The sequence below is a fragment of the Cupressus sempervirens genome, chromosome 3 (assembly GCF_028749045.1).
Source record: "Cupressus sempervirens isolate cs-2001-9-10 chromosome 3, ASM2874904v1, whole genome shotgun sequence".
Classification (NCBI taxonomy): Eukaryota; Viridiplantae; Streptophyta; class Pinopsida; order Cupressales; family Cupressaceae; genus Cupressus; species Cupressus sempervirens.
In genome coordinates, this window is record NC_143120.1 from 877,826,132 (window position 1) to 877,898,220 (window position 72,089).

Sequence of the window (72,089 nt, forward strand, 5' to 3'; positions counted from 1 at the left end):
GAGGAATGTCTTTCAACAAAGAATTCCTATGAAAAATTTACCTATACTAACTTGAGTGTTTTTGAAGTGGAATCTTATGCACTATGCACATTTATCAATATATCAGATACAGTCAAAGGCAACTAGAAGGACTTTGATAGACAAAAGATTGATTTTGCATATTTCATATCCAGAATGACAAGCTAATCAACAAGTTTTTCTAATATAGTTATTGAAACCTTTGGCATTGATGCCAAGGGGGCTATTGTGTTATTATGTAGAGGAAAATTGTATATATGTAAGTGTATATGTAAGCAAGAGCTTATGTATGTATCAATGTGAAGGAGTGATAAGGAATGTAATGATCCATCAAAACATGAATAAAATTGTTATGTTTTGAAGGTGTAGTTATTTTATTTATTTTTATGTATGACATCATTTTGGAAATTAGCCAGTTTTACCAAATGTTTCCATCAATGCCAAAGGGGGATATTGTTGGAGATATGGTTAGATAGATATCTTGATGGTTTCCATTTATGGAAACATATACTCAACATTTCATTTATGCATTCAGAGATAGAACATTGTCTAAGTATTAGACAATATGCAATAATATAGTGAACATATCTTAATAGTACAAATGATGCATAAAGAGTTAGCTTATGCATAGTTTAGGAAATCTTTGGGACACCTTCATTATCAGGTGTACCAGTGCACATGTGTGTATGGTTAGTATGACACAAGTTATAATAAGTTTAACAATGGTGCTATTTAATAGTACAAAACAACTCATAGTAGAAAATAGAGTTGTACAACTTTAGGAATTATTTTGGTTTCAAAATAACTACTAAGTCATGTTAAGAAAACTATGTGGATATTATTTTATATTATGTCAAGTGTGTAAAGATATTTAAGCCGACCAAGCAACAATTTGTGAATGCACGAGATATAAATAAAGATCTTATGTTTGGTAGTTAAAGTGTGAGTTGCATAGTGAATGTATATGATGCACATATATTATAGAAGTTGCATGATTAGATGTGACATGAAAACTATTATGAGAACCATCTATGAGCCTTATGTGATGCAAAATATGATGTTAGATAAGAGAAAGTGTGAGTTATAGTAGAAAATAAGTATTGTATGTATATCTATTTTGTGAAGGAATTGAATTGTATAATTGCATGCTATGGCAGGGGATCTTCTTACATACATTTTATTTAATCAACCAACTCCTAATAGGATCGTAGCAGCTCCTAATAGGGTTGAAGCTTCTAGCAAGGCCCAAGGACTTGAGACACTATATGTACATCAGAGACTACTAACAGGGGAAATATCCTTAACTAGATTCTATTTTTTTGTTAATCATCTAGTGGGTATCATCCCCACCTTGGTTTTCCCTTGGCTAGGGTTTCCCTAGTTAAAAAACAATGGTTTTATGAGTTCTCTATATGTATGGTTATATTTATTGTTCAACATTGTTGGTTTACTTTCATATGCAAGTTCTAAAGTAATTATAATATTCAGTTGTGGGAAAAAGTTTATAGAATATTGATTCACCCCCCCTCTCAGTATTATCTACTTCTAACAACTAAAAGGAATATCAAAACAATAGGTGCATACTCCTTAGACATCAATTGTTTATTTCACACTAAACAATTCACATTACATCAGATGCATATTCCTTCTTCCTTTGATGAATCTTTCTAAATATGTAAAGATATATCTCTCCTCCATGCCTCAAGAGATACTCTCCCACATGCATTTGTAGATTTTCTTTTTTCATGCATACTATACTCTCCCCCATTGATATCAATGTCATGGACCTTAATGTTAATGTTACACCAATTTCTAATATGTTGTTCCAAGTCTACAACTAGCTTGATTGTCCAAAGACACTATTCAATACCAAATACCAAGAGTCCTTAGCGATCATAGATATTCCCCCATATAGGAAGCATTAGTATTCAATCTAGGCTAACAATACTACTCTATAGAACTGGATTGATGCACTCTCTACAACATCTACTTAGAAGTAGGTAAGGTCATAACCCTAAGCATACCTCTTAAAGTACTCAAATGTATCTTTAGGCAAAGGCCTCATAAAGATATCTACAATCTGATCTTTAGTACTCACATGCTCCAATCTAGTATCCCTTTCATTGCTTTCTCTCTCAACACATGATACTTAATAGATATATTCTTAGTCTTAAGATGCAATAAAGGATTCTTAGACATAATCATTATACTTAATTTATCATAGCAAATAATAATTGGTTCTTAAAACTCAATTTTGATATCCTTTAGGATCTACTTCATCCACATAACTTGATTATAGTTATTTGATGTTGCAACGTATTTTTCCTTAGCAGTACTCTGTAAAATAAAATCTTGCTTCTTGCTTAACCAAGAAACCAATCTTCCTCTGAGAAAGAATGCTCCACCACTAGTGCTCTTTTTGTCATCCATACTACCTGCCCAAGTTGCATATTACCTCCCCAATCTACATCAATATATGCACATTGAATGCAATTACTAGATTTTTAATACCAAATTCCATAGTTAGATGACCCTTTCAAATATTTGAATATTGTCTTCACTACTACAAAATGATATTCCTTAGGATCATCTTGAAATATAGCTACAATCCCAATGACATTTTCTATATCTAGTTTGGTGTGAGTTAGATACTGTAGTCTTCCAATCATGCATTTGTACTTCTTCTTCTCTAATATAGGTGTCTCACCTTTGTTCGAAAACTTGTGACTAGTTATCATAGGTGTACCAACAGGTTTACAACTTTTCAAACCAAAAATTTTCAGCAGATCATTCGAGTACTTAGCTTGTGAAATGAAAATACCATCACTATTTTTTACAATCTACAATCCTAGGCAAAATGTCATTTCTCCTATCATGCTCATTTCAAACTCTTTCTTCATCTCTTTAGAAAACTTATCACATGCTTCATCATTACCACCAAAAATGATGTCATTATCAAATAATACAATATTTAACAAACCATCTTGAACTTATTTCAAATATAATTTATTGTTTGCAATACCTTTAGCAAATCCAAGTTTTTCCAAATAACTGCCCAACCTTGCATACCAAGTTCTAGGTAATTACTTCAGACCATATAAAGCTTTCTTTAGTCTGCATACCATGTCTTTGTCTTTTGATAAAGGAAAACATTCAGGATTCTCAATATATGCCTCTTCTTCAAGTTCTCCATTCAGAAAGGTTGATTTAACATCCAAATGATAAACCTTAAACTTTTTATTTGTTGCATAAGCCAAGAACATCCTTATCGTTTCCATTCTAGCTATAAGTACATATGTCTTGTCATAGTCTATGTCGTATCACTATGAATATTCCTTGCATAGAAATCTAGCCTTGTTCCTCACAACTTTTCCTTTCTCATTCATCTTGTTTATGAATATTTATTGTCTTTAGGTCTAGGAACTAAGTCCCATGTATCATTCTTCACAATCTAATCTAATTCTTCCTTCATTTCTTGAATACAATGATCATCTTTGCATGCTTCATCTACACTTTTAGGCATAACTTGAGATATCAAATATATCTCCTCATTTACTATATTCCTTATCATCACACCTTTTTCTTTGCTTCCAATTATCCTCTTGTGAGGGTAATTCTTTGTCAAACTCATGTAAGAGGTAGGAGTTGACACCTCAACTCTTATCTCTTCTCTAGGTTCATATCTCTACTCTCCTATTTGCTCAAAAGTTAGCACATTGTTCTACAAATCATTGTTAGTCTCAAAGAAAACTTCAACATTTTGTGTAACAATTCCAAAATTATCTTCTTCTTCATTTGAATTATAATCTACCATCTTCTTCTTAGTTCTAAACTTTTCATCAATCCTTACATTTTCACATTCAACTATTTTCTATAGTTAAAATGTTTGTATGCCTTTCTTTTCAATGAATAACCAAGAAACATACCTTCATCAATTCTTGGATCAAACATACCAATGTCATCATCTCTCTTAATATAACATTTTCTCCCAAATATTTTGAAATAGTTAACTAATGGTGAATGATCAAACCATAGTTCATAAACTATCTTGTTCATATATTTTCTAATCTATACTTTATTAAGAGTGTATACTATTGTACTAACTAATTCTCTCCAAAATGTATTAGAAACATCATTCTCAAGAAACATCACTCTTGCTACTTCTACTATTGACTTATTCCTTCTTTCAAAAATCCCACTTTTCTCAGGTATTCTAGGTGAAGATAGATGCCTTGTGATTCCATTCTCTTCATAAAATATGTGAAACTCTCTAGAGCTGAACTCTCCTCCTCTATTAGATCTTAAACACTTTATCTTAACATTAGATTCATTCTCAACTCTATTCTTAAATATCTTAAACTTCTCAAAAGCTTCATATTTCTCTTTAAGAAATGCAATCCACATCATTCTAGTGAAGTCATCAACAAAAATAATAAAATACCTTTCACCATAGAATCCTCTTATTCTAGAGGAACCACTTAGATCTATGTGAAAAATCTCCAAGTTCTATGTGGTAGTGAACTTCTTGCTAAGATATGATACTTTCTTCTGCTTAGCCAAAATACATTCTTTACACACAACATTTGTAGGCTTTGTAGTCTTAGGAAAGTTTCTAACTGTAAAAGTGACACTAACCTTCAAAATATCATTAAAGTTTATGTGACAAAGTCTTCTATGCCACAACCAACTATTATCCACTTCAACTACCAAACATGTCATTTTAGTAGTTTTTAAATGAAATACATTACCTTTGGATCTTGTGCCAGTTCTAGTTAGCTTACCATCTCTATCTTTGATAATGTAGGTCTTCTCAGTGAACTAAATCTAATAACCCTTGTCCACCAATTGTCCAACACTCAATAAGTTATGCTTCAATCCATCCACAAAATAAACATCATCAGTGTTAGTTTTACCATCAAGAGTAATAGATCCAATTCTTGTTTGAGAAACTGCATTGTTACCAACTCTAACAATACCTCCATCATGATTCTTGAACTTAACAAACTTATTCATGTCACCTATCATCTAATGTGAACAACTACTATCTATTATCTAATCCAATTTCTTTTCCACGTGGAAAATTAGAGCTCTTTCATATCTAATTTCTCTATCGAGATAATCTTCCTTGATAGCCACAAATCTTAATTCATCATCACTTTCACTTTGATCTTTCTCATCAGATTATTCATCTTCATTTGCATACAAACAATTTCTATCTCTATCTCTTCTAGTCTGAACTTTCCTTTATATTTTTTTCTCTCTTTTAGAAAATTCAGATGCATAACGACCAGATTCATCCCAAGTCCAACATTTAAAGATTTTCTTACCATCTTTTTCTCTTCTCACAAGAAGGGCTCTACCTTCCTCAATCTTTATTTTCTTCATCAAATTTGCTACTACTAAAAATATTTCCACATGTGCTTGCACTCTTTGTGATATTAGGTCAAATGTTCAGGGCATTGAAGGCTATTTTGACACTTTTTATATCTCCAAATTGTGTTAGATCTACTTCTATTGATTCTAATCTTCCAAGAAATATTTCCTTTGTGAATTCTTTAGTGCAGGAAATTACTAGGTGAATCATCTAAGCTACTTTCTTGAATGGTGGTGTAAAAAATTTCAAGATCTTTTATATAAGGTTAACTTTAAGAAATCCATCCTTGAAAAATATATAAATTCATGGTGAATCTAGCATTACTTTGGGAGGGGAAATTAATTTTTGTTGGCAATTTTTTTTGATGTCACAAATTTTTTAAGTTAGATGCAAATTTTCTTTGACCATTACAAAATTTCTTAAAATCAAAGCGAATTTTGTCCCTTTTAATACAAAGGGTATATATATTCTATATGGTGATTTTTCCCATTCATTGGGAAAAAAGATATATTGCATTAGGAAATTTTTTTTCATTTGTTGGAAGAAATATATCTTTGATTAGGCAATTTTTCTCATTTATTAGAAAAAAAAAATATTTCATTAGGAAATTTTTCCTGTCTATTGAAAAAAGATATAATGCATTGGTGAATGTGGCTAGATGATATGTATGTGGAATGTCATATTGCATTTATGACATGGTGGAATCTATTTGACAAAACATTCTTTAAATTATATACATTCTACTTAGTGGTTGCCATCATTAGAAAAGTAGTTGGTTTCTAAAAATGGGACTATCTACGGAAGAGGGATCATCGAATGAAAATTCAAGCCTAGTTGTCGACCCAAATTTGTCTTTGGAGGAGGATGAGGAACAAAGTGATCTTACTAGTGGGCTTATTGTAGCTTCACAAGTTCTCTCTACTAATTCTAGGAATGTTGTCAAAGAGCTTGAAAAGGAGTAGGAATAGGTATACCTTTGAGTAATGTTAATTAAAATGGGTCTCAACCTTGCTAATTTTGAAGATCAAATTACAAATGTGGTAGAACAAAAAAACTAGAATTTCAATTCTTTTGGAATATTTTGAAGGATGAAATAAGTGTTACATGAAGAATCGTTAGTTTAGGTAAGGTTTATTTTTTAAAACATATTATTGAAAGTGAATAAATTTGAAATGTAATGGTTTAAAACTTTGTCACTTTCATTTTTGAGGGAAACTACAACCATTCCAAAGACTTGAACAAGGTCAAGGCTTCATTCCAGATGTTTGGCCCAAAATAAACCTTTAATCATTGATATATTATCATCTAAAGGACAATAGTCTATAAATGGATGCTACTTGTTACACACATATGTTGGAGATATGAAATGTTATTAGAAACATTTCCCAAAAAGCCATTACTACATACATCAATTTTTAGTCACATGCAGCATGTGTAGTATGTAGTATGTACTACTACTAACTAACAAGTACTTACTAGAAAGTGAAATTATGATTCAAAAAAATTTAGAAAGTAAATTTTATGATTTCAGTAAAATAACTAGAGCCAAAAAAAACACCATGGCCACTGAAATATCAAATGACAACAAAAGGGTTTTACTTTGCATTATATTCTTTGCATATACTTTACATTTCATCTTCATATATATATATATATATATAACATCATATGTTTATGGATTCATGAATAATTATACTACCAATTGTCCATTGTACAATGTATGTTAGAATAATATCAAACACATGCTCGAGTAATTTGATTTAAATGTGCATACCATAAGGTTTAGGTTTCATATTCAAACTTGGATTTGTGTAGTATGCACAAATTACCAATCCAAGGACCAAGATTCAATAAAAGCATTAGAGCTATGAGCATCAAAAACCTAGTCTTCTTAGACAACTGACAACTTTAGAGAAAACAACTATCAATTAGAGTTTCAACATTTTGGGTAAGATCCTAATTCTTAAACAATTTTTTATTGATAGTTTAGTAACTAGTGTCAGCTATAAAATTCAGGGTTTAATTTCCAATTTATTGTGCATTCTAAGCCTAAATTGTTTACTTTTTAGTAGTTAGGTAACTTGAAAGGTTAAAAATTACAAATATAATTTAGGGTTTAAATATTATTTGTGTTTATAAATTGTAATTTGTGTTTGTGTATAGTTCTGTAAATTTTCCAATGATGATGAAAACATACAAATGGAGTGGCACTTGCAATGGAATTGCAACCCAAATGAAAATATAGGGGACCCATGAACTATTTTTTGACATGCACAAACTTGTTAAAATGCCAAGTTTTACTAATGAATTCCATGATATTCTAGATCCTTTTATCTATGGAACAAGTATTAAGGCAATTAGATATGTAATTGAAGATAAGTGGAATAATGCACAAAAGAATCAAAATATATTAAATCGAACACCATGATAGGGTGCATTGTAAACAAAGTTGCAAAGTGGACTGGTGGAATTGCCTGCTTGGGGTTCTCAAGTATTCCCTTGTCCAAAATTTGTAATAGTTTATGCTAAAAACTATGATAAAAACAAAAAGGCAATTGTGAATCAAAATACACATGAGGTAATTTTTTCTATCACATAGAGTGAATTTGGTAGACTATTGGACATAGGGTTTGAAGAACAAAACCCAACCCACATTGACCTAGAAAAATAGGTAGAAACATATGACAAGTTACATTCAGATAAAAAAACATTGTTATATTAGAGGGTTAGTAGATGCATTCAATCTACCTCATGATCATAAACCTCCTTAAAAATTGGATTTTTTTGCATAGTGGGTTTAGGATACTATATCTCTACTATCAATGTCTTTTGGTTTGGAAAGTAACGAGAAAGTGTGTGCTCATGTTTTGGAAATAATTTTCAATATTCAATGTTTGAAATAGCCTATAAGATATAATTATCTTGGGCAGATTGTACATCACATGAATGAGGGTATGTGCAGGATCATGGTGTGCCAAAAAGTGGCAATCTGAAAAATATGTAGTTCTTAAATGCCTCAAAGAATTTCAAAATCTATTCCAACTTTTTTCCCACCCATCCTGATACTAAATGAAAACAATTAATACCTTTATCATTCCTACTATATCTTTCGATACCAACCTTATATGATCATCTTTAAAACATCTCAAAAATGTTTTCTTGGTATGTTTTTTATGTGTTTTTTTACTTCAAGCATGTAGCTGACGACTTTTTTTAAACCAAAATTTGATGTAATGAAAAGGGTTTCTTAAGAATGTTCTTAGCTTTTCATAAATGTAAGGTTTGTAAAATTATGAGTTGAGTAAGTAATTATTACTTATTTTCTAATGGAGTTAGCTACAAAGTCTTGATTGACATACTGGTTGAAAAATAGCTATAACTTTCAAACCATATAAGATTTGTGAAATCCAAAAGATGTGTCACATTCTATGCTTTGACTAGTATAAGAAAAAAAAAAAAAATTGATTTTTTTTTGAACTAGTTAAGGTGGTCAGACACGGGAGTTTTTTAATTCTAAAAATAGTATAGTAGAAAATTCATAATTAATTATTTATTTGGAATAAAAATTCTCAAAAATATGTGCCACATCTAGGCATGAGTCTACTTTTTATATTTAAAATTATATTTAAAAATATTATCATTTGATTATGATTAAGGTGGTCAGACATACACCTACTTTTTATTTTCACCCTGAAATTTTTGTAGAATCACATTAAAATCCAAACTTTTGACCAATCAAATAATTTTTTCTATAGATAAGGCCTTGTAGTTTAGAAACTAGATTCAATATCCTACAGATTATTTTCTTTCAACTTTTTGATTTAAAGTCCAGAACCACTTTAAAATTATGTGTCAAGTTGACATAACCCTGATTTGTTGGTTTTTCACTACCACTTAAAGCCATAGTTTGGTACACCATGATCTTGCACATACCCATGAACAATTGTTAATAATTAAAAGAGGGGTAGACCTACTATCATAGAAAACATTTAGATACATGACCTACTTGAGATATCTTCAGTTATCAAAACATCATCAAAATTTTGAAACAAATAAACGTTAGCTTAATTTTTGGAAACCAATATTTGAATGGACATCTGTGATTAGGATGGTTGGTGCCCAAGGGAACTACAACCACTTTGCAGACTTATTTTTGGTGCCACTTTACAATAAAATTATAGGCACTTCAATACCTAGATTTCCTATGTCTTTTAAATGATTAATTCAACTAGAGAGTCAAATTTAATTGGTTGATTGGTACTTTAAGGAAGAGTCCATTGTATTGAGATTTTATGGTTCAGTTGTAGAACCTTACAAACTTCCTATACATGTGACAAAGATGGTATTTGTATTAGAATGTGTATGGTAGATGGAAAACATAGATGTATTGTTTCATGGTCAACAAAAGAAAATCATTTTTCCTTCCTTGCCTGTCAGATGAGGAGGGTTCACATTTGAGAGAAGAGCATTCAGTGTGGTACAAGAATTATTTGCAAATTTTAAATTTGATGTTGCCAGACACTAGCACTATGACCCACTAAACATAGTTTGTACAAAGGTTGTACAGAATGGGAACTTTTCAATAAAATGTCAACATGAGAGTGTGCCATTGATTGAAAGATTTAAAAATATGGACTCATGGGAAGAGGTCAAAATATAGATGGAAAAAAGCTCTAGTGGAAATAATATTTCAATACAAGAATTGTTAGCACAAATTAAAGAATTGCACAGATAGAAAGAAAAAGTGTAGCCCGTGAGATCCTTAAATTTCTACCAAAAAATAGATCATCCAAGTTTAAAAAATCTTCTAGATGCCATAAATCATAATTGTTTAGCTATAAAGTGGTTTTTATCAAAAATTAATCTATTTTGGGAGACGAGGAAGAATCTTTGCAAACCAAACACCTCTACAGATTTTGAAGACTTTCCTAAGGATGAAACATTTATAAAATTATGGGATAATGAGCATCCAAATGCAGCAATAGAACAATATGATGCAGCTAATGAAGGCAATCAGTATGAGGTTTGTAAGGATCTTTCATCCATAGCCACAACAATTGCCACTGTTTCCACTAAATCCACTATTGCATGTAGTAATACATTTTATTGAACTAGACAATATGTTGTACTTAATTAGTAGACAAGGGAAAAATATGGTGTAGGGTTGGGCATAATAGATTAAGGAAATTAGTATCCACTGCTAGTACTAGATGAACTTAAACATGGTCATAAACCAAACATTGGAGATGACTTAGATGACCCATCAAGTTTAGAAAAAGGTGAACCAAAGAATTTTTTGTTCAAGGTGTATATATAAAATCCCAAGTTGTTTCCTCTAAAAAGGTATGATACAACTAAAATTTGAGAAAATCCCTACCCCTAGAGTTGAAGGTCATTGTACAAAGAAGCGAAAGGTTTCAAATACTGATACTGATACAATGTTAATCTCAACTACCTTAGCACAAAACCTTCAAAATAGTCCAAAAACTCCACTTGGTAGTGGTAGTGGGGTAACATTAGGAATGGGTGATGTTGTTGGTAATGGTAATCCTTTAAATGCAATTATTACAACCTTGGGCATTAGTGGAGACAAGTACAATGTTGCAAGTGCTCTTTCTCCTTGCAAGCATCATATTGTATTAGTAGACCCAAATTTTAAATTTAATGATTTTGTATCAAATTTTCAAGAAACCACAAATATGAATAGAAACAATAATAAGGCTTTTAAAAGGATGTACTTGAGGTGGTTCATTCTCAAGAACTTGCATCAAGTAGGATATTTCTACATATAATAACAATAAAGAAATGTCGGAGTTTATGATTGATTGTCCCCCATAGCTAGATAATAATCCACTAGAGAGTAAGATAAATCCACTTAATTTTCATGTTAGCACACTATCTGTGGATTTCTCCAATGTACAAAATGTGGACAAAGTTAGTGTGGCAAAAAAGACCAATTTTTTAGTCTACAGTTCATTGTTCAAGGTGGAGAGAGAGAAAAAAGGGTTGGATAAGGCAATTGAAAAGTTAAAAGCAAACCTAGAAAATGCAAAGGCAAAGGAGAAAGCAGCAGATCACAAGTGCAAAGAAATAGAGAAAAGGATTACAAGTGCTTCCTCTCAAGGACCTAGTGCACAACCTCAGCTAGAAAATATGGAGGCAAAAATGAAAATTCTAATGGAACAATTGGAAGAAAGAAATAAAAAGTTATCTAATGTAAATGTAGAGAGAGAAGCCAAACTCAAGATGTTGAAGGAACAATTCAAACAGAGCAATTAAAAACCCAGTGATACTCTGAACCATGTCAATATGAAAGCTGATGAAAAATTCAAAGAACTTGGGGATAAATTGCAAGAAAAAAATAAGAAACTTGAGCATGAAAGAGCATCTATAGTAGATATTTTCAAAAAGTTGGAGTCTAGTGGACATACAATCAGTAGCATAAATAAGGAATTGGATAATGAGAAGGAAAAAACAAAATAGTGGGAAGAGAAAGTAGAGAAAATAAAGAAATAAAGTTAAAATCAATTGTCACAAATGGTGCAAGAGGTACAAAAGGCTAATAAAACAACTAAAAAATTCAAGAAAAACTTGTTTAACTCAAACAAAAAAAAAAAATTAGTCTAGCTAATTAAAGAAAAAATATGGGGGAAAGTTATGGCAAATACCGATAGGTTATGTGATTGGTTTGAATTCCATCAAAATTTTTGAGCTATTTGTGGGTGTATCAAAGAGTAGATTGAGAAGAAAAATGACCTTTTTAAGCTCAAGAAGACTATCAGATAGATTATACACATAATCAACGCACATAGTGATATTTATTTGGCTAGCCAAGGAGTTCATGACCACATTACTGCATTAGTAAAGTCATCAGCTATCATTCAAAAAATTTAGAGTATAAGGGAAGGAGAGGAATATTTGAACTCAATTAGGAGAAAACTCACCAAGATGGACAAAAGAGAAAAATTAATGATAAGTCTTGGTTTGCTTACTCCTTGCTCTAGTAATTCATCAACAACATTCATTGGTAGGAAAGCTTACCAAAAATAGTTGGAGGCCAAAATGATGCTTAAAGTAGTCAAGTTTCTTTAGGATACAACTCTTGAAGGCATTTTGAATGGAATCAAACCATTAGAAAATCTAAAAGCACTATTAGACATAACATTGGTTTCAAGTAAATCTTCCAAATATGGAAGTCTAACAAAGTTAAAGGTCATCTACTATAAGATAAAAAATGTTAAAACACCAAATGAAGCAGACTTTAATATCCTAAAAAAGCTAATAGAATCTTTAGTCATATCATAAGACATCCATTAGGCATTAGAGTATGTAACACCTAGAAAGTGATTTTAATCATCTTTGTAGTGTTTACTTTATTTCTATTTGTAAATTTTTGATATGATTTTAAAGTTTGAACTTTATTTCTTCAACAAGATAAACATAGAAGAACTAAAATTCTATTTTTCTTACCATGCCTATCAAATGCAAAGGAAAAAATGTTTCAAAAATAGAACTTGATGCTAGTCTAAGACTCTTCCCATGAGGCAAAATAACCTGAAGTAGTTGTTGGGCATTCAAATTTAACTTTAAAAAAATGAATTCAATGAATTATATCATTTGAATTGCTATATTTTCAAAAAAATCATCGAGAATTATCATTTTACCATAACAACATATCATATGAGCATAGTAATGCAAATAAAAAATAATAGAAATGGTAAAATTTGAATGAATCTTGATTTATGAATCATGGCATCATCTAACTTAAAATATACTTATTTTTTGACATTAGACATTTGAAAAAATGATATAACCCATTATGCATGATAAATGAATCATGATTGGATTTGGATAATAATTTAGAATTGACACATCATACCTTAATTGTTAAACTTTCCACATCATCTTATCGTCTGAATCTTCCAATTCCTTGGCATTAAGTTCAACCAGTCCATCATGCTCCATGTTTTCTCCAATAGGGATACCTTTATCATCTTGATAGTAATCCTTATTAGTGTAATTAACTAATTATTATTTTCACTTTAATTAAGTTTACTTAGGTTAATGCATTATTTTATGATTTATTAGTTAGATGGTTAGGACTACGCTTTCTCATATGAGTTTTCTTGTTGACAACACAAGAGTTAGTAACTCTATCTTAGCACATGGTGTCTACAACATAATTTTTCATGACACACCTATGCAGGTTTATCTTCTCATCACCGCACTAACTTCTATGTTGAATGGAGGATAATCCACTCTTGGTGGACATGTGCTTAGTTGTGAGGCTTATCATTTTGCTAACTCCTAGTCATTCTAGAGGCCTTTATATATAGGCACTTCTAGTGTATGTACAACATTAATTCATTTTTTATATATCTATTCTAATCATACTTTATTGTTATGTGCTTGAGGTTCTTGGTTTTGGTGTGATTTTTCCCTAAGGAAAATTCTTACATGGTATCAGAGCTATATCAAATTCTTATATGGTATCAAAGGCATAGGAGTGTCATTTCATAGCCATTGGAGACCATTTTTGCTTCACATCTTGGAGGACCACATTCAGATCTGGAGTATCTGTAGCTATTGGGAGCGTATAGAGCCAAAGTAGACTTTGCCATTGCATCCCGAACATCAATTAGGTGAATTTTGACTATAAATTTGCCTACCCTAGACCATACTCAAAATTGAGGCAAATTATTTTTTGCAAACCAAAACCCAAAGGCCCAATTTACAAAATTGGTATGATCTCTTCAGATATGTGCAATTGATTTTTAGATCTACAATTATATATTGGCATCATATCTAGAAGGTCAAAAAACCCCTAAATTGACTTTTGTTTCAACAAAATTGGATATTTGAGGTGAAATCTAAAGTCAATTGATTTTTTGAGGTGCGATGGAGGTGATTTAGGAAAAATAATTATAGAGGTGATTTTCAAACAACAATATGTCCCTCATACAGACTCCTTTTTTTGAGCAATTTTTTTTTTGTTTTGGGGTAGAATTTCATGATCTACACATTGGTCTAGGTTGTTTGAGATCTCTATTCCTAAATTTTTCTACAACATGAAAATCCCAATTTTTGCATCTTCAAAGGCTTAGTTCAAGCTCATCTGGGCACATATTCAATAAAATCAAAAGTCCACTTAGGCGCTAAATTGGAAAGTGGCCTATTGTAAATGCACTAAGTATAAAGTGCCAAAATCATACATTAGGGGGGGTTCATTGATTATTTTTTCCTTTTGGGGGGTGCATACATTTATTTCTCTCATGGAGTTTTGTCACACATGTTAGTTTGGTATAAGACTGAGGTTGACAAAGAGGAACTATCACAAATGGAGTACTTTAGTGATTGATCATCTAAGAGAGCATAAGGAAGTATTTTTTTTCTTTCTATATTTCAAAGAACTGCCCTCTTACACTGATCCAATACCTATTCACATAATTGGGTTATTCATTTTTTTTAGTATCAATGCTTATTGCTTTGATGTCATTGGAAAGCTTAGTGACCCTTATGATATTTGGATGGCTCTTTGGAAAGCATATGGAGATCCAACAGTTCCTCCATTTTTAGAGGACATTCTACCTCTAGTCACTCTAGTTATGCTACCTTCAACCCCAGATCAAGTCACACATCCTAATGCTCCTGTTGCTTCTACTGATTCAATTCCAGCCACAGATGCTCCTAATCTAGTGTAGAAAGAAACACCATGTCTTCCTATTTAAGCTTCATGGGATGACTTCCTTTCACACATTGCAAGGTTGTCTATGGGGTCTTATATTGAAGATGTGGGAGACATTATTGATGACATTCACCTTCTCTTTTTTGAGGAGACTTATTCTTCACTTGTTGCAAGGGAACACTTTTACCCTTAACAACTTTGAGCTTTCCTTCGAGACTGACATGATTGTGGACACCTCTTTATAGCAGATGGAGGAAGAAACCTTTACTTTAGAGGAGAAACATCAGTATTTTGATATTGTATTCTAGTTTCCTTAGACATCATATCTTCTGAGAATTCTTCCTACTAGTTGGGGAGCATTCTCTACTACATCTATGGTAGCATTTCTTCCTACAAGGAGGAACGTCATTCAATTTTCATGGTGTATCTTCTTTAGTCATCAAGGAGCTTCTTTCATGGCTATGCATTCATCATTAAGGGGAGGCTACATTGCTTCTCTTTCCATATCTTCCTATCATGATGTTTCATTGTCTTTGGAGGTTGATTCACTTTCATACATGGACATGCTACTTGTTTTCAACCTTATTTTTAGCATCCACCAAATTGGTTCATGACATCTACATTAATCAAGGACTTGTCAACATATGGGTAGACTTCAGAGGTAGCATCCACATCATACTACATATGGATCCTTTTTCCATCATCCTATCGATAGTGGGAAGCATACTTGCACCTATACTTGGCATATCTTCTTCTGAAAGGCAGAAATATTGTTTGTAGCCATTGGATTCTCTTTTGTCTTCAAGAAATCATCATTACGAGATCCTTCACTAAGGGGAGGATTTCATGGAGAGATTCTCTATTGGATATGCATGATGTATGTCAAAATGAGGGGGTATTGATTACTCCATCCATAAATGTATCTTTCTTTATTATACGTATCTCTCTTTCTAGGGGAGGGGTTTTCCCATGAGGTTTTCCCTCTTTCTCCATTTCCAAAGAGATTGCATTGCTTTGCATTTGTACATGGATACCTAACATTTCCTAGTAGGCAGGACCCATTATACATTTTCATCATAGCTTTTGTGAGCTTAAGTGCATTCTCGTAAGTTGCACTTAAGGGGGCGTGTTAGTGTAAATAATTATTATTTACACTTTACTTAAGTTTATTTAGGTTAATGCATTATTTTATTATTTATTTGTTAGACACCTAAGAGTATGCATACTCATATGAGTTGTCTTGTTGACAACACAAGAGTTAGCAACTCTATCTTAGCACATGGTGTCTACAACATTGGAGTTTGCATAATCAACTAAGTTGTCATGTAGACAACATAGTTGTTCACACTCTAATTAAGCACATGGTTTCTATGACATAATTTTACATGACACACCTATGTAAGCTTATCCTCCCATCATCACACTAACTTCTATGTTGAATGGAGGATAATCCACTCTTGGTGGACATGTGCTTAGTTGCGAAGCTTATCATTTTGCTAACTCCTAGTAATTATAGAGGCCTTTATATACATGCACTTCTGTTGTATGTACAACATTAATTCATTTTTCATCTTGTTATTTTGATCATACTTTATTGGTCTATATTGTGCTAGTGCTTTAGCTTCTTGATCTTCGTGTGATTTTGACCTAAGGAAAATTCTTACAATCCTTAGCTTCAACATGAATGCTACCACTACGTAAGTTACTATTCTAATTTTTTGAAACATTTCCCAAACCTCTTCTTTGGCATTTTTTCATCCAAAATTTTAGTGCCCTTTCATAAGGAAAAGTATTGATTTCATATGTAGATGTATACAACCTCATATAATTTTCCATTTTTTTTTCTAGTTTATTTCTTATCTTTGATTTTAGGAAGCCCAAAGCACGAAAAACTCTATCATCCTCTGTAGACCCCAATATCATGGTCAAATATAATTTATCAGGATTTCTTGAAAATTTTTGATATGGAATCTCATAACACTTCACTCTAAGCTAGATTTGTCCAAAGTTTGGTTACTAATCTCCTTCTATGAGGTTGCACATAAGATCATATTGTTCCATCATTGTACAAGAAAAATGATGAGAGTGCTCTCTCAAATGAGATTCATCTAAAACTCCATTTATAGTTACCTCATTGATTTCTTTGCTTTTGAAAAATTTATCTATCAAAACCATTAACTTATCTCAAAAATCTTTAGTAGTTCTTAAACTCCATTTACACATATTGATTCAAGAAATTCATGTCGGGGGAATCTTTCTTTATTTTTTAAGGAAAGATTATAAGAAATATCCTTCATAGAATTCATTATAGACTCAACAATCTATACAAACACTTCCTTTGTAATAGTTAATTTTTGTTCTGTGGGTTTCTTTCCTTTTCGTGTGGACAAAGGCTTTCCATAGTAGTGCATTGGTATCTCAACACCTCATAAATTGGCACATAATTCTCCCTTTGCATCAATCTTCAAAAAATTATTAGAATTATCCAAATCTATGATTCTCCTCCACCTTGAAAGTTTTTTATCCATAGAAAATGAATATGAATTTCTATAAGATTATCAAGGGCCATACATGTCATTTTATGTAGCGTTATATTCTTCAATATACATATATCTTTGTTGGATCTTCTTCACTATATTTCTCATTTCCTATATCATGGGGAGAATGGTTGCTAATGTTAAGAGTGTCTCTACATTACTTAACCTTTCAAGAAAATCACCATATTTCTATTGACCACTCTGATCAACATGAGTTGATTCCATTGTACCAAACAATGATGGATATCAAAAGAAAAACTTGATGAGCTGATCCATCCAAAGAGATTCATATGGTATCATTGTCCTTAACCATCTTTCTCCCATTATTTAGATCCTCAACAATCTATTTAAATTCCTTGAATTGTTTAGGACTTTGACAAAAGTACCTATAGATCTCTTTGATTAAAACTTCAACTCTTTATATTTGTGAATATTTGTTGACAATTCCAAAAGCTATAATCATTTTGTGGGCCATGCGGTGAATGCCAACAATGTAAGGTGCAAAATATTCTTTTATCTTTGTGACAAGACCATTCTTGTGGCCTTGCATTATTGAAGCTCTATCTGCTCCAACCCACACCAACTTTTGTGCAATCATCATTTCATCTATACCTCCATATTCAATTAGGGAACTATTTACTAGTTCAAATATGTTTATGTAATTGAATTATCCTTCATTTTAACAACTATTAGTAGATTGGGTTGGTAAAAAAAATTATGTATAATATAGACATGCATGCATACCCAAGAAGTATTGTCTATTGTTGTCACCTAATCTAAAGATAATGCAATAAAATTTAACTCTTTAATTTTTTCTTGTATATCTTCCTTTTCAACCTCATCAGGACAACTTTCCCATTGCTATTTTTTGTTTATTGACTAGTGAATCTTTGCATAATAATAAACTTTTGCAAAGTGTAATAAAGTACTCAATGATAGGTAGTCTATCATGGCATGTCCTTTGCTTAAAATATATAAGAAAACACTTAACTAAAGAACTTTATGCATTTCTTGAACTTTCATTTCTTCCCCAATAAGAAATTCCGTAGAGCCCTTTACTTCAGTATGCTTCATTTGTATTTTCTCCTAAAATTCTAAGATTTTTGCATTATTAATATGTTAATATTACTTCTTGGTTTTCCATCTTGTAACTAATTTTTCCACTCCATCTATGTTTTTCTTCTCATATACTTTACCCATATGCTTTTCTATGGTATCAATTTTTTGCTACAAACTCTTTTCCTTTTTATTTATCCTTGAGCATATCGTACATCTACATTCTACTAGAACCTCACCTTCTTTTGGATTATGTACAAGTTCAATGAATGGATACTTTGAAGTCCATTCTATTTGAAAATTCTTGATTGATATATCCCAATGCCAATTTTTGTTAGATTGTGCACTAGTTTTTGCATTGTATTTCCTTTATCCTTTCACTGGTCATGCACCATCTCCATCTTTGGAATTATCATCCAAGTCTATTATTATTTTTGGCTACTCTAGCTATTTACCTGAATATCTTCTTTAGGTTCATTTGATTAGATATATCAGGTTGCCAACTTCTTCAATATCTTCTAGTGGAACTAGTAGTGGCATTGGTTAGGGATCTTATAAGTGCACTTGTGATGATGTTGTTTATGGATTTTTTTAACCAAAATATGATGCCAAGGTGCAAGTGTGCTTGGTTGGCCTTTCTTGACTTACACCACATATAGGACTCTTACCCTTGTTCATGTTCAACATCTCTAAAGAAATATAGGCTTTCATAAAATACAAAATATTCAAAAATTGACATTTGACTATAGTCTATTGCATATATTTATCTAAATGTTATTCATTGTTTGTATGACCTACACTTTAAAATATAGATGTGCTAAGTTCCCCTGGTTACTGTATTGCTCCTAATTGATAACTAGCCACTAACAATCTAACTTGTATCTACTAGATATAAGAATGAACTAAAATTATAGAGAATATATGGATAGGGGTTTGATTTACTTACCTTTGTCTAAAATACAATCATCACACTCATGACTTGCCCAAAAATGATCTGGGCAGTATGAGAAATTGAGACTTTGTTACTAAATATTGATTGGAAGTGAGACAACCTACTTATCTATGAATGCATTTATACCAATATTTTGTGGAAAAATCCAAGGGAATATCATAGTGTGTACCAAATATTTGGGAAAGCTCACATAAGAAAAACTTGTATTCTAGAATTTCCAAGGTGAATATGGTTCATCCATTATATGGCCATACATAATATAGATGGTAGAATTGAATTTTTGTGGACAAGTGTCTATATATTTGGGGGGAAATTTTCATCCCTCTCCTAAAACATTTTTTTTAAACCAAGGAATAATTGAGGATGTCCAAAAATATCTACCTAGGAAATCATAGGCGAATGTGTTTAATTTATCGTGTGCCAAAAATATAATAGACTAGCCCAGGAGTTTGACTTATATTTGGTAAAATTGGGGTGACATGCCAACCCACATCTGTGTAAAAGCTTTTCCAAATTGACATTGGTCATTGGGCAACAATTACCATTTTGCAAATATTCGTCACTATAGTGAACCTTGTCAGTGGATTCTTCAAAAAATATTGATAGCACTTGTGTTATCACAATAGATAACTACTAGATTTATAATCTCTTCCTTTGTACCTTTCAACAATTTCTTAATCCACATTATGTTTAAAAAATTCATTGTAGCTGCCATATACTTGACTTCAACTTTTGATTAGGAAATAAAATTCTACTTCTTTCTTTTTCATGACACAATCTCCTTCCTAGAAAAAATGTACCTCCACTAGTGCTTTTTCAATCATCAATATTTCTAGCCCAATCTGAGTTAGTGAAAATCTTTAGTTCAAATATATCACTTCTATTGTAATTCAATATAGTCTTCTATACCTTTCATATATCTCAATATCCTTTTCACAACCATCATGTGATTCTATTTAGGATTTTTTGATAATCTAGCAACTATCCAAACTATCAAAGCAATATTTTGCCTAATGTGAACAACATATTGCAATTTTTCTATCATTGATCTATATATGGTTAGGTTCAAATTAGTAGAATTGTCAGTCTTAGAAAGCATATGTCCTATACACATAGGTGTACTCACTATCCTTGAATCTTCCATACCAAAAGTCTTCAATATTTCCTTGATATATTTGTGTTGTGAAATGGGAATATCAAACTTCATTTAACATACTTGTAATCCAACAAAGAATTTGATTTCACCATACATAAACATTTTAAATTCCTTTTTTATTTCATCAACAAATGATTTACATAAGGCTCCCTTCCTCCAAATATAATATCATCAAAAAATGTCTCAAATAACGATATGTCATATTTCTTAGCATTCTTCAAATATAAGTTGATGTTATCGTTTGTCCTTTCAAAACCAAATTTTACTAAGTAGTTATGTAGTCTTTCATACCATTCCCTTGGGGATTTCTTCAATCCATAAAGAGCTTTGTTCAGTTTACTTACCATGTTCCTTTTATATGGATCTACAAATTCTTTAGGATATTGAAATGTATACTTCTTCCCCTAGTATACCATTTAAAAATGCAAATTTGACATCCATTTGACATACCTTGAAATTCTTGTAAGATGAGTATGCAAGAAGAGTTCTAACTCCTTTAAGTCTAACCATAGGATCAAAATTTTCTCCATAATAAACTCCTTCTTCTTGGGCATAGCTCCTACATACCATTATTTCCTTGTTTCTTGTTACTTCACCATTTTCATTGAGCTTATTCCTAGAAACCCACTTCATCCTAATGATGTTTTTGTCTTTAGGTCTTTGTAATAAATTCCAAGTATTGTTCTTCTTAATTTGGTCAATTTCTTTGTTCATTGGATGAGTCTAATATTCATTATCTAAGGCATCACTTATTGACTTGGGCTCAAACTCACAAAGTAAGCATGTAATGTCTTTGGGTCTTCCTCTTGTAATTACACTTGATTCAACATCTCCAATTATTTGATCAAGTTTATGATGTCTTCTCACATATTTTTATAACATAGGTAGTTTCCTTCTTGGTTCTTCTTTAGGTTCATCTAGAAAAATAATTTCAGGCTTATTTCCTCTCCCTTGTTTAGATTTTGGTTGAATTTCTAAGTGCTTGACATACACTATCTAATGGTTGACATTTCCTATCTATGACTAGGCATCTTCAGTCCTTTTCTCTACACCCACTCTTTGATGTTTGGAAATTTGCATTTGTATTCTATAATTTCCTATCTGATGGGAACTTGCATCTTGACTTGTCTATTCTCTTTGAGTATTAGGAACATCTTTATCCACATAGATAAATGTACTATAGTCTTTAAGTTTATTACATGAAGTATCATCTCTTTCTACAAACTCATCAACTCTCACATTTGCACATTCCAAAACTTTGTTAGTATTAGAATTTAAACACTTATAAGTTTTTCTTTTAGTGAAATAACCTAGCAATATGCCTTCATCACATTTTGCATCAAGCTTTCCATTCCTATTATCTTTCAATATATAGAATCTACTATCAAAGATTTTGAAATATTTAACATTGGGGCCATAGAAATTCCATAATTTAGAAGGTGTAGCATTTCTACCTATCTTCACTTGTACTCTATTCATGGTATAGAAAATAGTACTAAATGAACTGTTAGTTTGTGGTGACTGATTAGGGAAGTACTACACATACTTCATAAATTCTTTGGGTCAAAGAAATGTTTTTGGGCTACTATTCACCAATGGCTAATATTCACTAATTAGATATTGTTTATATTCACCAATTAATGGCCGACATGTTGTAACTAATTTTAACCCTAAAGTGACAAAAATACTTGTATAAAAGGGCTTATGGTTAGGGACTATTTTATAAGGTGTATTGTGAAAATTGGTTCTTATGGTGGTATTGAGTTGTAAGAGATTATAGATTGTAATCAGATTGTAATCACTGGATCATAATAATATTGGACTTACTATTTGGTGGACATAACCCAGGGATTGGGTGAACCACATTAAATCTTGGTGTCTTGCTTATTTTCTAATTTTTTTATATTTGCATGTAATTTTTATTTCTATCCAAGGTTAAATCCTAACAAGTGGTATTAGAGCAAGGTCATTTTGTAGTTATCCTTTGTATGAAAGTCTCGCAGTTGAGTGGGAGTCTCACGGTGGAGTGGGAGTGATGGTAGATGAGGGTGAGCCAAGGGTTGACAAATTTAATGGGTAGAACTTTAAGTTATGAAAGATGCAAATGGTAGAAGGATTTATGGAAGTCGTTGGGAGAAAAAATTAAGAACCAAGGATCTATGACAAATGAAAACTAGGATCTTTTAGACAGAAAGGCACTTGGAAGCACTTGATTATGCTTGAAACCATCAATGGCATTTAATATAAAAAAAGTAAAGATGACAAAAGAGTTGATGGAAACCCTAGAAAAATTTTATGAAAATCCCTCCACTTCAAACCAGGTATTTCTCATGAAGCATTTATTTAATATGAAAATGGTAGAAGGTGGAGGGTAGGTGCAGGATCGTGGTGTGCCAAAAAGTGGTGATCTGAAAAATCTATAGTTCTAAAATATCTTAAACCATTTGAAAATGGTCCAAAAGACTATATTAATTTATTTAATATTTCCCTTGACATTATAATTAATTATATTTGTTATATAAATAGGTTCATTTTCCTAAGGTATTTAAATTTAATTTAAATTACCTCTACCCTTATTGTGTTAAATTTATTTAATACACGATCCTCCATAAATTTCCCTTTTAAATAAATTATATTTATTTAAATCCCTCCATCTCATTAATTGTTCTAAACCTATGATTAAATTCAATCTTATTTAATCTAATCTTAAACCTAGCCTAAAACCTAGTCTACACCTATCACTTTCATCCTCCTAAGCCTATCCACCATTTAATCTCACTTAATTACCTTAATCATCTTGTTAAACCCTTCTTAAGCCTAAGTATGTGCTCCCACATGTGTGAAACAAATCCCTCTTGCAAGCTTTGTGCCCCACTCCTCTCCAAATTTTCTCACACATGTGTGAGAAAACTTTGAATGTTGACCACTTGCATGGCTTGCTTATGTGTCTCCTTGTGGCACTATGTGATGCCATATAGATGCCACCTCACCTAGGGTCTCCCTCAAGCCTATAAATAGAGCCCTTGTATCAAGAATTTTCATCTCCCATAATTTCATTGTTATCATGCTAGTTTGAGTTTTGAGTTTTTTATAGTAGAGCTTTTATAGTGATTTCTAGGCTGCATACTAACTCTTGGTAGCTAGTTTTTAGATTGTATTTGCATTATTAGTCTAGCTTTCTTATGCATTTGCATCTCCATTTCAGTTGCATGTTAGTGTAGCTTGCATATTAATTTATTTTCTTTTGTTGCATTTCACATCTCCATGCTTGAATGCCTTCAAACATGGCTTCCTCCATAGTGATTGTTTGAGGTGTTCTTTATTTCATATAGCATACTTTCATAGTTTCATCACTCACATTTGCACATTCACCATTCAAGAGATTCAATCACATAGTTGTGTTTGAGAGAGCATACCTCCAATCTTAACACACCAACAAGTCCTCTTATGGGAGCCTTTGTTGAGCTATTTGAGATTTCTTGAGGATTTATTTTGTTGGTTGCTGTGAGGTTCAAAACTCAAGCAAGCATTAGTTAGTTCTTTTATTTTGATAAGTACTTGATGCATATGTAATTTAAAATAATGTTTATTTGTTGATTCATACTCTCAATAGGTCACTTTCTTTAGCATACATTTTGGCACACTTGGTGGGACCCATGTCCTTGTTTTCATCTCAAAAAGTTGTCAAGAATTTGCAGTCCGTAGGAAAAAACCTCGCATTGTCATCTACATAAAACACAATGTCATCTACATTTTCTCATCTATGTAGACCAGCATCTCCATAGATAAGCATCTGCACATTTTAGTGTCTCCACGTCATTTAATCACATTTCATTGGGGATAGAGTTTTAGCATCTATGTTGGGGTTGGGTTTTAAAATTTCAAAAATCAATCTATCATGTGCGAGTAGTATTTTGTCATTTACATGTTATGTTGGCTGTACTTTTTCATCTATGTTTCTAGCATCTCTTATCTTTATTCTATTGTCCACACCTACAAGAGAATTAGTCTACTAGCTTTACCTTTCATCTTTCTATCATCTTTACATTCTAGCGTCTCCAAGTTTTGGTGTCTGTGTATTTTAGCATCTCGATATTCTGTCTTCTATGCTTGTGATTTGTCATTTGTGCCTTTTGACATAATTGTTAAACTTTGAAATATTATTATTTACTAACTGGTGGTTTGCAAGGATTGCTAATGAGTTTTCATGCAAGAAAAAAACCTTGAAAGACTTAAAGCAAACCAATAGTGATTTTTATCACTAAGGAAAGTTATAGTGATTTTTATCACTTTAGGATTAAAGGTTAATTAACTTGCATGATATAATCATTTGTTTTTTGAATGAATGCTGCAAATTAATGAGTAATCTCCAAACACACTCTTGAGTTCCTAAAAAATTTTTTTTCATCCAATCTTGAATGCCTTAAAAGAATTTACTCATATTTCATTGGAATGGATGTTTAGGTAGAAAACTCAATCTTGAATTCCCTTAAGGAATGAACCATCTTTTCATTGGAAAATATGTTTAGGGTAGAAAACATTTGAAATTGGTTCTTAAAATAAGATCATACACTCTTGAATGCCTTAAGAAAATTGACATCAATGTCTAGGCTAGCAAACATTTGGAATTGGTGCTTAAAATGAATTCACATACTCTTGAATGCCTTAAAAGAATTTGATTTCATTTTTAGCATTTTTTTTATACACATGCTTGATTTACTTTCTTGTTGATGAATCTACACTTTTATTTATGTTGACAACAATTTCAAGTTGGAAAGAGGCCACTTACATATTCTCTCCCCTCGCGCCTTTGGGTGATCTTGGGTGCACAAGAAATATGTGGTCTTGTTTTTATTTTTTAGGAGGCCTACTTGGGGATTTCATCACCACTTGCGACAACCTCAACTCCAGTGTTCTAGTGGAGTATAAGAATCAAAAGGTGAATCGAAAGACACCTCTTTTGGAAGAAAAATCTTCTCACCCTTGGCTAAGCCCCAAAGAACTTTATACCTTTCGAAAGTGAATGAGGAGATTTAGATTACCATCTCCCCTCGACTATGTGGCATTATTTCCTTTCATCTATAGATTTGGGCCTCACATACCTTACATATATTGAGGATGCCCTTTAGATAAGCCTTGTATATCCTAGTCATAGCCTTATTAGGATTGTTGGTGTGTTTTGTGTGCTTATTTGTTTAAACATTCAAAACCAACACAAAAATCAAACAAGTGAAAAATGAGTGAAATTGTGAGTTAAAAATTAGCAAGAGAAATATTAGTTATTTTCAAAAGTCTTATATTGATCTAGTATTGGAAATTTGTTAAGTCTAGTTTGTGCTTAAAACTGAGTCTTGTTTTGTTCCTTCCATGACTGAAAAAGTCAAACATAAGAAGGTGAAATTGTCCAAACCATTTACCTACAAGGAAAGGAAGAACCTAGCACATAACGACAAACAATTCTGATATGCTATCAAAGACATTCAAAAAGAAGAAGCCAAAGAAGACTGCTATGATAGAATTGAGTACAATGCAAAACTTTGAAATTGGCCAACCTTCCCAGGAGTAAACCCTAGGTTTTTGTTCCCACTAAGTGAGGATTGAATTAACTATATAAGGGACCACCACACCTCCATTTTCCACATACCATTTTCTTTTTCCACACTTCTAGTCTCCCATTTACAAATTTCCTCTAGAGAACTTGATCATTTGAACCTAAAGACTTTGGCATAAGAACCCCTTCCAAGATCACAACACTAGACCTTTTATACACAAGAAAACACCTATCACTTATTTAGGATCACAATTCCATCACCAAATAGTGAGTAATCATACTTTTTTTGCTAAACTCAAGTCTTTTGCTTACATCTAGGTTATTGCCCCCTTTCATTGTGTAAGGTTCAATAGTTCTCTCCCATATTCCCCTCTTTCTTCCATAATATTCCACCCATTGGTTTGGTCACTATTGTATGGTACATACACAATCTAAAAGATTCACATTTAATCCCATGTCATGCTTTTTGGACTCATTAAGGCAAAAAGAGATGCATAATCCTTTCCCTCCACACATACCATCATTAGGGGGAGGATTTCCCTCTAGTTCAAACTTGGGCATGCCTAGCTTAACATCCACACAAGATCCAGAAGATCCTTTTTACAACACAACTTTGGGAAATGATGATGAGGAAGTATACCAAGAAGAAAACCCCATTGACAACAACAATATCCCTAATGATGTTCGAAAATTCCTTGTAGATCCATTTAATGTTGAAATGATGGAAAAATCTATTAGGATAAACAAAACTAAGATCTTTCTAAACTTGGTTAAAGATGGTGTTAATGTCCCTACAAGATTTGATGAGACCACCTTGTTTAGACAGATTATGAAGCGTGGTGCTCTTGTACTACCAAATATAACCCAAGCATCTAGCCAAGTATCAATGGTGACAACTAGTGGTACATCCACATCAAGTGGCACCACACAACCAACATTCCAATTAAGTGCAGAACATATCCAACAAATGATTAGTGCCATACCCAACACCACTATGCCTACTAGTATTTTGTAGTCTACCTTAATAGGTCAAACTATGGGATGCTTAAACATTGGGAAAATATCTACTCAATAGATGGAAATTCCAACACAACCAATATGTTCTGCTTATTCACAAATTCCAACAAGTATGGTAAAAACATCTATGCCATTTCCAATGATTGCATATCAATACAATGGCCAAAGTGGAGCTCTTCCACCACCTCATAATACATTTGGAACTCCTTATAGCTTGGGAGGTGGATTTACAAATACCCAACAATCACAAGTCTAACCAGACCAAGATTTAGTCCAACAATTGCATGAACTTCAAAATTTGGTACATAGCATGACTAATAAAGGGGTGAAATATTTCTCTTTCAAGGAAGTTTTTCCCTTTCCATTTTATAGATCTATTACCATGTACCATTCCCACCAAACTTTGAGATTCCTAAATTTGACAAATATACGAGAGAAACATGTCCTATCACACATCTCAAGGAGTTCTCAGTATTGTGTCAACAAGTAGCCTATAATTAATATTATCTTAAGAGGCTCTTCACACAAAGTCTTGGAGGCCCCACACTAGAATGGCTCATGAACTTACCCAAGGGTTCCATTACTTCTTTCAGTGACCTAACAAAAAAGTTTGTAGCACAATAATCTTACAACATTGACCACCATGCCTCATTAAGTGATTTGTGCAACACAAAACAACAAAATGGTGAAACATTTGCCAACTTTCTACAATGGTGGAGACATCTTGCTAACTACATGCCCTAAAAAATTGAGGATTCCCACCTTGTGGACATATTTATCAAAAACTTGATACCAGAGATGTCTTTTCACATGAAGATGGCTAGCCTTGAGGATTTTGCTACATTAGTCAAGAGGGGCAAAAGCATTGAAAATGGGCTTTTAGAAAAAGGTACCATCAAATATTATAGCTCATCATCCTCAAAAAATGACACAAACACAATAGAAAACCTAAATTTTGGTCCATAAACAAAGGTGTCACACATGATGGTGCCACTGATGTTAAAAATGTACAAAACCTTCAAGGAGGAAACAACAACAACTATCGTAACTGAAACAACAACAATTCAAACAATAACAACTAGAAATCTTGCAATAAAACACAATTTTTCCCTTGCAACAACAACAATTACAACCATGACTATGATCACAATAGAAAGTTCACTAACTTTTGTGAACCTTTGGAAGCCATATTTCAAAAACTAGTGGATCACAATTTAATGGTATTTCCTAACATATGACCCTTTGATGAGAACCAACCCAAATCAAAATAGTATAGGGAAAATGAATATTGAAAATACCATTGCATCAAAGGAAATGACACAAAAAAGTGTATATAACTCAGAGTCTTCATACAAAATCTTGTCGATGATGGAGAAATTGAGGTAGAAGGAGGATCATCCTCTAAAAATGCTAAGCTGAAAATATTTCAAAAAATATTTCCTAATCAAAACAATGACAATAACAATAATGGAAACAACATTATGAACAATGAAAATCAAGCTTCCACTTCAAATGCCTTACCTTATGACTACTGTACTAACCACATATTGGGGTTTGACTCCTTGTGTGGTAAAATAGAAACCAATGATATATGTGGATTTGAGTCCATGTGTGGTCACATTGAAGAGGTAGACACTCATGTGAATACCCCTATCCTACAAGCAGCCAATTGTGATGTAACCACTCAATGTGGAAGACTTACTTTGCAATCCACCACTCCTAATCACACTAATCCATCAGTTCCACATGCACCTACTGTGCCATCCACTTCCCAAAGGCCCACTTCTCACTATGATGTGTTGTCCCAGTTAGGTAAGACTCCTACACAAATATCCATTCTTGAGCTCCTCATCACATCACCCATCCACAAGGAAATTTTGGAGAAGGCTCTTTTAGAATCTTGTGTTTTTGAAAACATTAATGCCTCCCAATTTACCACCATGATTGGAAACCTTGCCACACAATAACACCTTGTCTTCATAGATAAAGATTTCCAAGGTCCTCATCCTCACCATAATTTGTAGCTCCACATTGAAGTCCTTATACAACGACATAAGATTAAAAGAGTCCTTATAGATAATGGATCCAGTTTGAACCTATGTACATTGAAGATGATCCATTTCTTGGGACTTTGAGAAGACATCCTAGATGTCAATAAAAGGATAACAATCAAATCATATGATGAAAGGGAAAGAGAATCAAAAGGAGTTATCATGTTGCCAATAGAAGTTGGACTAGCCATCATAAATATTGAATGCCATGTCCTAGACTTGGATTTTCCATAAAATATCTTGCTTGGCCAACCTTGGATACATACACTTAAGGTTGTTCCATCTACCTATCATCAATTCTTGAAATTTTCTCACCAAGGAAGAGAGGTCACAATTGTAGGAGATCCCACACCTTTTTCCTTTTGTAAAAGATTGGAAGGCGCACCAGTAAATTTTGGTCCAATTAGTGAGTTTGCCAAAGTTATACCTAAGCCTCTCACAATAACAGAATCACCTTCCACAATAGTGCCAAAGTTAGCCAATAATGATTCCAATTCCTACAAAGGAAAAGAAAAGGTGGAAGATACTAAGGTCAATACTACAAGAAAGAAGGTTACTTTTACTAATTTAGGAATGGGAGGGTATAAGTTTGAAAATTCTTTGTGTTCGACAACTACCACCCTCGTTCCTTTGGAAAACCTTCACAATTACCACCTCCTGCCAACAAAGAGACTTTGCATATCAAAAAGACCACATTTGAGCATTAGGGTTTACTTCGTGATGAGCATATGGAATCTAATATTCTAGATTGGCTATATTATGATGGAAAAGATGAACCTATGGAGTTCCCCAAGGATAAGTATGTTAAGGCCCCTCCCATTATCAAAAACATGGGATATCATGGTACCGACCTTGGACCTAAAGAAGATGGAATGAGACAACCCCTAGAAGCTAATAGCTATCCTAAAGGACATTGTTTGGGTTCCATTAAACCTAAGGTATCCTTTGCTAACAACTATTATATGGTTGAGTCTGATTCTAAGATTGACGAGGAGGAATTCTTCAAAATACCCTTCCAATACATCAAGGATGACCTAGACACCTATGTCCATGCCATTACCATAGCTGACCTTTCATCCACTGACCTAGCTCTCACCAACCTTGACATGATAGATTGGGACCTTCAGGACACACTACTAGCTCTTGATATTTGTAAGTCTAATGAGGCAGTGATGGCACTCTTTGGCCTTAATAATCTACAATATTATGAACATGAGATCCAATACAATGAGGAAGCCTACTTTGGTAGCCAATACAACTCTCTTAGTAGAAAAAGTGAAAAAGAAAATAAAAATGGCAAAATAAAAGAAACATCCTCTAGTGAAAACTCTTCTAGGACACTTTTGGATGAGGAAAAAGATAAAATAAATGATGCATCTTCTAGTTAAAACCTCTTAGAGGTGCCAAAAGAGGGAGAAATTGACTTTCCATTTAGATCTTTACCACCAGAAAAGTCATCTATTTTGAATAGGACACAATTCCAATCAACTTGGGTACAAGAGGATAATCCACAAATCACCTACATTGCAACTACCCTAAGTCTTGAAGAGCAAAAGGCCATGACCAAATTTTTGAAAAGGGTAAAATCAATTTTGCATGGACATATAGAGATATGCCTGGTTTAGATACTAATTTGGTTGTACATCACTTGATTGTAGATCCAAAGATTAAACCACTGAAACAAAAGTTGCATAAGATGCATCCAAGGTAGCACTTTTAGTCAAAGTAGAGTTGCAAAAAATGTTAGAGGCAAAGTTCATCCACCCTATTGATTATCCTGAGTGGGTCTCCAACATTGTTCCTATAGAGAAAGCATCTATCGACATTTGTGTTTGTGTAAATTTTTGAGATTTAAATCTTCCATGTCCTAAGGATTATTTCCCACTTTGTAACATAGACATCATAGTGGATTTGACTACTGGACATGAGATGTTGTCTTTGATGGATGGTTTCTCTGGTTATAATCAAATCAAAATTGTAGAAGAAGATGAACATAAAATGGCATTTACCACCTCATGGGGAACCTTTTGTTATTAAGTCATGCCTTTTGGCTTGAAAAATGTCGGTGCCACTTAGCAATGCGCAATGACCACAATATTCCATGATCTTCTAAATATCATAATGGAGGACTATGTTGATGACATCCTAGGAAAGTCAAAGACACGTGAGTCCCACATTGATATACTCACCACCATTTTTTAAATATTGGAGAAATATAAAGTGTGCCTAAATCCTAAGAAATGTGTGTTTAGGGTCAAATCTGGCAAGTTGTTAGGCTACATTGTGTCAAGAAGAGGTATTGAGGTAGATCTTACCAAATTCAAAGCCATCATGGAAATGCGTCCACCTACTACATTGAAACAACTCCATAGTTTTCAAGGAAAGTTATAGTCCATCAAATGATTTGTGCCTTAGTTAGTAGATAAAGTCCATCCAATTTAGTCTATGCCAAAAAGCATTTGAACAAATTAAGACATACTTGGCTAATCCTCCAGTCCTAGTCCCTCTAGTTGCAGGATGATCGCTGATTCTATACATTTCAACTACTTCAGCCACCTTAGGAGCACTTTTGGCACAACTAGATGACAATGGGAATGAGCAAGCTATATACTACCTTAGTCAAACATTAATTGGTTATGAGTTGAACTACACTACCATTGAGAGAGCTTGTTTGGGAATAGTCTTTTGCATTCCAAAGTTATGCCATTACATGCTTAATCATACTACACATCTCATTGCCAAGATAGACCCACTCTAATATTTTCTATCAAAAGCCTCCCCTACTGGTCAAGCTGCAAAATGGGTCTCGATTTTGAGTGAGTTTGACATTGTTTATAAAGAATGCAAGGTCATTAAGGGACAAGTAATTGCAGATCAACTTGTTGAAGCTCCTCTTCTAGGAGACCATCCCATAGTAGCAAATTTTCCAAATGACACCATTATGAGTGTCACCCTAGCTACACCATGGAAATTATTTTTTGATGGTTCATTCACACAAAAGGGATCAGAGGAAAGAGTTTTGTTTGTTACACCACAAGTAGATCTCATTCCTAAGTCTTATAAGGTATCATTCCCTTGCACAAACAATATAGCTAAGTATGAAGGATTAGTCATAGGGTTTCATAAAGCTATCAGATGGAATATCAAAAGCCTTCTTGTCTTTGGAGACTCACAATTGGTCATTAAAAAAGTTATAGATGAATCCCATGCTAAGGATGAGAAATTGTTGCCATACCACAGGGTAGATGAGGATCTTAAACAACATTTCAAAGAGCTAGTTTTTTAGCAGATCCCAAGGGCTAATAACAAATTAGCGAATTCCATGGCTACTTTGCCTCCATGATTGCCATTCCATAATATAGTCCTAAATGTGAGTTTCTTGTTCAGAATATTTTTACTCTTTCTTATGAGCAAACTGATTTAGAGTTTGTGTGTGATATTGTTGGTCCTAAGTCTCCACGGTACACTAACATTTTTTCCTATTTATGTTACAAAACTATACCCATAACCCTCACCCCAAATTAGATCAAAAGCTTCGTTCGTTGCACTTCCCGATATACCATCCTAGGTGACACACTTTTCTAAAAACATTTTGATGGAACCCTCCTTCAATGTCTCAATTCAGATGAAGTCAGAACGGTGATAGAAGAGGTCTACCAAGAGATTTGTGGTGCCCATTCTAGTGGCCTTACATTAGTGAAAAAGCTTCTTTGAATGGGTTATTATTGGCCTACTATGGAAGTAGATGCATATCATTTTGTGAAGAGATGTGTTCCTTGTCAATAGCATGGCAATTTGATACACATTCCCACCCAAGACCTCCAACCCATCGTCACTTCATACCCTTTTACTGCTAGGGATTCAATCTTATTGGTCAAGTATACCCAAATTCTTCAAATGGCCACAAGTATATTATTGCCACGATTGAATACTTCACAAAGTGGGTCGAGGCTATTTCATTAACCTACACCACCAAAAAACAAATTTCAAAGTTCATCGTGAACTACATTATTTTTTGTTTCAGTATACTTCAAGATATTATGATAGATAATGGAACTCCTTTTAAAAATCAGGAAGTTGCCACATTATGTAGAAAATTTGGAGTCACCTAGCATTTTTTCACCAAATACTACCCCTAAGGCAATGGCCAAGCTAAAGCTACTAATAAAACCATTTTGAAAATCCTAAAGAAAATTTTTGATGCAACTGGTCGTGATTGACACCTCCATCTCACTCTCACCCTTTGGGCCTACCATACCTCCATCTATATCCCCATAGGAGCCACTCCATTTTCCCTTTTTTATGGTTTTGAGGCTATCTTACCCATCGAGATTGAGTTCCCTTCCCTTAGAATCTCTCTTAAGAATATGATGTTTGAAGAAGAATATAGAGTTGCTTGCTTTCAAGAGCTGCAACTCCTTGATGAGAAATGCCTCAATGCCCTAAACCACCTCTGCATGTATCAAAATCACCTTCAACTTCAGTATCATAAGAAAGTCAAGCCACAAGAGTTTGAGGTGGGTGACTTAGTTTTGTGGCATAACATGAAGAATCTCTAGAACTGTGAAAAGAAAGGGAAGTTTGAGGCTAATTGGATTGGTCCATTTATCATTACAACCAAATATGGTTCTAGGGCATATCAGATTGCCACTCCCAAGGGAGATCCACTCCTTGAGCCTATAAATATCCAACACCTCAAGTAGTTCTATGCTTGAGCTTTGCAGTTCCTGCATAGTGTTCTTATAGTCCCACAAAAGTCCAAAAAAAATTTGGAAAATTTTCTTGAAAAAAAGACTAAAAGAAGAAAAAGTTTCTGAAAAAAGCATTTTGTTCCATTATCTATAAGGCTTGTTTCCCTTCACTCCATTCCACCATTCCATTTCCATTGTGCAAAGTCTTATCTAGCTTATGCTTTTCATGCATACAATAAAAGACCTCTTATCTGTGAGGCTTCATTTCACCTCCATCTTTTGATAGACCTCTGGTCCATGAGGAAATTTTTTGTCAAGTGCTTGTTCTAATCCCATCACATTAAGCTTTTTCATAATAGTGACCACAATAGGACTTGAATAAAACCACCTTTGAGACTTAATGATTTGAGAAACTTGTTCTTTTCATAGAATTTTCCAAAAAACAAACAAATAATTTATCATACTTGACATCACACAACTCAAATTTTCATAGGAAGAAACCTTCCTATAGGTGGCATTACGACATTCACTTTTAGACCTAAGGTTCTTGGCAAGAACTATGGACTGAATGACTACTTGGTCATGAGGTCTCTTTTTGGTTGATTTCATTTTGTGTGTTTGGAAGACATTTATGGTGCATCTTGATCTTCCATATTTTGGTCATACATGAATGACTCTCATTGACTACACATGTTGTTTGTGGTATGATCTATTTTTGAGACTTTACTACATATGTGTCAGTTTCAAGTTATGTTAATGCATTGCACACTAGGGCCAACGGGTTAGTACACATTCCACCAAAGTTCCCTAAAAAGACTTTGGGTACACCTGGACCTCTCTAGTGCATATATAAAATTTGGTCCATCGTGACTATGTAAACCACACCTATGGTTCTAAAGTCTCTAATCTACACAAAAGAGTCATGTCATTTATGCTTCTATAGCATTTAATGCATAAACTCATTTGCAAAATAAAACTAAGCTATGCTTTTTCATATAAACACAATTAAATCTCATGATATCATGTAGTAGAGGGTGTCATTGTGCCATGCTTGAGACAAGGGTTTTGTTTATTTCCCTCCCTCATATGCTATGCTACTTGGTTTGTATGAGTGAAAATTTTTGATAGATAATTATTCATTAGGTTTATTCATTTTACATTTTTATTTTAGGTTGAATTCATTAGTGTTCACTAGGCATTTTGTTCATTTTATTAGGTTGCATCATTAGTTCATTAGTTACATGCATCCATTTTAGTCATCACATCTTAGGGTATATACATCATAAAAAATTTCATAAAATGCATCCATACATGTAAAATAAAGCAATGCATACATCTCATAATCACCAACAAGCTTGCATCATCTACATATTAAGCATCATATACATATATACATCATAAGAAACATCACATCACACACATCTTGCATCACAAGCATTAGTATCCACATCATAGATATCATATGCATCACATAATTCATATAGCATAGGGCCATCGAATCATGTCATGTATATATAAAAAAATAATGTCTGTATAGTTTGTATAAAAAATCAAGTAGTATTGTGTAGTACAAATGCATCATCAAAAACTTGTTGCATCTGCACATATCTATCAAAAAAATTGATCATTGTAAAAAATCAAGTTGCTGGCTATGAGGGCTCAGCCCCACCTCTATCCCCTCTCAGGGAGGTCTTTTTTATCCTATAGACTAATCTGATTTGGCCCTGCTTCCTGTGGTCCATGAGCTTACACCCCTCTCAAAATCTAGCTATTACTAATCAGCAAGCATGGCCTCATGATATAATGATCTATAATATGCCACCTCTTGTATCACTCGTGCCTCTACTCCACTAGCTAAGATGGCCTCTTGCATGACTATGATGGCTTCCCCATGCTATAGCATCTGTCTTGCTATGTCCCTCTGCCTATAGTATCTGTCCAGCTGCACCTGATGGGTAGCTCACTCGGCTTGTAATGTGGCCACCTTCCCTCAAAGTCTCTCTAGCTCTACCAGCTCCTTGACATCTACATGGACCTCCATAATTGCAAACTCCCCAGCATCTACCTATGCCTTTAGGCTTTCCAAGGCCTCTTGTACACTATCTCCTCTAGCCCTTTGAGCCTATAGCTCTGCCTATATGGCCACCATAGCCTACTCTAGGCTATTTGCTCATGCTTGTTGCACCTGTGCCACCCCCTGTAATCAAGCTACCTCTACATGGAGGTTATCCTGCTCAGCCCTCACCATGTATAGGTCCTCTACTGGCCCCTATCTCTTTCTACCTGGTAGAACCTATACCTTTACCTATGGCCCCTATACTAGTGCCTGTACTAGTGCCTCTACTAGTACCTATGTTGGTACTAGCCCTAGACCTCTCCTCACACAAGCTCTACACCCTCATGCCCCCTCTTGTGCCCCCTGTTCCAATGGTGGCATCATGGCTACCTACCCACCATCCCTTGCTCCATCCCCCTCCCCCTATGCCTGCTCCACTGGTGGTGGTGCCCCAAGCACTGTCAGTATCATGGGCTGATGAGTTGCCCACCACTGTGCATATGTTTTTGTCATGCTTGCATCCCTACTATCCTACTCGTGTACCTAGGGCACTGGATGCATTAGTAACCATGAACTCTATGCTAACTATAGTGTGGTCTCATGAACCCAAATTTTATTATACTCTTGCAATACAATAGGGTACAAAAACCTATCTAGAATATCATCCTGCACTCTCCCAAACTTTTTTCGTACCCTCGAAGGCATATAATGCATAACCACATGAATAGAGCATCCAATGATCCAGTAGTCAGTTTGTGTAAAATAGAGATACTTCTAATCCTTTGAGTCATCCTGTTTACCTAAAACCAAAATTGTACCCCACTACTCTACCCCATCATATGGAGTCCACATGAACATGATGATCTCATCTAAACATCATCATCAAAATCCCATAGACTCTATGGAGGTGTATTGAATGGTTGGCCGATATTTGTAGGTGAATGGCTTGCCATGATATCTAGTCTCCCATCTAGTGATGGGTTGAGTAACCCCAATATGCTCCCAAGACCATACCATCAATAGAGTTAACCCTGCCCCATGGTCCTTTGTGTCAGATAAGCACACATGTGTAGATCATGATATAACTCTACAAGAATGGTCTAGCCCAAATAGTAGACCTCTTTGTCCTCCTATAGAAGGGTGCTCAACACCCACACCTAGCCAATAGGAAAGCCATACTCGGCATGGTCTCGTAGCATACACTAGATCAGAGATGCTAGATACACCACCAATCGGAGTAGTCTCTACTTTAAGGCTCCTCTCCATGATAGTCATGATCTTTGGACTAGTAGTCTCTATCATCGCTGTCTAAAGCACTCCCGTAGATATGGGTCTAAGCTCTCTAACACATACTCCATATAGGTCCCTAGATGGGCACTCACAAAATCTGCCACACATTCAGTAATGTGACTATCGCCTCTCCTGTAGGTAGTTGGAAGCTCCCTATTGGTGTGTGCCATTGCTCAGTGAGAGCCAATAGTTGTGTTGTGTGTGCCCTTAGGTCTGGCCACTCATGGACATGCTCCAACCTACATAGTTAGATGTGTCCCCAGTCTACGTTAGTTAACCTCTCCTCTAGTACAATGGTCGATGGATAATGCTCCCTCAACCTAAACACCAGAGTCTCTTCTTGTAGCATAGACATGCAGAGGGTCAGCTTCCTTAGCCTAAGTTATCCCCAGAATAAGGCATCCTAGCTTAGCCTCTATTGATTGGTCCCAATCAGTGTAGATGCTGATATGTGTAGATGTTGATCGATGCAAGCATTGATCTATATAGACACTGATTCACACAGACGATGATTAGCGTACATGACCGTGCTCGTTGACGCTAGGCAATTTGTCATCTTTGGAGACAACAACCAATGGTCCATCATCTCTACTTCCTTTATCCCTTTTGTTCATCTACATAGACAACATATTGAACCTTGTCATCTCCATAGACCTTGTTTCCCTTATCTATCATCTGTGTAGACGATAAGATAGATCTTGTCCTCTACGCAGATGACGTGATAACTCTTTTGTCATCTACACAAATGATAACATGGAGACTATTGTCTCTGTCATGACCACATTTTTGCCTCATTTAGGGCATAATAAATGCCCTACCCTAACCTAATCTACCAAAATGATGAAGAGGATCAGATGACTTACCAATGGGCCCATCTCGGCTGCTCATTAGTACTCCTGAATATGCTCACCAAGCTACAAATGATTAATAAGGTCCATCTCTACTCTAGATGCTCTGATCTCTAGGCATGCAAATGATCTTCTTTGAGCACCTTGGAGGCTTATATAGGCACTCCAAGGCCCACTTTTGAGCCCGGACCTTTCCTAAGTTGTGTCCATCCCTTCTTTTCCTGCAAGTCATGCAATATCTTCATTTATTTTATTCTTGTCTTTTTTCCTTTCTTCCAAAGACCTTTTCGTGAAAATTGTCCAAATTTTATTTTTTGCGCAATTTTTGTAATGGGGCACCCTCCTCCTCTATCATTTCTATTAGGACTCCTACCTTCTGTAGGGAAACCTATATTTTTTCCTTTGATATGATGTCATCCTGACATTACATCAAAGAGGGGCAAAATGTAGATGCTTAAAATCATCCCAAAAGACTATATTAATTTATTTAATATTGCCCTTGAAGAAATAATTAATAATTATTAAATTAATTATATTTGTCACATTCTTATACCTATTTAATTAAATTTATTTAATTAAATAGGTTTATTTTCCTAAGGTATTTAAATTTAATTTAAATTACCTCCAGCCTTAATGTGTTATTTAATACATGATCCTCTATAAATTCCCTTTAAAATAAATTCTATTTATTTAAATCCCTCCATCTCATGAATTATTCTAAACTTATGATTAAATTAAATCTTATTTAATTTAATCTTAAACCTAGTCTAAAACCTAGTCTACACCTATCACTTTCATCCTCCTAAGCCTATCCACCATTTAATCTCACTTAATTACCTTAATCATCTTGTTAAACCCTTCTTAAGCCTAAGTATGTACTCACACATGTGTGATACAACTCCCTTTTGCAACCTTTCTCCTCCAGTCCTCTCTCCAAGTTTGCTCACACATGTATGAGAAAACTTTGAATGTTGACCACTTGCATGGCTTACTTATGTGTCTCCTTGTGGCACTATTTGATGCCACATAGATGGCACCTCACCTAGGGTCTCCCTCATGCCTATAAATAGAGCCCTTGTCTCAAGAATTTCCAATCTCCCATAACTGCAATGTTATCATGCTAGTTTGAGTTTTGAATTTTCATAATAGAGCTTTTATAGTGATTTCTAGGTTGCATACTAACTCTTGGTAGCTAGTTTTTAGATTGTATTTGCATTATTAGTCTAGTTTGCTTATGCATTTGCATCTACATTTAACTTCCATGTTAGTGTAGCTTTTATATGAATTTATTTTCTTTTGTTGCATTTCACATCTCTATTCTTGTCTGCCTTCAAACATGGCTTCCTTCATAGCCATTGTTTGAGGTGTTCTTCATTTCATATAGCACAGGTTCATAGTTTCATCACTCACATTTGCACATTCACCATTCAAGAGATTCAATCACATAGTTGTGTTTGGGAGAGCACACCAAACATACCTCCAATCTTAACACACCAACAAGGCCTCTTATGGAAGCCTTTGTGTAGCTTTTTCAGGTTGCTTAAGGATTTGGTTTATTGGTTGGTATGAGTTGCAAAACTCAAGCAAGCATTAGTTATTTTTTTATTTTGAAAAGTACTTGATGCATATGTGATTTAAACTAATGTTTGTTTGTTGATCCATACTCCCAACATGTCGCTTTTTTTAGCATACACTTATATCTAGAATATTATTAAGAAATGTTATCATTTGATTTTGATTAAGGTGGTCAAAAATACATGTAATTCTTAATTTTATTCTAAAAATTTTGTAATCTTGTATTAAAATTCAAAATTTTGACCAATCAATTTTTATTTTCTTGAGATAAGTCTTAGTAGTTTAGAAACTAGATTCAGTTTTTTAGAGATTATTTTCTCTCAACTTTTTGATATAAAGTTAATAACAAGTAGAAAGTTGCATGTCATGTTGACATAACCCTAATTTTTTGATTTTTTATTGCCACTTAAGGGCATAGTTTTGTTGACCATGATCCTGCACATACCTTGGATCTATTGTATATCATTTAAATGACTTTAATTTTGTTACTATTTCATTATCTTCTATGGGTATTAGTTTTGATGAAGAAATTAGGGCTCTCTTGATTTTGTGTTCTTTTCCTGAAAGCTAGAATGGCTTGGTAATGGTTGTGAGTGATTTTGTTTGTAGGTCTAATACCCTAAAATATGATGACATGATTGGTGTTATTGTGAGTGAGGAAACTCATAGGAAAACCTTAGGTGGATCTACATCAAGAAGTTCTTTGAATGCACAAAGTAGAGGCAAAATGACTGAAAAAGAAAATAATTCTAGAAATCATGGAAAATCAAGAGGAAAGTCATAGGGGAAGAGACTTTAATCCAAAGGACCAAGAGATTGTTGGTACTATGGTAAAATTGGGTATGAGAAGAAAGATTGTTGGACTTGAAAGAACAATGAAAGAGATAATCCAAAAGGGAACAAAGAGGCAAATGTGGTAAGTAAAAAATCTGAAGAGGATGCTTTGCTTCTATCTTTAGAAAGTGTTGATGATTCATGGGTTTTAGATTTTGGTGCTTCATTTCATGCTACACTTCATAGAGGTTATTTCATTGATTATGTCCAAGGGGGTTTTGGGTCTGTTTATTTGGGGGATAATGAACCCTCTCAGATTTTTGGAAAGGGAAAAATTAAGATTAAGTTGCAAAATTGGAATCATTGGCTACAATATGAGGTGAGACATGTTCCAAGGCTAAGTAGAAATGTAATTTTAGTAGGACAACTTGGTGATGAGGCTTGTGTAGTTACTTTTAATGATAAATATTGGAAAGTTTCAAGAGGTTCCCTTGTAGTAGAAAAAGGTGTGAAAGTAGACACCTTATATCTTTGTAAAAGTCATATTGTTCCTTTTACTTTACTTGTTTTAGAGAAACATGAATGTTAAACAACAATTGCTATAGTTGAGTAGGGAGAAAAATTTGATGCTATAGATTCTGATACAACATTGTGGTGCAAAAAACTTGGGCACATGAGTGAGAAAGGTATAAAGTAATTCATTCAAAGAAAGTTTTACTAGGTTTAGAATGTGTCAATATGGATTTCTATGAAAGTTGTGTGTATGAAAAATAAAAGAAAGTAAGTATTGTGAAGACTGGAAAGGTAAATAAAAGGGGAAAATTAGAATGTTTGCATACAGATGTATGGGGACTGACTCAAGTATCTTCCTTCGGTGGATCTCACTATTGCACTACATTTATTGATGATACAACTAGAAAATTATGGGTTTATTTCCTTAGATAGAAATAGTATGTATTTCAAACTTTTAAGATATGGAAATGCTTGGTTGAAAATGAGGCTAGTAAGAAATTAAAATATCTCAATTTGGATAATGGTGGTGAGTATAGTAGTCATGAATTTGAAGATTATTTCTCTAGTAATGGTATTCATAGATAGAAAAATATTCCAAGGACTACATGGGAAAATGGAGTGGCCAAACAGATGAACAAGACTATAATGAAGTGGGCAAGGAGCATGAGGTTGCATGCTAGGTTTCCCTTACACATGTGGGTAGAGGCTGTCAATACTATTGTATATTCAATTAATCAAGGTGCCTCTACTCAATTGAGTTGTGGTTTTCTAGAGGAAGAATGGATTGGTAAGAAGATGAGTTATTCTTTTCTCAAAACCTTCAATCGTGAAGCATTTTCTCATATAGATTCTACAAATAGAACCAAGCTAGAAGCTAAGTAAAAAAAATGTGTATTTGTTGGATATGGCATAATATAATTGGTTATAGGCTTTGAGATTTTGTAAATCATAAAATTTTATGAAGTATGTCATATTCAATGAACAAGTGTTGTACAAAGATATGTTGGAGAAACATGAGAAGAAAGAAGATGATTATATAATGCTAGATGATACTTCAAAACATGATGTCTCAACCATTCCTCATGATGTACAACAACCACAACAACAAATACCACACACAGTAGTGAATGTTATATGGTCAACAAGGCTAATTAGACCTCCAAAAAGATTTTCTCCCTCTTTGTATTCTATTTTACTAACTGATGCTGGTGAACCTAAATGTTATGATGAAGTTGTGTAGGTTTATATTAAGATTCAGTGGGAGTCTACAATGAAAGAAGAAATGGACTATTTGCTAAAAATATGACATGAGATTTATGCAAGTTGCTTGTAGGTAAAAGGGCTTTATAGAATAAATGGGTTTACAATTTGAAAGAAGAGGATGGAGGTAAGAAAATATTTAAAGCTAGGTTAGTTTTAAAAAGATTTTCACATAAAAAAAGTATTGATTTTGATAAGATATTTTCTCCTGTTGTTAAAATGACTTCTATTCACATTATTTTAAGTATTGTGGCTATTGAAGATTTGCACTTAGAGAAACTTAATGTTAATATAACCTTCCTTCATGGTGATTTGGATTAAGAGATATATATGGCATAGCCACAAGGATTTGAGGCTAAAGGTAAGGAGAACTTAGTGTGTAGATTGAAGAAAAGTTTATATGGCTTAAAGCAAACACCTTGGCAATGGTATCTAAAATTTGATAGTTGTATGCATGAGCATGGAAATAGTAGGTGTCATTCAAATCATTGTGTTTACTTTAAGAGGTTGGATGATGAGAGCTATATTATTTTATGTTTATATGTTTATTATATGATTGTAGCTAGATCTAATATGGATCATATTAAGGGGTTGAAATGTCAGTTATCACATGCATTTTCTATAAATGATTTGGAGGTAGAAGAACAAATCTTTGGTATGAAGATTTGTAGAGATAGGAAGAATAGGAAATTGACACTATCTCAGGCTAATTATGTTGAGAAGTTGTTGCAACATTTCTCTATAGAGAATGCTAAAACTATCAACACAACTTTATCTAGTCATTTGATGTTGAATAAGGAGATGTGTCCAAATACACAAGAAGAGGAGGATAAGATGTCTAAGGTAACCTATGCTTCAACTGTAGTAAGCTTCATGTATGTTATGGTATATACAAGGCCATATATTGCAAATGTAGTGGGAGTTATTAGTAGGTATATGAGTACTCCAAAAATTGAGCATTGGAATGTAGTTAAATGGATTCTCAGATATTTTAGAGGTATATTGAGTACATGCTTACACTTTGGGGGCTCTACTATTAATTTATAGGGCTATGTTGACTCAAATTTGGTAGGGGATATTGATACTAGGTGGAGAACTATAGGTTGTGTATTTATTGTTGGTGGGGCTGAAGTGAGCTAAGTTTCTAGGTTATAGAAGGTTAATGCTTTATCCACTACAAAGGAAGAGTATGTTGGTACTACAAAGGCAGCCAAGGAGATGATATGGCTTTAGTTCTTCTTAGAAGAACTGGGACACCCTCAGAGAGATAATTATTTGTTTACAAATAATCAAAGTGTCATTCATCTTGTGAAGAATTCTTCTCTAAATTCAAAGACAAAACACATACAGTTGCAATACCATTTCATTTGATCAAATTTGGATAATGAACAATTAATGTTGGATAAGATACATATAGATGAAAATCCAACATATATGTTTACAAAGGTAGTGGCATAGAAGAAGTTGAATTCATCTTCAACTTCAGTTGGTCTTCTAGATTGAATAGGAATAAAAGAATAGCAAAGTCTAGGGTGGTTTGATCCAGTGGGAGCCCCATGTGGTACTAGTATTGCTATAGGATCAGTCTCTAAGTTGGAGATTGTTATCTAGTGTGGAGTTTGATCAGTCCCCAAGTGGGAGATTGTTAGTTTTTGGTGACTGATCAAGGAAGTACTATACATACTTTATAATTTCTTTGGGATTAAAACTTTTTTGGGCTACTATTCATCAATGGCTAATATTCACCAATTGGCTATTGTTTATATTTGCCAATTTATGGCTGACATGTTGTAACTAATTTTAACTTTAAATTGGCAAAGATAATTATATTAAAGGGCTTAGGGTTAGGGACTATTTTATAAGGTGTGATGTGTAAATTGGTTCTTGCAGCAATATTGAGCTACAAGGGATTACAGATTGTAATCACTAGATTGTAATAATATTGAACTTGATATTTGGTAGACATAACTCAAGAATTGGGTAAACCACATTAAATTTTGGTGTCTTTTTTATTTTCTAATATTGTTTATATTTGCATGTAATTGTTATTTCTGTCCATGGTTAAATCCTAACAACTGCTTCTCTCCAATTTTTATGTGACATGTTCCTCTCTATCATTAGTGTTCTTGCACAATCCATTATTAACATATTTCTTCTTTCAGCTATCCTATTATAAGGAGGGTCCTTGGTGCTAACATTTTTCTTTTGGTTCCTCTCTCATTGCAGAATGTATTGAACTCATGTGAGATTAATTCACTACCTTTTTCAAATCTCAAACACTTTAGAGTCCTCCCTGTTTCTTTTTCAAATCTAGCTAAATACCACTTGAATAACTAAAAAGCATTCAATTTATCTTTAAGAAACATCATAATCATCATTCTTGAATATTCAACTAGAAATAGAATGAAATATTGATCTCCTTAGTAACTTTTAATACCAGTTGATCCAAATAGGTCAGTGTTGAGATGTCGTTATGCATGATGTTAAATGGCAGGAATTCTTTCGAACTCCTATCTTGAAAAGTCAATCTTGTGAATCAACTCCAAGGATCTAGGTGATCTCAAAAACTACTAGAATCTATTCAGTTCAAGATAATATTTTTGTTCACAAAAAGACCTTTTCTAGTTTGAATGATCTTGGATAAGATGTAGAATTTTCTTACTGCTTCAAAATAAATACACAAAATAACTATATTTTTTTTATTTTTATGTTCAATATGAATGCAATCTAACAATGTAGCTAGTATGAATTCCTATTTTAACAAGGGGTTAGTAAAGAAAATAACACAAAAGTAAAATCTTAACAAACATAAACTATGAAAAAAATACGTCTATGAATTAAGATTTTGAAGAAATCGGTACGTAACTAATGAAAGTAAGAGCAACACTTCCTTGATTCTATTGATGCAATTTTCGATAGGAAATGTAGTAACCATATGATATTTTGCTCTTCATCAAATCACAAGGCCATGAAAGGTGCGCTCATGTGAGACAAAGAGTTATGCAGACACGATTTGGTGATTTCTTCTCTGGCTAGATACATTAGTGGAATTCATCAAACCATAGCAAACACCAAAAAATTTATCAAACCATAGCAAACACCAAAATTAAAGGATCGCACAACCAAAAATAAAGAAATAAAATTTTGGCTTAGTCACAATTTCATGAACATACATTCACAAAAATATGACATATTTAGGCAAGAACCACTACACTCCAAATGCGAGCACCAAAAGCATAATATTATTGCAAAATAAAAACCTTGATTACATATTACAATCTCATATTTATAAGAAATTGTCTCCTCAATTTGTGTTGAGAGTGAGAGATATCTTCATGCAATAATATGCTTTTATTTTAATAAAACAAACTAATCATATACGAACTCACTATTTGACTGGTGCTTGGTAGGACTCGATTCCTTTTTATTTCATTAATTGGATGCATGAGCCTTTTACATGTCATAAAACAAAGAAATAAGGAGAAAATAAGAAGAAAAGAGCCTTCATTCAATGTGGAAGTGTTAAAAGTAGAAGCTAGTCCAACACTGGGCATTTGTAAGAGTTAAACTGCTATCAAAATGTGTTTTTGATGCATGGAAAGCTCTAATTTTGGAACTAGTAGTTAACTATTGGCACACCTCTAGAAAAATGCACCTTGAAAGAAATGGATCAGGACACCTGCACAACTTTGACTTCTTCAAAATTATTCCATCACTTTGTAACCAAAAATCCCAAGCATCAGATCTTAAGTGTCCAAAATTGCAAAATTTTACTGAGTGTCAAAAATGAAATTCCAACTTCTAAGTTTTGTCCCCATTCATACCAGAGCTATCTCTTGATGCTTTCCCTTGAATTTCTCAATAATCTTAGTGATTTTTTCCATATCTAGTAAATTTAAAGCATTATACTTGTCCTTGACCTTCTAGTTGTAGTTGTCTACCTCAATACAAGTCTCATCAAAATCCTTGAGTTTAGCATCCAACTCTAGCAAGGCTTCTTTTGTCCTAAATGCTTGCCAGATATCTTCATAGCTAGAAACTTCATCAAAAATCTTTCTAAATTTTTGCACTAATATCCCAACAAGTATCAACTTTTCCCATGCATCATCTTCAAAAATGTCGAGATGTAATGTCTCATTTAGGGCATTTATGGATTTTCTCTAATTTGTATAGATTTCATTATATTTTCATCTGATATCCTTACCAAGGTTATTAATCCATATATATATTAATAGAAAAGGGTCACGTCCTTTCATAATATTAATTATATAATAATAATAGTAATTATTATTATTATATTAAATATATATTTATATTAATAAACTTGATTATATTAATTAATAACATAAGATATATTATATTAATAATTATATAATAACATATATTATTATTTTAATAATAGATCAACTATACATATTATATTATATTAATAATAATATAATTATATTAATTAATAAGGTTAGTTATAATAATATCATAAATAATATTATTGTAATATATCAAGTGTATATTATTATATTGTAATACATTTATTAATATAGTACTTTTATAATAAAATATATTTTAATCATAATATTATTATTTATTATATTAGATTATTATTATTATTATATGATATATATGATATTATAATATAATATTTTATTTTTTGTTTAGACTGCAGGAATCGGTGCAACATGGCCCCCCTATAAACTGTAGTGCGCCTGGTAAACTTTTTAACGTGACCGGTAGCGCTAGTGCGACACGCCCACTGGTACCACGAGGACGGGGGAGACTAGAACCCATGACCAACCCCCTGCAACAGGGAAGATTCAACCAACCAAGCTAGGGCCCCCGCCCTAATATAATATTACTTTATAAAATATTATTATTATTAATATTACTTTATATATAGTACTTATTTATTATATGCTAGAGTGGGGACATCACAGTCCTCCCCTCTCGAATTTGCTTGCCCTCAAGAAAAATATTTCATACACAAGCTTTGTCATAGAAAAAACATATTTGCATTCAAAAGACCAAAGAGATTTATGAAATATACATGAATGAAAACACAAGGCATACATGATGTAGATAGATGAAAAAATGAAGTAAACACAATGCAAACACACAATACACATGTTATTCATTTCCTTAATTGTGAACCTGCAACCAAAAAAATCATTAGTACACATTATATATAAATCAATCTCCTGACAAGGTGTTTATAGTCTCAATTTACTAACTTGTCAATCAAAAGTATCCATTCATTATAATATTAACTCATCAATTCTTGTTAATGGGAGGAGAAACTATAATAGGGTGCCTTGTTACCCAATCATGGGCCTCACTGTTCTCCCTCATTATTGTTATCTCTCTCTGATCATCATTCCCAAGATGGTGCCCTTGTATGATGTACCCTGGGATATTCGCTCCACCATAGGCCTTACCCAGTACCTGTAGGCTTTAACCAATACCTTTGAGTGGTGTCACCCAACCCATTCCACCACAAGCATTATCTCATCTTTGGAGAATTATGATCTTATGAAAGTTTAAGTTTTAGTAATTATTCTCCCAATCATCATTCCCAAGATAGTGCCCTTGTATGATGTACCCTAAGATATTTGCTCCACCGCAGGCCTTACCCAGTACCCGTAGGCTTTACCTTCGAGTGGTGTCACCCAACCCATTCCATCATAGGCCTTATCTTATCTTGGACAATGATGACCAACACTATAATTCACTAAAGAAATTACAAGTCAATCAAGATTTAAACTTAATTGATTAATAATAATATTTGTAACAATCATTTCAATTATCAAATGAAATGATAATTTTGAACAATAGATTATATATGTTTATAATTTCATACAAATACATGTATCTTAATATATTATAAACAAACATAACATAATCTTTCATTTTAATAATAGAAATAAAATTTAATTTAATAATGTATAGAAATTGAAAAATTTAACCAGGCCTTATTTTTACCTTTCAGATGCCTTGATGAACCTCTTTAAATTTACCTCATTTAACATTTTCTTGGTAAGCAATGGGTCCCATAATACTTGCTTCAAGATCATTATATGATGGCCAAGCCGATATGGAGGCCTTAATTCACAAAATTGCCTTCTAAACAATATCTCCTTTAATCTTTTCTTGTGCTTTCCTTGTAACTCTTTGCACATTTATCTCTTCCAATATCACTATCCATTGTAATAATAGATCTATATCCTTTTACATCAATCTAATTTGTTTCATTTTCTTTGTATCAATTTACTATTATGTATCACACTTCTTTACTCATCGTACTTCCATTTTGTTTATATTTTTATTTGCACAAAAATGAGTATTATTTAACAGTGAAAGAATTTGATGTCACCTACAACACATTCACCATGCTCTCATGGTATCATAAGAGACGTATTTATTTCACCATTCCATGGCAAGACTACATTTTTATAAGTTAAGCGAGCTCCATGGAGATGTTTGGAATTGATCATTATCTTTTTCATGTCCGCAAAGGAAAGATTTGGACTTCCACTCATATGCCTGCAAAGTTGCCACATTGTTCTTTTAAGATTGACTGTGTTGTTGCTGTGCTATTTTGCTAGTAGCAAGCCATTTATAAATATAAGCTTATTTCAGAAATTACTATAGTGTGAATTTGTTGTTGTTGTGCTATACCTGATGAGTCTAAAAATTGTCTCACCAGGCCAGCCAACCAGCTATTTTCATTGTCAATGCAATGACCTTGATATTCTATATCTTCATATATTTAAGCAATTCTAAATAAATTGTTATGCCTGATATAGATAATCTAGTCCTGCAGTAATGGCTTTGATTTTCTATTATAAAAATGCAACAATTAACATTGAATAGGAGATCATTCATTTCCATAATCCTCCTTAATTTTCTTTTACTCCTCTGTTATATGTAGGGATTTCCTCTTGCTCCAATTGCATATTTCTTTGATGAATATCTATGTAATTAGTCTCCTACTAATACTTTACTTTCTCCATGTTTTAGTCATCAAATGTTCCAATATTTCTTGGAAATATACATTGCAAATTAATTCATCTCTTATGCCTCCTTCAGGATAAATCACTCCTTATTTGTTTGTTCTATAGATACGGTTTAATAATTTTTGCTTCAATGTTGGGTCATAACTCTATTGATTCTCTTCATCCTAATTTTTTGATGAGTTTATTTACTTCCAATTGTTATGTCTTTTAGTTTTGCATACCTTTGATGTGTTTCTTTCTTCCAAATTTGTTGCTACGGACTTGAGCATTTATAAGTTATTTTCTAGTAAATTGAATGGTAAATAAACTATTTCAAAAATGTTGAATGTATGTTCCCATGGATCAGATTCAGTATGTTCTACTTAAAATATGTTTTTTTTTCCTTTTATGTTTTTAAGAGGTAGAGTCTTAATCTTCTGACTATTTCTCACTATTCTCTCATATCTAAATTGGCCTATCTCTAATATTAGAAGGCCTCTAATCATTTTTAGGATTCCCAAAGTATCTGTAGTGATTCTTACTATCTTTGTTTTCTTTTTCTTCATTAATATTATTACTATGATACTCAATATCATAATGGTTTCATAGAGTTTTCTCGAAACACATCCCTTCATTTGATGCAGATGAATATTTACTCTATTGTTGACTAGATCAAATTTATCATTTATCATTAATATTTATGTGTTGTTGCCATTTAATTTTGTAGCTTTTGTCTTGTATAATATCAATGATTCCATGATTCATCTCTATAATTTGATTCACCATAGATGATTGAACTTACAAATTATATCCTCTCTTTTTTAGTTTTAAACCTTGACATCACTATTACTGATAGCCATAACTTTTTCAATTTTTACTTTTTTATTTTCCAATAATGTATTCTTTCATAGGATGGTAAGAATAGGCTCTGATACCACTTGTAATGTCCCATTCAGGGCATTTATGGATTTTCCCTAATTTGTATAGATTTCATTATATTTTCATCTGATATCCTTACCAAGGTTATTAATCCATATATATATATATATATTAATAGAAAAGGGTCACGTCCTTCCATAATATTAATTATATAATAATAATAATAATAATTACTATATTAATTATATGTTTATATTAATAAACTTGATTATATTAATTAATAACCTAAGATATATTATATTAATAGTTATATTATAACATATATTATTATTTTAATAATATATCAATTAATACATATCATATTATATTAATAATAATATAATTATATTAATTAATAAGGTTAGTTATAATAATATCATAAAGAATATTATTTTAATATATCAAGTATATATTATTATATTGTAATACATTTATTAATATAGTACTTTTATATTAAAATATATTTTAATCATAATATTATTATTTATTATATTAGATTATTATTATTATAATATGATATATATGATATTATAATATAATATTACTTATAAAATATTATTATTTTATTATTATTATTATTATTACTTTATATATAGTACTTATTTATTATATGCCAGAGTGGGGCATCACATGAGACATGCATCATTGTAATGTTTCTTTGCTTCCAAAATTTGCTCTCAGTCTTGGTCATTGAATTGGTGGATCTCTGCATGCAACGACTCCATTACTTTATTGCTATCTACTATCTTTTCTATCCATTCAATAATTAAATCTAGTTCCTTCGTAGTATATACATCCATGAGCATTCTATATCTCTAGCCTTTTATCACCAGTAATACCTTTAAATCCTTTCCCCATGCATGTACCTCATCCATAATACTGAAATCTTATTTCAAAATTGCCACCTTTTTATCCATATTTTCATGGATAGCATGAAGTAGCTTCAAATTTCCTTGGATGATCAAAATTCCTTTCTCCTCAAAAATTTCTCACCATTGCTAATAGACAGTAAAAAATGGATCTAATTGTACAACCCCCCTATCTCTTCTTTCCAATGTAGCATTCAGAGTCTCCTCAGGGTGTTTAGGGTCCAAGGAACCAACAACTTTGGCTAAATATAGCTTTAAGATTTCATTTTTCCTTCAAAGTGTTATTAATTTTGGTTGTTCTTGTTCCAAAATCCTAAATACCTCCTTCATCCCCATTGTGACCATCAACTTGGTTGTGTCTAATGTGGGCTTTCCAAGCATAACTTCTTTGTTTTGGTAATCTTGTGGATCCAAATCTTCTATTTTTGAATCAGAAGGTGGGATAGCCACTTGTGCAAATAAATCCTGATTGTGGTTACTATTGATGAAAGTTAATTCCCTTGCCTCTTTTGATAGGGACTCAGGTTTCATTAGAACCTCAATTAGTTCTATCATGTCTTCCTCATCGACATTAAATTTTTGCTTCTTGTTTCTTATCATTTCTCTTCACAACCATCTTGGGATTCATTTCGCCAAAGGCCTACCTCTTGAGGATGAAGGAGTATGCTCTACTATCCCCTTTCCCTTATCACTCCTCTACAGGGTCTTCTCCCTCTATAATGACTCTCCCTCTATAGTCTCTATTTAAGTAGAGCCAATAGTTCTTACCTCAATGTCATGGGAAGCTTGCTAAGGATACTCGACCATTTGTCCTCCTCTAGACACTTCATCAATTTCTATTTGTTGTGGCTCTTCCTCTTGTTCCTTTCAAACTTATTCTTCCTCTATACGTGGTGGTAGAGGAGTAGCAAAGCCTTTATCCACAACTATGACTTGCAATGGGAATGAAGGAGTTATCTCAGGACCCTGTGACTTTGGGGGAATTTGAGTCCAATCTTCATGTTGGGGCTCATTGGTTGATGTATCCCTGATCTTGTCTCTAATTAACTCAATCCCCACCAGCATGAAATCAAAATCTTAAATCTTAAATATCTCAGTACCCTCTGCATCTTTCTCATCAATCAATTGTTGCATTTCATCCTTTGATACGATCATTTTTCAAAGGTTCTTCTGAGATTGGTGATGATGTAGCAGTGAAACTTCTCCTTTCTTGTTCTACAGCTCCTACTAGTTGGGTTATTCTATTCAAAGGTATATTGTCCTCTTCATCCTCTCGAGGAATATGTTCTAGGATTTCTGGGGCATGGACTACTCTTCGGATCACCCTTTGCCTTTTCTTAATAGGAGTCTTGATCTTTCTTCCTTTCTTAGGTGTAGAAGGGAATGCTTTTCCTATCTATCAAGGAGGAGAGACCTCTTGAATCTCATCTTCTATCTCTATTTGGCTAGGTGCAATAGTTGATGGTAGGTGTGGGTCATCCTAAACTTATGATGCCCCTGTAATCTCTGGCCCTTGTACATTTACTTCTTCTTGTTGTGGGGGTGCCAGGATTTCACCCTCTTTTGGTACATTTTTTTTTGGTGAACTTATTTTCCTTTTACCCTTGCTTCCACTCTTCTAAGCTTTGTATTAACCCATCAGCATGTTGAGTTGATGTATTGTTTCTAGCCTTATTGGTAATTAAGCTGCAAAGGTAGGACTGGTAACTTTCTTTCCTCTACCTTTACTTGGGTGGGCTTGTGCATGAAAAATCACAGTTTCAGGTATTGGATCAAGCTCAAATGACTTCTTGATCCAATCCTATGACATCTTAATGACATGCCTCACCCTATGGTTAATGTTAGAATTCTCTTCTCTATCGACCTCAGCATTCGCTATGGGTCATTCCCTAATTTTATCTATGATGAACAAAGGATCAAGTAGCTTCTCATAATCTTGTTGCCAAATCTTCAAGGGAATTTTTATTTTTATGGCCTTCTCTACCAAGTAAAATTTCATCCTAAAATAGTCCATTATTTGGATGTCGTAGTCATTTGTAGTGTTCATCCAATAGTCTTCAATGGCTTCCTCATGTTAAAATGTCTTTCCTACAAAAGTTTGCACTCTACTGATATTATCAAAATACAACCTTGGAAAATTATACTCTTCTAGCGTATACTAATCCCATTCACACTAAAAGAAGGAGATATCTTGCCTTTGATCTACCCAAAAAGGTCCTATAACCAATGGCCAAGTCCAACATTTCTTATGTTGTTTCCTCACCCTATCATAAGTAGATAAGATTTGTCAAGAGGTTTCCAAAAGGACAAGTCTATCACAAGGATATCTCAAGAGCTTCATTGGGTTTATAGTGGTACCAACTACCCTTAGATATGTCAATGTTCTAAACTAAATATAGTACACTCTAAGTACTAATATTTGCACCTTTGCATCATCTGATAACCTCTTCGCATAATCTCCTTCTATGAACTTGATTATGGAAAATATGAATGCATCATTCACAATTCTCTACTCTTTGCTTTGCTCTGAGAACTTCTTCTTCACCAACTAAGGGTAGATAATGTATGGCCATGCATTTGGATCCTACATGCTACCTCTTCTATATAATAAAACTTACTTTTATTCTTAGCTACCACCAATTTCTTACATAAGTTCTCACTCAAAGTGGAAGTCAAATCTAGTGATATCATTGCTTTCTTGATTGTTTCAATGAAATGCACTATAAAGATATTCAAATGCCTAGTTACAGGTAAACTCATAACTCTACTCAATAGGATAATGGAGTATCCAATGTCTTCAATCATATATCCCCTAGTCATATCAACCTTGCCCATTTTCTTTGCCAAAGGAGTCTTTTTAATAAGGTATGAGAACTGAATGATCTCTGATGCCTCCTCAATATGTTCCTAGTACCACCTTTCTACTTGCTCATAGATAAGCCTAGTGAACTAATCTTCCCATGGGAGATGGAACACTTTCTCAGTATTCTTGGGGTGTAGATCAAGGACAATTTCTCCAGTTACACACTTTACCACCCTTTCCTCCAATACCAAGTGTTTTGTAAGTGTCATGATGAGCTCCAAAGATTGCACTGATACTGGGTGTGAAGTTGTGGTTACCAGTCTAGATTGAATAAGTGCAGAAACCATTTGTGATCTCTTAGTGGGCTTGTTAAAAATCTTTAAAAATTCCCCCAAATTCGTGTGTCCCAATTATGTATCCTTGATTTCTAAGTAGTCATCTTGAAACCTTGATTTTTTCAAAACTCCTTGGAACTTGAAGACTATAGGTTTAAGTGCCATTTTCTCACCTAAGGAAGATGAAGAGGATGCCATTATATTTGCACAAAAGAGCACCCATTAGTTTGTAATTAGAGAGAAATAAAACAAAACCCTAGAGCTAAATCAGAGGAGAAAACTAACCACTAGATTGTAAAAACTATCTAAAGCCCTCATAATACTAAATTGGCACACTAGGCACACCTCTATTTTACATTCTTAGTGTTGTGTTGTGTGTACATAGTTAGGTGTGCATTAGCACACCTAATCTTATGTGTGTTTTTCTTAAGTTCTAAAAGTTTTAATGATTATGGTGTGCACCAATGCACCCCGAGAGGTGTGTTAATGTGTAACTTGACATATTGTCAGGTTTTATCCTTTTTAAACTCTTTGAATTTTGTATCAATGTATAATGGGATAATGTGCACATCAGTTTACCAAATGATATGCTCTAGTGCACACCTTATGTTCCAAGTGTTTAGTGCTTAGTCAATCATTAAGTGGAGGGAGAGGAGTAGAGAAGCCACATCTAAGTGGGTGGGCAAATGTAGAGTGTCACGCATGTTCAAGTGCAAAGCAGAAAAAATGTGTGGGGTGTGTGGATAGACTTGTTGTGGCATGGTGATGTGAGGAGGAGTTTAGGGAGAAGGTAAGAATGAAGAGGGTGAGGGGAATTTATATGTGCCAGGGTAACTATTTAGGGAGAGATCCATAGTTGCGCAACTATGAATTTAAAACACACTATTTTCACTAACTTGGAACATTAGTGCATGGAACATAAAGTGCACTAGTGGGCCTTTTAGCTTGTAAAAAGGGCCTCCTCCATCACAATTTTTGATTTTCATCAACTTGGTTTTCTGTCTAGGTCTAGGTGTAACCTAGAGCACTAGTTCAAACCTAAAAAATGACTCAAATCTTGAATTTAGGATTGCAAAAGCCAAAATTTTAAGTAGGGGGTCCCCATTTCTAAAGGAAATGGGATGTGTGTTGTGGAACCACAAAAAATAGCCTCAACAAAAGGAAGAAATGAAAAATTCCTTTATTCATCAACAAACATTCCTTAGACATGTGTGAAACATCTATAGAATCTTTACCATTACAAGCATATTTCAAATGACTTCACAGTCAAAACTTAAGGATTCAAAACCTCCAAGTTCATTGTGTCTTCTATGTATTAATTTCCTTTGACATCTCAAGATGTAATATTATAAAAAAATTTTGATAGCATAGAGATAATCTCCCATCCCATTTGACTCATCGATTGGGAATCTCCATGAAGGTTTTTTTTAGATCCTTAGCCTAACTAGATGAGAGAATTAGTTCAAGGGCTCTTGGAGGGGTGTCACTTTTCTTTTTAAATTTCTTGGTAATCCTTTGAATAATTAATTCTTTGACAAATCAATTTTTTAGTACAAGATAGCTCATTTGTATCTGTTTATTTGATTACCCTTTTTAGATCTTTTAGAATCCTTCAATCTTAACACCATTTTCTCTCTTTTTGTTCTCTCTTTTCTCTTTTCTTCTGTATCCTGACTATGCTTAGACTATGTAGCTAGGACATCGATGTTGTTTCTTGGATTTTATCTTTTCTAAACATCCCTTGCATTCCTCTTTTAGAACTTTTGGAAACTCTCATGCCAAATAATGATCTTAGCAATCCCTTTGAGAAGACCCTTTCATTTTAACCTGCTAAGTTCTGGATCATCCCTTGTAGTCTTCAACCTTAATCTAAAAACACCTAAAAAAATTGATCTTTAACCTTGCAAAGTTTTGAGAACCTGTTGGCCAATCCTAAATTCAAGATTGCAAGTCCTTGTATTACTGCAAGTAACATCTATTTCTCAAATGGTGTAAGACACATGGTTGTAAAAAAGTTTTGATAAAGAAATACCTCTTCCTGAAATTGGAACCAAAAAAGTAGTTAGCAAGATATCTCAAGATTAAATATTGAGTGAACCTTATCCCCTAGACTACCACAAGTTTGAAAATAAACATACGACCAAAAGTAAATATGAAACTAAAAAACAAACACACTTGCATAAAATAAATAAACTTGTAGAAATGAAATCTAACTAAACATTTTTATTTTTTTTTGCTAAGCTTCAAAATAATGTTTCAAAAATTTCCCATTGACTAGAAACAAAACTAATTCCCCTTGTAAGGAACTGCCTAAAAGTATTTTCTCTGAGAATCTCTGCAATCTGATAAGGACCAATCCAAAAGCATTGACACTTGGTGTGGCTGCCTGGGTTTTCTCTTGTCTTATTTCAAAATAGAACAAGGTCAAATTTTTTGAAGTAATTTATCATGGCCCTCTTGTCAAACCATCTCTTCATGACAACTTGATGTTTAGCCATGTGCTCTAATATTGTTATCCATTTCTCATCCATTTTTGAAAGATTCATCAATCTGATTTGTATTTTGTCAGCATCTTCAGCATACCCACTTATGAATTTCAAAACTAAAATCTTGAGATTAAATGAAAATACTAGCTCTTGTTTGTAAACAAGAAAATATGGAGAAGTCCCCAAAGCATTCTTGAGTCTCACTCAATCTTTCCATAGAGCATATTTGAGTTGTGTATGCCAATCTTTAGGGTTCTCCCTCAATAACTATCTTATTATTGTGATAAAGTTCTCGTTTGTAGATTTTGCAACACCATTCCCTTGTGGATAATAATTTGAAGAGAACTTGATGATAACCTAATTTTCCAATGCCCACTAAGTTAAGAATACATATGCAAAATTTGATCCATTGTCATAGACTAAGGCAAATGGCATCCCAAAAATCTAGTAACAATGTGTTCCCCCAAGAACTTTGTTACCACCTTAGTAGTAGAATTTTTGAAAGTTTTTTCTTTTGTCCACCACATGAAATAATTAGTGGCTATGAGAATATAAGTATGTCTAGTTGACCATGGTGGATTGACTAGACCAATGAAATCTAGCCTCCACCTTACAAAGGGGCATACCTTGTATATTGGTTGTAATGGCATTGTTGGGTGTCTTTCCCTATTAGCACTAGTATGAAAAATATGACAAGAAAATACATGCTCAAAAGTGTCTTTGAATATCATGGGTCAAAAATAACCCAATCTTAAAATCATATGAGCAGTTGCTTCTGCTAAACCATGTCTTGTACCATACTTATCATGGAATTTTTCTAGAACTTCCTTTGCTTCCTCACATCCTAAGCACTTCAGATAGATCCCTTCATAATTCCTCTTATAAAACTTTCTATTTTACAACATATTGGTGTCACACTTCATTTTAAGTCCCCTACACTATGAACTATTCATCCAACTAGGGCACCTATTTTGTAGAAGATTGTAAACAATATCCTAGTACTAGACATCTATAACTACACCTTGACCAATATCAACTTGAGATATTATCATCCCCTTCTAATCTTCTATATTTGTTTCATTCTTAGATTTGAATTTCTTTTCATCCCCAACTTGGTTATCAGTTATCATTTTCGATAATACTTCACCTCTAACCAACCACATGGGTTGAATCTCTAAATCAAATTCTTGAAGTATCACCATCCATTTCCCTCGTCTCTCATAGAGTTCATTTTGTATCAATTATGTCTTTACTATTGGATTGGGTACAATTGCACATTTACTTCTTAGTATGTAATGAATAAACTTCTTTACTGCCTTTATCAAAGTGAAAGGCTATTTTTTGAGGTTGGAATAATTCAACTTGGCATTTCTCAAGGGATAATTCACAAAAGTAATAGGTCTTTCATCTTCCTTTTATTTCTTCTATGTTAAGATCCCAGCACACGAATGTTTAGAAGAAAAATAATATATCTTAAAATGTATTTCATAATCAAGACTTGCCAGTACTAGGGCCATGGAAATAACCACTTTGATATCCTCAAATGATTTCTTAATCTCCAAAACCCATTCTGTATTAGCACCCTTTTTGAGTAAATCATTAAGGGGATGAACTATCTCTATGAATCCACTTATGAATTTCCACACAAAATTTATCTTCCCAAAGAAAGACTTGAGTTCTTTTCAACTGTGAGGGGTTGATAACTTCAAAATAGCCTCGATCCTATTAGGATCAATGGAGGTTCCTTGTTTAGAAATGATAAGACCTAGGAGCTTTCCTTTAGAGACCCTAAACAAAAATTTCTTAGGATTGAGAGATATGTCGTATTTATGACTTCTATTCAGTACCTACCCTAAATCAGTAATGTGAGTGCTTCAATCCTTTGAAAAGATAGTTAAGTCATCCATGTAGATAACTGTACACTTATCAATCAATCCCTTAAATGCTTCATCCATGGCTCGCTAAAATGTAGCACCTACATTAATCAGTCCAAAAGGCATTCTTTTGTAGGCAAAAGTTCCCCATTTAGTTGTAAAAGTTGTCTTTAATCAATCTTCTTAATCAACCATTACTTGATTATATCCTAAATATTCATCTAAGAAAGACATCGTCTTTGAACCATTCACAATTTTTAGAACCTCATCTATTAAGGGTAAAGGATAATTGTCCTTTTGAGATGCCAACTTCAAGTTATGAAAATTGACACAAAGATGAATCTCTCTAATATTCTTTTGTATAGGAACTAAATTGGCCACCCATGTGGAATGACGAATAGGTAAAATGACCTTGGCATCTAATAACTTCTTAACTTCCTTCATTATCAGGGGTTCAACGATAGGATTAATAATTCTTTGTCTTTGATGGTAAGGTTTGGCAACTTGGTTTCAATGGGATGTCATATGTAATAATCTTAGGATCATACATTTTTAGCTCCTCATAGCTCCAAGCAATAACATCCTTATACTCAGTAAGTAGCTTGAGCATGTCTTCTCTCTCTTGTGCATTGCACACTTTCCCTATCTGGACCATTCTTAGATCTTCAACAATACCTAAGTTGTATGAGTCACAATCCTCGATCCCCTTTTCTTGGGTCATTCTTCTATTAAGCATTGATTCATCATGATCAAAAATGCATTCTAACTCAATCATTCCCTTAGGAATAGTGTTGGTTTTTAAGTTTAGGATCCCATCTTCATCTTCAAGTTCATCATCCTTAGGTTTTTCATCTAAAGTGTCATTAATTTCTTGCCCTTTAAAGTGGCCATTGCACATGATAAACTCAAGTATGTGTTGATCATCCTAAATGGCTTAAAAGTTTGTAATATTGTCTGGAATAGATGGAGTGGCAACCAATTCTAGTGAAAATCATTTTAGTTTTTTTCTTTCAACTAATTGTAATGCACTTGCTGAAATAGCAAGAGCATCTGCTACCATGTTTTTCCTTCTTGGAATGGACTTTAGGTTCAAGGCTTCAAAATCATCTAGTAAATCCCATACCCTTTTTCTTGTAAACAAGTAACATTTTTTCATTGCATGAGTATAATGATTTCACTTGTTGTATAACGAACTAAGAATCTCCCTCGATCATGGGGTATGTGCAAGATCATGGTCAACCAAACTATGCTCTTAAGTGGCAATAAAAAATTAGAAAATCAAGGTTTTGTCAAATTGACATGTAATTTTCTACTTGTTATTAGCTTTATATCAAAAAGTTGAGAGAAAATAATCTCTAGGAAATTGAATCTAATTTTTAAACTACTAGGACTTATCTCAAAAAAAAAAAAGAATTGATTGGTCAAAATTTTGAATTCTAATGCAATATTACAAAAAATTTAGAAAAAAAAAATAAGTAGACATATGTCTGACCACCTTAATCAAAATCAAATGACAATATTTTTTAATAATATTCTAGATATAAGTAGTGGACTTGTGCCTAGATGTGACACATATTTTTGGGTACTTTAATTCTAAATAATTAATTTTTGACTTTAGTATTTTTAGAATTAAAAAACTCTGATGTGTGACCACCTTAACTAATTCAAAACTCTACAAAATTTAATTTTTTATTTTTTTCCTTATAGTGGAAGAAACATAGAATGTGATGCATCTTTTGGATTTAAAAATGTTTTATCATTTGAAAGTTATAGTTGTTTTTCAAGTAGCCTGTCAGTTAGCACTTTATATGCAACTCCATTAGAAAATAAGTAATAATTACTTACTAAACTCATAATTTGAAAAACCTTACATTTATGGAAAGATAAGAACATTCTTATGAAACCCTTTTCATTTCAACAAATTTTGGTGAAAAAAAGTCATCAGCTACATATTTGAAGTAAAAATCACATAAAACTAGGCCAAAAGCACATTTTAAGGATATTTTTTAAGTTGACCATATAGGGTTGGTATCAAAAGATATAGTAGACCTTATAAATATATTAATTATTTTGATTTAGTATGAGGGTGGATGGGAAAAAAGTTGGAATACATTTTGAAATGGTTTGAGGCATTTTAGAACTACATATTTTTCAGATTGCCACTTTTTGGCACACCATGATCCTACAGATACCCTATGAGAGTTGTGATTCCTTTCTCCAGTGTGAAAAGAAGTCCTTGGATCAATGCTTCATATTCAATAGTATTGTTAGTACATCTATACTATTATCTATATTTTGCATAAAAAGACTTACATATTGGTCTGATCAACTCAATATCTACGCCAGCCCCCAATTTGCATTTGGAACTATCAAAGTGAAATGTCCAAATTGGATCCTCCTTCGGTTTTCTAACTTTTTGCTTGTTTTTCCTTAACTTCTCTTTCACTTGAGCATTAAATTATTGTTTCTTGGTAACCCAATGTAACTTTCCATGGGGTGGACTTGACGATTCCCCTTTGTAACTTGTTGATAGAGGAAGTGTGTGTCTGTGTTGATTGTCTTGAATTTCCCCTATTAGTTCTTTGATTTCATCAATTTTAGGTTCAGGATGAATGACTACCAAAGTCCACCCTTGACCTTTCATGTACCGTCTTCTTCTCTAAACTTTGATCATTCCTAGAGGAGCAGAAGATAAACCTCCACCATTTGAGGAGGTATCACTATATGATAGATTTTGATCTTCGATTTCCTCTTCAACATTTTCCACAGATTCGAATAAGTTTATAAAATTTTGATTTTCTATGAGATCATCTTTTGGAATTTTATTATCCTTGTCTCCCATCATGTTTGTTAACACCTTTATGACTACTTCTTGATGTGATGAGCATTCACATTTGGAGTGACTAACTTTATGCAATTGGCAAAATCTTGGAAGAAGTAGGATACTAGGGTCAACTTCCTCTCTAAAACACTATAAATTAGCCACCACATTCTCTATGAATTATGTCATGATTTCATCATTTGGGGTTAGTATCTTGAGCTCTCTATCTTGATCACTTGATATTTTTTTGGAAATTGTATCAAATACCATCACTTTGTATGAGCCTAAATCCGATTGTAGGAATGCTACCTCATTCGGGGCATTATATTTTGTAATCATTATTTTAAATTTTGGTTCCACATGTATCTTGATTTGATTGTTCAATCCCTTCCATGGTAACCATAACTAAGTGAAATTCATGGAAAACCATCCCTTTAGGCATTTTGTCCATTCTCTACTCAGAAGTAACCCGTATGTTTTCAGAATATTGACCACATGTATATCAATGACATCTTGAATCTCAGGGTCGACTATTAGCTATATCTAAACATCTTTCAATATGCCAATGATTTTCACCTCTATTTTATCCAATTGTATCACTATTTGATTGGAATATTGGTGACTGAATCCTAACTTTTGTGCTATTGATAGTGGCATAACATTACAAGAGGCTCCTGAATTAGTGAGGCAATTGTGTAAATTCTTCCCATATATCTTGATGCTAAGAAAGAATGGGGGTACCTCAACCTTTTCTTTAAACATAGTAGGCATTGCCTCTAAAGCATTAACCTATTGAGATATTGTCTTTGGAGGGATAGTATTCGTGTTATGGGATACCTTTATATGACCTAGAGTCTTTATCAATTCTTCTTGATGTTGTGGACAATTTTTCAACATGTCAAACATGGACTTGTTGGCCTTTGTTTTCTTCAAATCTTCTACAACACTATACTTTTCAGTAGACCAAGCAAGGATTTTTGATATTGTAGGTATGTTTGCTTGGTTCTGATTTTGTTGTCCTTCATATGGTAGCCTAATTGGTGCCAGATTATTACTTGCTCTCAAATTAGGAGGATTTGGTTGTAAACCTAGAGGAATTCCATCTATCATAGGTTCTTTTCTATTTCTTAGATTGTATGTATTTTGATTAGTGAAACATCTCTTCATGCTGAAGGTTAGGTTCCTAAATAAATGGGAATGAGAATTCTTTGTTGATTGGTTGTTCTACCTATGCACTTTATGCAGAATCATAGGATTCTAATAGCATAGCATTAAAATATATAGGAGGAGCATTATCATTTACTTGTGAATTTAGATTCATCTCTTGATTTCAAGTATAGTATGATCCATCATTGTTAGCCATATTCTGACCATCTTCATACTACTTAATATCTATGTACTGAACATTGTTGTTGTTATTATCTATAGGAATGCTTCCATTATCTAGATGGTTGTTCCACTATCAATTCTATCTTTGGAAGCCATTATTATGATTAGAAGGATTGAAGTTGTTCCCTCCAGTATTGTTTCCTATATTGTTGTTCCCACTATTGTTGTTTCTATTGAAGTTCCTATTATAATTTTGGCCATAATTGTTGTTGTAAGGACTAGTATTGTTCCTTTGGAAGTTGTTATTCCATCCTTGTGACAACCTTAGATGAGTTAGTTCATTTTCCATTTGTAACATAGTCTTTTTCATCTAACCAAATTCAAAAACAAAAATATTATCTACTTCAATAGGCACTGCTCCCTTTCTCTCAAAGAAGGCAACTTTCAGAGGTTCATACCTTGGATATGCTAGAGGAAGGATTTATGAAGCCAGTGCCTATTAGTTATGAATTGACTAAGCATCATGGGTACTCTGATAGGGTATGTTGGAATTGCTATGATAGCTTGAGTTGGAAGCATTAATCCTCCTCCATTAGGATTAGCTTCCTTAGTGAAGGTAATTACTTCTGCAAAGACTTTATCTAATGTGTTGATATTTGCTATAGGAAGTCTTCTAAGAAAAATAGCAGTAAGATGGTCCATAGCATTCAGATAGATCTAAATAGAAATTTCAACTAGTACAATGTAGGGTGCTTCTAGCTTGTGATACGCCATATAAAAGTGATGGTTAAAGCATGAAACTATCTCAACTAGGTCTCTTTTGATTGATATGAATTGTTGACGTATCATCGCTGGGTTTGATAAATGTTTTGAATTGTTTTAAGAGCAATTTTTCAAAGGTATCCCAATCTCCAATACATCCAAATGGAAAATTAATGTACCAATTAAGGAAACTTCTCCTAAAGAGTAAGGTGTTAGATTGTGGTGACTAATTAGGAAAGTACTATACATACTTCATAAATTCTTTGGGGCTCAAGGCATCACCCCAAAAAAAAACTTTGGGCCCAATTTTATCAAGGTTTTGGGCAGAAATGTAATTATTAATTATAACCCTAAAGCAATAAAAACACTTGTATAAAATTGTTTAGGGTTAGGGATTGTTTTATAGGTGTGATGCAGAATTTCTTCTTGCAGTAGTATTGAGTTGTAAGGGATTACATATTTTAATTAGGTTGTAATCACTGGATTGTAATAATATTGAACTTGCTATTTGGTGGACATAGACTAGGAGATTGGGTGAACTATGTTAAATCATGGTGTGGTGTGTTCTTTTCTATATGATCTATTATTTTCTAATATTAGTTATATTTGCATGTAATTATTATTTATGTCCATGGTTTAATCCTAACAAGTGGTATCAGAGTGAGGTTTTTTTTTCAGCTATTCTCTAAAGGAAAGTCTCATAGTTGAGTGGGAGCGATGGAAAATGAGGGTAAGATGAGGGTTGATAGGTTTAATGGGAAAAACTTCCAGTTATGGAAAATGAAAATGGAAGACTATCTTTATTAGAAAGATTTATGGAAGTCGTTGGAAGGAAAAAACAAGAATCAAGGATCTATGTCAAATGATGAATGGGATATTTTGGATAGAAAGGCACTTGGAAGTATTCAATTATGCTTGGCACCATTAGTGGCATTTAATATACAAAAGCAAAGATGACAGAAGAAATGATGCAAACCCTAGCAAAATTGTAAGAAAATCCCTTTGCTTCAAAATAGGTATTTCTCATGAAGCAATTATTTAATATGAAAATGGAAAAAGGTGGATCTATTGCAAATCATTTAAATGAGTTTAATACTATTACTAGTTAGTTATCTTCTGTGGGTATCAATTTTGATGAATAAATAAGGGCTCTCTTGATTTTGTGTTCTTTGCCTAAAAGGTAGAATGACTTGGTAATGGATGTGAGTAATTTTGTTCCTAGATCTAGTACCCTAAAATATGATGATGTGATCAATGTTGTTTTGAGTGAGGAAACTCATAGGAAAACCTCAAGTGGATCTACATTAGGAAGTTCTTTGAATGCACAAAGCAGGGGTAGAATGATTGAGAGAGGAAGTAATTCTAGAAATCATAGGAAATCAAGAGAAAATTCAAAGGGGAGGAGGTCTCAATCGAGAGGACCGAATGACTATTGGTACTAGGGCACAAAAAGAAAGATTGTTGGAATCAAAAGAAAAATGAAGGAGATAAACTAGACGGAGACAAGGAGGCAAATGTGGTAGGTAAAAAATCCAAAGAGGATGCTTTGTTTCTATCTTTAGGAAGTGTTGATGATTCATGGGTTTTAGATTCTGGTGCTTCATTTCATGCTACACCTCATAAAGGTTATTTCATTGATTATGTCCAAGGGGATTTTGGACTTGTTTATTTGGAGGATAATGAACCCTGTCAGATTGTTGGGAAGGGAAAAATTAAGATTAAGTTGCAAAATGGGAATCATTGGCTACTACATGAGGTAAGACATGTTTCAAGACTGGGTAGGAATTTAATTTCAGCATGATAACTTGGTGATGATGATTGGGTATTTAATTTTAATGATAAAAATTGGCAGGTTTCAAAGGGTTCCCTTGTAGTAGAAAAAGGTGTGAAAGTAGGCACCTTATATCTTTGTATAGGTCATATTGTTCCTTTTACTTTAATTATTTCAGAGAAAAATGAATGTTCAAGAACAATTGCTACGATTGAGTAGGGAGAATAAATAGTTGTTGTAAATTTTGATATAACATTGTGACACAATAGACTTGGGCACATGAGTGAGAAAGGTATGAAATTACTTCATTCAAAGAATGTTTTACCAGGTTTGAAATGTGTTAATATGGATTTTTGTGAAAGTTGCATGTATGGAAAACAAAAGAGAGTGAGATTTGTGAAGACTGGGAAGGAAAATGAAAAGGAGAAATTAGACATGATGCATACAGATGTATGGGGACTGGGTCAGGTATCTTCCCTTTGTGGATCTCATTACTATGTTACATTCATTTATGATGTAACTAAAAATGTATGGGTTTATTTCCTTAGACAGAAATTTGATCTATTTCAAACTTTTAAGAAATGGAAATACTTGGTTGAAAATGAGATTGATAAAAAATTAAAATGTCTTAGATCTGATAGTGGTGGTGAGTATTGTAGTCATGGATTGGAAGATTATTGCTCCACTAATGTTATTTATAGACTAAAAACTATTCCAAGGACTCCACAAAAAAATGGAGTGGTTGAATACATGAACATGACTATAATTGAGCATGAGGTTGCATGCTAGGTTACCCTCACACATGTGGGCAAAGGCTATCAATGCTGCTATATATTTGATTAATAGAGGTCCCTCTACTTCTTTGTCTTGTGGTATTCCAAAGGAAGCATGGACTAGTAAGAAGACAAGTTATTCTTTTATCAAAACCTTCACATCTGAAGCTTTTGTTCACATAGATTTTGAAAATGGAACCAAGCTAGAAGCTAAGTCAAAGAAATGTGTATTTTTTGGATATGGAATTAATGAATTTTGTTATAGGCTTTGGGATTTTGAAAATAATAAAATTGTAAGAAGCAGGGATGTCATATTCAATGAGAAAGTGTTGTACAAAGATCTATTGCAGTAACATGAGAAGAAAGAAGATGATTATGTAGTGATAGATGATACTCCAAATGATGATGTTCCAACCATTCCTCATGATGTACAACAAAAACAAGAACAAATACCACACACATTAGTGAATGTTAGACAATCCACAAGAAAAATTAAACCTCCAGAAAGATTATCTCCCTCTTTGTATTCTATTTTACTTACTCATCCCGGTGAACCTAAATGTTATGATGAAGTTGTGCAGGGGGATACTAAGATTCTATGGAAGTTTGTAATGAAAGATGAAATGGACTCTTTGCTAAAGAATAAGACATGGGATTTATTCAAGTTGCCTATAAGTAAAAGAGCTTTACAAAATCAATGGGTTTACAAGTTAAAAGAAGAGGATGGAGGTAAGAAAAGATTTAAAGCCAGGTTAGTTGTAAAAGGATATTCCCAGAAAAAAGGAATCAACTTTGATGAGATATTTTCTCCTATTGTTAAAATGACTTCTATTCGTATTGTTTTAAGTCTTGTGATTACTGAAGATTTGCATTTGGAGCAATTTGATGCTAAAATGACTTTCTTTCATAAGAACTTAGTGTGCAAATTGAATAAAAGTTTATATGGCTTGAAGCAAGGACCTCGGCAATGGTATCTAAAATTTGAGAGTTTTATGCATGAGCATGGATACAATAGGTGTCATTCAAATCATTGTGTTTATTTTAAAAGGTTGGATGATGACAACTACATTATTTTATGTTTATATGTTGATGATATGCTTGGAGCTAGGTCTAACATGAATCATATTAGTGGGCTGAAATTCTAGTTAGCACATGCATTTGCTATGAAGGATTTGGGGGTAGCAAAACAAATCCTTGGTGTGAATATTTGTAGAGATGGAAAGAACAAAAAATTAATGTTATCTCAGGCTGATTCTATTGAAAAGGTGTTGCAACATTTCTCTATGGAGAATTCTAAAGCTGTCAGCACACATTTACCTGGTCATTTGAAGTTGACTAAGGAGATGTGTCCCAAGACACAAGAAGAGATCAATAAGATATCTAAGGTACACTATGCTTCAGCTATAGGAAGCTTGATGTATGTTATGGTATGCACCAAGCCAAATATTACACATGCAATGGGAATTGTTAGCATGTATATGAGTCATCCAAGAATTGAACATTTGAATGCAGTTAAATGGATTCTCAAATATCTAAGAGGAACATCCAATAAGTTTCTATACCTTGGGGGCTCTACTACTAATTTATAGGGCTATGTTGACTTATATTAGTAGGGGATATTGATACTAGATGAAGTACTATAGGTTATGTCTTTACTATTGGTGGGGTAGTCGTGAGCTAGGTTTCTAGGTTACTGAATGTCAATGCTTTATCCACTACAAAGAAAGAGCATGTTGCTACTATAAAGGTAGCCAAGGAGATGATATGGCTCTAGTCCTTCTTGGAAGAATTAGCCACCCTCAAAAGGATAATTATTTATTTACAGATAGTCAGAGTACCATTCATCTTGCAAAAAATTCAGCTCTGCATTCAAAGACCAAACATATATAGTTGTAGTACCATTTTATTTGGTCAGTTTTGGGGGATGGATAGTTAAAGTTGGACAAGATACATATAGATGAAAATCTAGTAGATATGTTTACAAAGGTAGTAACAAGGGAGAAGTTGAACTCCTCTTCAGCTTTGGTTGCTCTTCTAGACTGAACATGAAGAAAAAAGCAATAGAGTTCAGGGTGATTTGATCTAGTGGGAGTCTCATGGAGTAATGACATAGCTACAAGATAAGTGTCCAAGTGGGAAATTGTTGTTTAGAGTGGAGCCTGATCAATCCCCAAGTGGGAGATTGTTAGATTATGGTGACTAATTAAGAAAGTACTATACATACTTCATAAATTGTTGGGGCTCAAGGCATTGGCTCGAAAAAATTTTGGGGACCTATTTTATTGGGATTTTGGGCCAACATGCTATTATTAATTATAACCTTAAAGTGGTAAAAATACTTGTGTAAAAGGTGTTAGGGTTAGGGATTTTTTTATAGGTGTGATGCGAAATTGCTTCTTGTGTTGGTATTGAGTTGTAAGGGATTATGGATTGTAATCAGGTTGTAATCACTGGATTGTAATAATATTAGACTTGTTGTTTGGTGGACATAGCCTAGGGATTGGATGAACCACATTAAATCTTCATGTCTTGTGTTCTTTTTTGTATGATCTATTATTTTCTAATATTGGTTATATTTGCATATAATTGTTATTTCTATCTATGGTTTAATCCTAACATAAGGGAACAAATGAAGAACCACATCCTCATTGGAAATCTATTCTCAATTGAAAATTTCTTTAAATACTTTGATGTGATCTTTGGTTGTTCATGTTTCTCCATAAATGAACCTTGGGCAAAAGTTCTTAGGATTTTTAGGGAGGTCATGGAGTGCACCTCTCAAGTTGATTGGTGAATCTACAACATTTGCAAAAAAGGCCATTGGAGTATTTTGTGGACCCAAGGGTGGTTTTTTTGAAGGTGGGGTTGAAGAAGATGATGAAATGTTAAAGGGAATTGGTTGAATTCAAGGTATTCCTTTGTCACTACGAGGGTTGCAAAATTGGCTAAGCTTGAGAAACTTGTGTGTATTTGAGGAAGATCTCAAAGCTCACTAAAATGGGGATTTTGGATCAAGATCCTCTAGTTTGCATCAATTCTAAAAAAGGCACACCTCTACAAAAGCACACTTTCTCACAAATAAGGCACAACTTAGGATTTAGTACACTAGCGCATCAACATGCCAGTCCAATAGTGCACCTAAATTTTCCAAAAAACTTAGAATTTTTTTTGAACTTGTAAAAAGTGCAAAATTTTGAAACTTTGGAAGACTTTTCTTCTATTCTAAAAATAAAAATGGTGGCCCTCCTTCTATTGCCACTTCTATTGAGATATCATTATGCACGAAGCTAACTATAGGAATTCTTTCGAATGCCTCTCTTGAAAAGTCAATCTTGTAAGTCAACTCCAAGGTTTTGAGTGATCTCACAACCTATTAGAATCCATTCAATTGAAGATAAATGTTTTTGATCCCAAGGAGGCCTTTGCTACTTTGAATGATCTTGGATAAGATGTAGAAACTGCTCACTGCTTCAAAACAAATACACAACAGAACTATATTTTTCTATTTTTCTATTTTATATGAATGTAATGTAACAATGCAAATAGTATGAACTTCTATTTTTACAAGGGGTTAGTAAAGAAAATAACAAGAACTTTAAAGGAAAAAAATGTGAAAGTAAAATCCTAACAAACATAAGCTATGGAAACAACACATTTACAAGTTAAGCTTTTGAAGAAATTGGTAGGTTACGAATGAAATTAGAAGTAGCACTTCCTTGATTTCACTGATGCAATCATTGATAGGAAATATACTAACTATATAATGTTTCACTCTTCATCAAATTGCAAGGCCATGAAAAGTGTGCTCATGTGAGACAAAGAGTTATGCAAAAATAATTTGGTGATTTCTACTCAAGCTAGATATGTCAATGGAATTCGTCAAACCATACCAAACACTAGAATGAAAAGAGAGCACAACTAGAAATAATGCAATAAACTTTTACCTCAATCAAAATTCCATGAACATACATTCACAAAATAAGGACACATTTAGGCAAGAATCACTACACACCAAATGCAAGCACCAAAATCATAATATTATTGCAAAATAACAACAGCCCTAATTTCATATTACAATCTCATATTTATAAGAAATAATCTCCTCAATTTGTGTTGAGAGTGAGAGATATCTTCATGCAATCATATTCTTCCAATTTAATAAAACAAACTAATTATCTACAAACTCACTATCTAATTGGTGCTTAGTAGGACTCCATCCATTTTTATTTCATTAATTGGGTGCATGAGCAGTTTACATGTCATGAAACAAAGAAATAATGAGAAAGTAAGAAGAAGAGAGACTTCAATAAATGTGGAAGTGTTTGGAAGTTTCAAAAATAGAAGCTAGTCCTTCACTATGTGTCTGTCAGAGTTAAACTGCTATCAAAATGCATTTTTGATGCATGAAAAGCTCTAATTTTGGAACTAGCAGTTAATTATCAACACACCTCTGGAAAGGCGCACCTCAAAAGAAATGCATCAACACACCTATGCACATCTAAATTTTTCAAAATTCTTCCAACACTTTGCAACAAAAAAGAACACCAGTGCATCAACACACCACTGCAGTAACGCACCTCAAGGGTCCAAAATTGTAAAATTTTGTTGAGTGTCAAAAAAGAAATTCTAGCTTTTGGGTTTTGTCCCCCTTGTTACCAAAGCTATGTCTCAATGCTTGCCCTTGAATTTCAGAATAATTTCTATGATTTTTTCCATATTCGGTAAATCTAAAGCATTATACTTGTCTATGAATATTTTCCTGTAGCTATCTACCTCAATATGTGTCTTAGCAAAATCCCATAGTTTAGTATCCAACTCTAGCAAGCCTTCTTCGATCCTGAATGCTTTCCAGATATCTTCATCACTAGAAACCTCATCAAAAATCTTTCTAAATTTCTACACTTCTATCTCAACTAGTATCAATTTTTCCCATGCATCATTGTATTGTTCCTTTGCTCCCAAAATTTTCTCTTAGGCTTGGTCCTTGAGCTAGTGGATCTCCACATGTAATGAATCCATTACTTTATTTCTATCTGCTATCTTTTCTATCCAATCATCAATTAAATCTAGTTCCTTGACAGTATATACATCCATGAGCATTCTATATCTTTGGCCTTTTATCACCTATAATACATGTAAATCCTTTCCCCATGCATGTACCTCATCCATAATACTAAAATATTATTTTTAAATTGCTACCATTTTATCCACATTTTCTTGCATAGCAAGAAGTAGCTTTAAATTTCCTTGGATGATCAGAATGTGTTTCTCCTCAAAAATTTCTCACCATTGTTGATAGGCAATAAAAAATGGATCTAATTGTATAACCCCCTTATCTCTTCTTTCCAATGCAGCATTCAAAGCCTCCTCGAGGTGTTCAGGGTCCAAGGGATACTAATCACATTCACACTCAAAAGAGGAGAAATCTTTCCTTCAATCTACTAATAAAATTCATACTCTTCTAGGGGATACTAATCACATTCACACTCAAAAGAGGAGAAATATTTCCTTCAATCTACTTGGAAAGGTCCTATAGCTAATGGCCAAGTCTAGCATTTCTTATATTATTTCCTCACTCTGTCATAAGAAGATAAGATTTGTCAAGAGATTTCCATAAGGACAAGTCTATCAAAATGATATCTGAGGAGCTTCTTTGGATTTACAGTGGTACCATCTACCCTTAGATATGTGAATGTTCTAAACTAAAAATAGTATGCCCCAAGTACTGATATTTGCATCTTCGCATCATCTGATGACCTCTTCACATAATCTCCTTCTATGAATTGGATTATGACAAATATGAATGCATCATTCACAATTTTGTACTCTTTTCTTTGCTCTAAGGACTTCTTCTACACCAACTAAGGGTAGATGATGCATGGCCATGTGTTTAGATCCTATATGCTACCTCTTCTATATAGTCGTGGATAATTTATTGCCCTTACAGCTAACAAGTAT